Source organism: Aethina tumida, chromosome 4, assembly GCF_024364675.1.
Source record: "Aethina tumida isolate Nest 87 chromosome 4, icAetTumi1.1, whole genome shotgun sequence".
NCBI classification, from domain to species: domain Eukaryota; kingdom Metazoa; phylum Arthropoda; class Insecta; order Coleoptera; family Nitidulidae; genus Aethina; species Aethina tumida.
Window position 1 is genome coordinate 19220790 of NC_065438.1, and position 72089 is coordinate 19292878.

General features: G+C 27.1%; 1 protein-coding gene across 3 annotated transcripts; it reads left to right on the top strand.

Annotated features, from left to right (window-relative positions):
- Nucleotides 1-40254: 40254 nt before the first annotated feature.
- On the top strand, nt 40255-58757 carry LOC126265270 (uncharacterized). Of its 3 annotated transcripts, none has more exons than XM_049966139.1 (6): nt 40255-40360; nt 55707-55848; nt 55905-56077; nt 56131-56198; nt 58346-58447; nt 58498-58757. In XM_049966139.1, the coding sequence occupies exons 2-6, from the start codon at nt 55727-55729 to the stop codon at nt 58618-58620; spliced, it is 588 nt and encodes a 195-aa protein (XP_049822096.1). In that variant the 5' UTR covers nt 40255-40360; nt 55707-55726; the 3' UTR covers nt 58621-58757. The 3 variants fall into 3 exon arrangements, with proteins under 3 accessions (XP_049822096.1, XP_049822095.1, XP_049822094.1); XM_049966138.1 differs by lacking the exon at nt 58346-58447 and adding an exon at nt 56251-56352 and having other exon boundaries at nt 58498-58748; XM_049966137.1 differs by lacking the exons at nt 58346-58447; nt 58498-58757 and adding exons at nt 56251-56352; nt 56403-56586.
- The last annotated feature ends 13332 nt before the right edge of the window (nt 58758-72089 follow it).

Below are 72089 nucleotides of genomic sequence, written 5' to 3' on the forward strand. Positions count from 1 at the left end.
CTTTAAATTATCTTTCATTGTTTTTTATAATTTTTAAGTAAAAATGGAAAATTTCCAAAAGAATAACTTTTTTATAAAAATTAATTTAATTCTAAAAATTCCAAATGAATAAAATTTCAAAATTGAATTAAAACGAATAATTACTTACCATTAAAAAATTGTTTGATAAAAGTTTATATAATTATAATAATTATATAATTATAATAAATTTTATAATTATAATAAAATTTTATAATTATAATAAAAGTAAAAAGCATTAAACATTTAATAAATATAAATTATTAGCATGTAAAAAATTATATATGGCACAAAAATTATATTTACATAACATATATGAAAAATATAACAAATTTACAAAACTATTCATGAAATGTTTTAAATATCAAATTAAAATTAAAATTATCTAATTTCTCCAATTATTTTATTTATTTTGATATCTTCATTTTTTTTCAAATTAATATTAATAAATAAACTGGTAATATATTTGAAAAAAAAAAATTTTAATACATAAATTATAAATATTATTTATCTAATCGTTCCTATTATTTTATTTATTTTTTTAAGATCCTAATTTTTTTCAACTTTATATTATCTTTGGTTACTTTTTATGATTTTTAAATAATAATAAATATAATATGGGAAATTTACAACAAAATGGTTTATTAAAGATAAATTTAATTTTAAAAATTCGAAATTATAAAAATCACAAAACTGAATTAAATCGAATAATTACGTATCCTTAAAAAATATATTTAGTATATAAATAATACATTTTCTAATAAAAGTAAAAAGCATTGGACATAAAAATTTAATAAAAATAAATTATTAGTATATAAAAAATAATACATGGTACAAAAATTATTATTAATTAAATATTATTATTCATACATATATGAAAAATATAACAAATTTACAAAAATATTCCCGAAATTCAAGTTTTAAATAAAAAATTAAAATTAAACTCATAACAGATGTTAATAGATCAATTATAAATTTAAAAATATAATTTTTCCCATTATTTTATTTATTTTGCTAAAATCTAAATTTTTTTCAAATTAATATTATGTTTGGTTACTTTTTATGATTTTTAAATGAAAATGGGAAATTTGCAAAAAATTGTATTAAAGATAAATTCAACTGTAATAATTTCATGGTAAAAAATTGGTAAATTTTATCTGTTAAGGTTATATTTTTTAAAAGAATAAATATGTGAATCTGCGAATATCTGTAAAATGAATTTAAAAATTAAAAGAAAAACAATTGATACGAAAATATAATAGAACTATTTTTTACGGAATATTGATTTAGTTAAAATTTCAAATTACTAATTTACCTTGTATGAAATTACTAAAATAGTAATTATGATAAAATCAGCAAATTTTACAAAAATATAACAAACTTAAATGTTAAAAAATTCATTTCATTTAATAAAGATGAGATGAATTTTATTTATCTTAAATATTTTAAATTACATTATATATTAAGAAAAATAGTTTTTTTATAATATCTTAAAACATAGGTAATAAAAAAAATAAAAATCTGTTTTTTATGCTTACATACTTATTAGTATCATATACACTCATATGTTGACCAATTTTAAAAATTTTTATTTGTCTTGATTAAAGTATACGTTTAAATAACCATATTATTGTCAGTTATGCAGTATGTATGATAACAACAATACGACAAGATAATTGTTTATTAGTGGATTTAGTTAAATATTCAAGTCTCAAAAGTAGAGCAACTATAAACTAAAAGAACCTTTCGTATTTTTAGTATTCCTTTATTTAGAATCTAGTAGCAATAACTTTTAATACATTTTTTCATTGACTTCAGTAGCTTTTCAATATAAACGTCTTTCCACTGATTTTGAAGTTCATAGAGATTATTCAAATTTGATACTCTTTTTACATGAATTTCCAATAATAAATTTCATTCCAAACGTTTTCAATTGGATTAAGGTCTGGGCTTTGTGCTGGCCAAGACATTAGACGTACTCCTTGAGAAGCGAACCATTGTTTAACTAATTTAGACGTGCGTTTCAGATCATTAAAGTGCTTGGTCACCTTAAAAAACTGTACTATTTATTTAAATTTTACTCTGCTTTTCATCATTCCTTTTCTACAATTTGTTGTTTAAATTGTATCGATAAATGGACACCTCAAACCATTTTTAGGTTTAAGGACGATATCGGACACAGAAACAACAACAACAACTGTATTGAGTATAGGTTTAGGTGTTTTACTTATGAACCTTGCTCGAAATAAAAAGTTATGTAAAAACTATGTAAATAAAATTAATGAGATGTCTGAAACCAAAATAAAATAAATAATTGAACTAACGAACGATGGGAAACAATGTTCACAATTAAATTCACTTATGCATTCTTTGATCTCATCCCCAATTACGTATTTAAACACGTTTAATCCAAGAAACGTTCTTGCAGCGTAACTAATTTCCTTTATTATCACTCCCTGAATCTTAATTACAAAAAAATAAACTGAGTACACAACTAGGGCAGATAATAGAAAACAGAGAGGGGTATTGTTCGTTTTATCTTTTCAAATTTGTACTAAATAAATAAAGGCACATTGTAAACAATTTTTGAATTGCCATCTAATTCTTTCGAAGTTTTATTTCATCCCTGCGAGATAATTAAATCCTTTTAAACAGTTGTAATAAAAAGTACTTAAATGATTTAATTGCGAGATCTTACAAGAAACAATTAAAAACGGAAGGAACACAAGGATGTATCACAATGTATCCTAAAGGGTCCAAACTCTAAACAAGTGACGCAATAAATTATGATACTAACGTTTTGTTTGGGCTACTTAAAATCAGCCGGTTTTATGTTTATTTGGTAAATATTTCAAAATTGGCTATAATTTTCCGAACAAGTACACATGATTTGCAAAGAGATTTACAACAACAATTCGAGTAATCGATAGATTGATTCGACAGACGACGAGAACCAATGGAAAGTAAGGATTTAATAATCCGTGATACATTTACTTTGTTTACATTTGGAAATTGTTTCGAGAAAATGGCTAAAAATCTCCGCAATAAATTCAATCGGGGAGTACACAATTGTATTACGTAATTTCAGTAGATGCATCTTCAATTGTACTACATCTACTTGAGAAAGGAGACAATAAGATACGAGAACAAATTTTGTTTAATGGTCTTACGGATTTTCTATTTGGATAAAACGCTTTTTACCATTGATTCTTTCAGTATTCAGACATTTTTACAGCAAGTCAGGGAAGTTACAAATACACTTTCAAAGTTGAAATAAGTAAAAACGAACGAAAACACCGGTAAAAATTAAAATCCATATTCATATCCGCTTAGCGACCCGAATTAAAAGCGAAGGCGGAAAATGAGCGGCGTTCATTTCCTTGTTTAGGAAACGGTAATTGAATTTTCGCTGAGTAGATAAGTATTATTTATTTGTTATTTTATGTTTGCTTTATGAAAATAAATACGGGGTCGTATATATGGAAATGTAATGCGTTAGGACTGGCAAGGCCTCGCCCATATTTCTCTATTATTCTAATACGGCATTTGTCATTTGCTTAATAAACAGTCATTGCAGGTTTAATTTCGCCTAATTTATGGACGTTCGACCCTGTTTTATTACTCGTCTAACTGCTGGAACACAATACACCTGGAAAATTGCCGGTTCGATAAACTTTTATTGCGTTATTGGTAATGTTCTGTTTTATGTTTATTGCTTGGGTTTCCACCGGAAGTGATTTTCTTAGATGTCGGGACGATTCGATTTATTTTAACGGGTCAAACATCAAATTCGCTATATGAACAATTGGAATGGTAAAAATGGTGGATGCGCCGGACTTGAATTTGATTTTTATGTTCGAGTCAATAATGTGGAAGAGAATGAGGACAAATTTAATGCACGGGATATCAGTACTTTCAGATAAAACAAAGAAAAACGACATACGTACTTCATTTTGTATTATATGAAACTATATTTAAAATTGGAATATCTCAAAAACAGTCGTGATAAACAAAATTAATAAAGAGTACATTTTTCTTCTAAAATGTCTCAGAATACGAAAGAAACAATTAATATTTTTGTATATTATTACTTGTTTTATTTATTATAAATATATAAAAATATTAAAAGCATATAAATAATTATTATTTTTTTTTCTATATAAAAATACTTATTATTGGCTGATTAACAACAAAATGAGTTAAAAAATATAACATGAATTTATTAAAAATAAAAATCGATATTTTAGTTTGTGAATGGCTCTCATTAAAACTAATTTAATTTAAAGCACATTAAAAAATAGTGTTTAAAATACGCAAACATCAATTCTAAAAGAGTGAAGATGTTTGCAAATAATTTTTATTAAAACATCAACATTTTTTAGTTGTAGTTTTTTTCATTGATTCTAATTAAAACTAAAATACGTAATTAGCAATTATTAAAAAAACAATGTGAGAAACAGATTAATTAATATTTTTTAAGTATAAAAAAGAAGAAAAATAATGTATGAAAAAAATAAAAATAAAAAATAAATTTTTTAGTTGTAGTTTTTTTCATTGAGTCTAATTAAAACTAAAATATATAATTAGCAATTATTAAAAAAATAATGTGAGAAACAGATTAATTAATATTTTTTAAGTATAAAAAAGAAGAAAAATAATGTATGAAAAAAATAAAAAATAAATTTATAAAAAAAATAATTTTATTCTTTCCAAATAATTTTTATTAAACCTTACTTAAAGTAAATTAAAAAATAAAAATAATATATTACAAAAATAAAATATAAATTAAAAGAGTCTAAAAATTTTAATTATTAAAAAAAAAAACAATAACAATGTGTGTAAAAAATCACAAGATTAGAAAAATAAATAAATTAATATTATTTTCTTAGATATCAAATAATTTTTATTATTATTATAATTTATTATTCATTTTTATTAAATTAAAATAAATAAATATAAATTTAATAAAAAATAAATCAATATTTTTTTTAGCTTTAATTAAATTTTGTTCAAAAAAATTATTAATTTAGTGGTAAAAAATAACGTAATATTATTTTCTTTGTCTCCAAATAAATTTTATTAAACCTTATTTAAAGAAACTTAATAAAAAAAAATAATATATCTAAAAAATTGAATTATTAAAAAGAACAAAAACAATATGATCAGAAAAAAATAGGAAAATAAATAAATTAATATTATTTTTAGTACCAAATAATGTTTACTATTATTATAATTTTTATTTATTTTTATTAAATTAAAAAATTAAATATACATTTAATAAAAAATATAAATCATTATTTTTTTAGCTTTAATTAAATCTTATTCACAATATATTTTAAAATAAAAAATCATTTGTATAAAAAGTTTAAATCGAATAACAAAAACTCCTAAAAAATAGATTAAAAAATAAAAATACGTTAAGAAATAATATAATAATAAAATATAAATTAAAAAATGTAAATTATTCTTTTTTGTTTCAATTAAAACTTTTTAATAAATATATATTAATAATATATTAAAAAGTCAAAAGTAATGTGTTTAAAAAGTTTAGAATGTGTTTTTTAGTTTCTAAATAATTTTTACTATTATTATATTTTATTATTTATGTTTATCAAAATTAAATAAAAAACTAAAATATTAACTGTTAATTATTAATTAATAAAAAAAAATTATTTTTTCAGTTTCCAAATAATTTTTATAAAACCATATTAAAAACAGATTAAAAAATAAAAATATGTTAGAAAGAATAATAAAAATAATAATAATAATAAATAATTTAATAATAAATAAAATAAAAATCACAAATATTGTATACAAAATTATTTAAATAATTTATTTTTTTAGCTGTTAAATAAATTTTATTAGTCCTTATTTAAAGTAGGTTTAAATAACAGAAATAATATGTTGAAATAAAATGTACAAAATTTTATTAAAAACATTATATTTTTTTCTAAATAATTAAAAATTGTTTAAAAAATCAGAAATATTGGGTTTAAAAATATTTACATAATTTATTGATTTCTAATTTTGAATTAAAATTTTATTTTGGTAATTTTGGTATAAGTATAATTAACTGAACTAAGAATAATTGTGATTTAAAAGTCATCTATGTACTTTATGTATTATAAAATATATATTTATAAAAAACATAAACATCAAAATGATTTTGATTTTATTAGATTTAAACCTGATTAAAAATCAAAAATACTAATAACATAAAAAGTTGTATAAAACAAATAAAATCAACATACCACCAACTCTGAAATTGTTATAAAATTTTATTGCAATACATTGAACAGTACAATTGAGAATAATTGTTTGCGGTTTCGATCTCGATTATCGAGGTAGTTGCAAATCATTCTGGCAATTTCATGGCGTTAGACGAGCAATATCTCACAGGTGATTTAGTTAAAACCGGAAGAAGAGTAATAGATATCCGGGGAACCATAGGCAGAATTAAATTTCGCATCAGCTTTATGTTATCCGGTCGATTCCGATATTTATCGGCACCGCAACTGAGCCACTTTAAGATTTTATAAACAAATTGACGAGTTTTCTTCTTAGTTTGATTTGAATTTGGAATTTACAAGGAAGTAAGCGCGAGTTCAGCTTTAGTTCCGGGGAATTACCGAAACTGCAATTGTCCTTATTTACATCTTATGTTTCTGTTTTACATGGAAAAGTTTTATCGAACGCCGATACAAATTGAGTTTTTGCCTGCACTCACGAAAAGTTTCCAGTGTATGATAATGTTAAACCCCGGTAGATAAAGGACGGAACAGAACTCCAAGGAGTATGCAGATGTTTCGGTGCTCCTATTTGAGTTGTTAATTTAAAACGCTACCAGAAAGTTTTAGTTAACTTTCTAGTATTGTTTAATTTACAAGTTAAATGTAGTTTTGCATAAAATTCTATCAAAACCTGGGGGGTATTTTTATGTTAATTTTTCAAGTGGGTCTCCAATACGAAATTTTTATATTGCCTTTGTTTGTACTGAATTTCATTCCATACGTGCAATAGTTGTTTACATTGAATGGGAATGTTTATTTGTTTGTTTATTGACTATAAAGGTATTTTATGAAATGCAAACAAATTGATTTGTTACCGTATACTAAAATAATAACAAATGGTTTGAACCAGTTGGCCGGAAAAAACTAGAAACCAATAAATTTATTTCGTCCGACATTAAATTTGTCTTCATTCATTTCTGCTTTATTTACGTAAACCTATAAATTAAATTCAAAATTACTTACGGGGTGTCCCAAATAATATAAAAAATGTAGTAAATAAAATATGAATAAATAATTTGAATCAACTGGCAAAAAGAAATAGATAACAATATTTTATTTAATATTTTTAAACTAAATATTATTGATTATTTTATATTAACTATTAACAATTAATATAATAATTTAATTAATAGATACTAAAAAATATTAATTTTTAAATTTTTAATAAAATTATATTTTATTTATTAAACCACTACTTTTGATATTTTAAAATATTTTGAATAATATTTGATTTAAACTAAAAAAATTTTGATTTACACTTAATTTATATTTAATTTAATGAAAATACAACTAAAATAATAATATTAATTTAATTATTAAATTTATTATTTATTTTTTTTTTTCACACGATATTTTGTACTTTTTAATAATTAAAATTTTAAATATTTTAAACCTATATTTTATTTTTTTATTGTATTATTTTTGTTTTTAATTTACTTTAAATATATAAATTATTATATATATAAATATATATATATATATATATATATATATATATATATATATATATATATATATATATATATATATTATATTATATTATATTTTTCACATATTATTTTTCTTCTTTTAAATAATTAAACTTTTTAAATACATTTTGATATTTTAATGTTTTAAATAAGAATCAATTTATTCTAAAAAATATGATTTATATATTTTATTAAATTTATATTTTACAATATTTTTACATATTTTTGTTTTTTAATAAAAACTATTTGAATATTATAATAAATTATAATTTTATTTCTTTACTAAATTTAGATTCTTTTCTCACATTTTCTTTGTTTTTAATAATTAATAATTAATTTTTTTAAACCTAAGTATTTTAACAATTTTTTATTAATTTATTTAAATTTTTCACATCATCATTGATTTTTTATATATGTAAAAGTAAAATTTTATGTTATATTTCGTTATAGTAAAATTTAATTAAAAACTATAAAAAATATATTGTTTTATTAAATGTATATACATTTTATTATCTACTTTAAATAAGATTTAATAAAATTTATTTAGAAATTAAAAAAAAAATCATTTTTGTTTTAATTAATAATTAATCTCTTTATTCTAATTATATTAAAAATATTTTAAAAATATTAAAATAAAATCCAATTATTATTAAAAAAATATGATTTATATTTTTTATTAAATTTATATTTTATTATAACAAATATTATTTGAAAACTGAAAAATTATATTAATTTTATTTTATTAAATTTATATTCTGTTCTTTACTCATTTATTTTTTATTTTTAATAATTAATAATTAGGTTTTTTAGATATATTTTTTAATTGTTTTTTATTATTTGAATTAAACTTTTTTATCACACGATTATTGTTTTAATAAAATTTAATTAAAAATAAAAAATATGTTTTGGTAAAAAATAATATTATTTTTTTTTTTACTAAATTTATTTATATTCTTTTCTTATTCTTTTATTTAATTATTAATTATAATTTTTAGACATAATTTTTTTAACTGTTTTTTATTAACTGATTTAAAATTTTTTTTAACACACGATTTTTTAATATAATATGTTTTAATAAAATTTAATTAAAACCAACAAAAAAATGATTTACATTTTTTATTAAATTTATACATTTTATTAACATATTTTTTTATCAACTTTAAATAAGCTTTAATAAAAATTATTTGGAAACTCTTTAAAAATTGCTGTTTTGTATTTATTATTTTATTAAAACTCTTAATTTTTTAACTTTTAAATTATATTTATAATTAGATTTAACTAAAACTAGAAATTAAAAAATATAATAAAAATAATAATAAAGATATATAAATATAATAAAATCCCTGAACAACCCGAAAATATTGATTAGTTTTCTTAGTTTTTTCCGAAAGTTTTCGTCCCAAAATCATAACTCTTTCAGATTCCGTCAAAATTTGTCTGAAAGTTTCGCAGACATGTGGCATCCGGAAAGCCAGGCGAAACTTTCGACAAGGAATCGCCTTAAAAACCACCATCTTTTGAATAAGTTTTTCAACTACTCAGGAATTTAACTCATATAAACAGTTTGCATTGCTACCTTTGAATTTCTTATTTTTCCGATATGAAACTTTTTTAATTATGTTGCCCCAAGTTCGCCGACAACTTTATTGACTGCTCCTTTGTATAGTTTACTGCGGAATCTTTTGTTTTTCGACGGCGCGGAAAAAAGTAAACCACGAAGGACTGAATGCGAGATAAGGCGTCCTAGGAAAAAGTACCGGTTATTATTTTCTTGTGGTCTACGTATGATAATGAGCTTTAAGGAAAGCTTGAAATGGAGATCAGTTCATAATAAAATGACATATAAGGTTGGTTTGCATATTATTGGTTTTTTACCGACCAAGGTAGGTAGGAGCTTTGATTCTAAAGAACTAGGTTAATGTTTTCTGTACTTTGCATTCGAAAATAGTGTAATTTGAGCCGTGGCGTATAATATGTAAACTATTGATTAAAGTATTTTTAAACGTTGCCACGGCATGTTTTACTATAACAGCCGTATGCTACATTATTTGCATTAATTTAAAACTTTGAAACGACAGTTTTTATCCAATTTTACTAATATTTGTTTAGCATAATTGTGGCCATTCGTTTACTAATAAAAGTACTGCACAAACAACGTAATAATTCAATCAAAACGAAGTCGTTTAAATAACTATTCCCGACTATATAATAGACAAACAAGATACGAATATAAAATGCATCCTTTGAACAGTTAAATTGAAACATAAAGCAATAAGTCGGTGTACTCGTTCCAGTTGATCATGTACGACATCAAAAATATAGTCGGGACGACCTTAAGCGATCTTCTTTACTGTGATGAGGTCGCGCTGTTTATGTAAACTTTATGACCGACTTTATCGACACCGAATACGATTACACGAGTGTTGCAAAATGGCTACGAGGATAAATAATTTTAATGCAAAGATAACATCGGCCATAACACATGCCATTTCGAAATTTACTGCCGCAAATTTAAATTAGAACAGTACATGTACATGTGCGGATGCACGAACTTGAACGCGATTAATTTTCCATGTTGTGGGTGTAAAATTAGACTGGAGCTTCCACCGAAACCTGTTCTTAAATACACGTATGTGCGACGCTGGAATATTTATTATTTTTTCTTTCCTTTTCTTTTTTGGTGAGATTGAAGAAGTTTATTGTTAGTTTTGATTTATGGCTGTAATGTAAAAAATAAATATTTAATGTTTCCCGTGCATAAAAATACCGCATTACTGGAAAAACAATAAATTTGATGATAGTGCAAAATAATAAAAAAAATGGCCGTGTTTACGCTCCGCTTTAAATCCCACTGTAAAACATTTTTATCTTTATGGTGTATTTTATTCGGGTAAATATTTTTTACGTTTCACTTTCTGGTTCAACCAGGAGGGCATTAAAAAATTCAATTTATTTTTAAAAAATGAGTTAAAATGGTGAATGCGCCAGTGTATCTCTGAACAAATACAATAAGTGTCGTAAAATGGAGAATGCGAAAGTTTCAGGTGAAGTGGATGTGTGTGGTAAAAGTTGTTGAATAAGGATTTAAAGTCGATCGGAGGGAATCGTTTTAAACTTGGAAAACTTATGTGTAACACACTCTAAATTTGAATTAGTAGAGTTTTACTGACTAATCAGTTTTACTGATACTAAATAAATCCACCAAATTGTACTGGTTAATCCACTGTTTAATAATAATTTTCAGCGAGAAATCACTGAGTTCCTAAATGATCAGTGTAATTACTTAGTTAATCAGCCATTTTACTCATATATCAATAAATTCCGCTGATAATTCAGTAAGTTTCACTGATTAATCAATAATTTCCATCTAATAAATCAATAAATTTCGCTGATAATTCAAGAAGATGTCTTGATTATTCAGTTAGTTTCATTGATTAATAATAATTGTCTTATTTAACTATTTAATTTCCATAACTAATTAATAATCTCAATAAATGAATCATTAAATTTTTGATAGTTAGTACCAGATCCTGATTGATCAGTATATTTTCACAGATCAATCAGATATTTCAACTAATAAATTAATAACTTTATCTAATAATTCCATGATTATTCAGAAAGTTCCACTCGTTATTCAGCAAGTTCCTGATTCCACTGATTAATCAGTATCAGTAAGCCCTATTAATTAATTACCCACTTCTAATGATTATTCCTCTAATAAATCAATAAATACTACAGATTAATCAGTAATTTTTACTGACAAATCTATCAGTACTATCTAATCAGGAAGTTTCTGATTGATCAGTAAATTAATCATTAATCAGTAAATTGATCAATATAATTTTACTGATTAATTGGAATTAATTTTTACTGACTATTCAGTCAATTGGACTGATAATTTAGTGAAATTCATAAATTAACAAGTAATTTTTACTGACAATTCAGTAGTTTCACTGATTAATAAGTCATTTCAGTTGATAAATTAATAAGTTTTTTTGATAATTCTGAGTTTTACTCACTGATCAGTAAGTTTCTGATTGAGTAATATAATTTCACTGATTAATTAATCATTTTTACAGAAGAATCAGTAAATTTAACTGATTTCCGTTCATGAATCAGTAAATTCCATTGATTAATCTATATCGGTAAGTTTTTCTGATTAATTAGTCATTTTTACCGATTAATCAATAAATTCTGGGTTGATCAGTATAATTCCTCTAATTAATCAGTCATTTCAATTGTTAAATTAAAAAGTTTCACTGATAATTCAATAAATTCCATAGATTATTCTGTAATTTCTACTTTCGAATCAATCAGGAAGTTTCACTGGTTAATCAGTAAGTTATTGATTGATCAGTATAGTTTTACTGATTAATCAGCTATTTCAGTTAATAAATTAATAAGATTCGCTAATAATTCTGAAAACTCCACTCGCTAATCATTAAGTTTCTGATGGATTAATATAATTTCACTGATTAATTAATAATTTTTACAGATGAATCAGTAAATTCTACCGTTTAATTACTAATTTCTATTGATTATTCAATAAGTTTCATTGATAATTCAGTAAAAGTTACAGATTGATTAATACAATTTCACTAATTAATTTTTCACTGATAAATCAGTAATTATCATTGATTAATTAGTAAATTCTAGGTTGGTCAGTATAATTTCACTGGTTAATCAGACATTTAAAATGATAAATTAATAACTTTCGTTAATAATTTTCTTTTCTTAGTAATTTCTATAGATGAATCGGTAAATTTCACTGATCTGACTGACTGATCAATATCATTAAGTCATTTCCATTGGTTATTCACCATATTTCACTGATAAGTCTGTCAAATTTATACACTGATCACTGATTCACTAATCATTTTCACTGATCAGTAAGGTCCACTGATTAATCAGTAAATTCTTGGTTGGTCAGTATGATTCCACTAATTAATAATGTCATTTCCACTTATTATAGTAATATCTATTGGCGAAACAAGCAGTAAGTTTCTGATTGATCAGGCAAATTATTTATGTTATATATATTTAAATAAACTTTTGTAGCAAAAAAAAAATTTTAATTATTTTCATATTTATTTATTAATGTAATATACTAATAAAAAAATTTAGAATAATTACCTTATTTTTTGTCAATTTCTACATTAAATCCATGAGTAAAAACTTTAAATCAATATTTACATAAACTTTTGTAGCTAACATAAAATTATAATATATATATATATATATATATATATATATATATATATATATATATATTATAATTTTATGTATATATATATATATATATATATATATATATATATATATATATATATATTATATTATATTATTATACTTATTTACTAATGTAATGTTTCAGAATAATTATCTTATTTTTTGACAATTTATATTTTTTTATAATTTAATTTATTAATGTAGTTTATTTACGTAAAATTATATAAAAACTCCTTGAAATATACATGAGTAGGAACAATAAAATTTTAGTAAATTATAATTAAAATAAATATCTAAGTAAACATTAGTAGTATAATGCAAAGCTTGAGGTTTGTGGGTAATTCTATAAAAACAATGCATAACATATTATTTTTAATTTTCGGTTTCGTTAATCAAAAGCAATATCGGATTTTATTTTTGTGCAAATGCCAAATTAAAAGTCACGTCGCCGGACGGCCAGGAACGTGGAACAGTAAAACCGGCAAGGTAAAGCCAGAAACTGCACAAGAGTTGCCATTTCTGGCACGGGAAGTAATGCTAACGGCACGATTTAATCGCACATTGAAACCATACACACTGATTAGGGCCGAATATCGCTGCGGAAAATTAAGTTTTTGCCGGCGTAGGTGTGCCATAAAATCTGTCTTATCGATATATTTGTTTGAGTAAATTGCTTTTAAGAGCGTTATCGAACACGTATTAGGTTTCAGTTTTGTTAAGTGTGTTACGTATAAGATTTCCAAGTTTCAAGCCCGATTGACCCGATCGACCTTAAATCCTTATTCAACAACTTTTACCACACACATCCACTTCACCTTTAATGGTTTATTGAAACTTTCGCATTCAACGTTTTGACTACATTCGTGTGGGTGTCACGTTATACTGGCGCATCCGCCATTTTAAAAGCATCATTTTAATATATCTACGCAATTTGGATTTACTGTTAATTTATCTCCAATTAAAAAGTAATCTTTGTAAATTGAGTATTTTTTATCAATCAGAAACTTACTGACAGATTTGTCTATATTATAATAAGTGGAAATGACTAATTAATTAGTGGAATCATGCTGATCAACCAATAATTTACTGATTAATCAGTGGAACTGACTGATTCATCAGTAAAAATGAATTAAAAATCAGTAAAAGTATACTGATCATTGTATAAATCAATTGAAATGGATGATTAATCAGTAAAACTATACTGATCAATCAGGAACTGATTAATCAGTGAAACGTATTGATTGATTCGTTAGAAGAAATTACAGAATAATCTATGGAATTTATCAATTAATTGATTTAATGATAATTAAAATTGATCAACCCAAAATTTATTGATTAATTGGTGAAAATGACTAATGAATAAGTAAAATTATACTAATTAATTGTACATTTTACTTAATCAGTAAAACTTATTGAATTGAATAATTAATAGAACTTACCTATATAGATTAATCAATGGAATTTACTGATTCATCAATGGAAATTACTGATTAATCAGCAAAATTTACTGATTCATCTGTGAAAATAATTAATTAATCACTGAAATTATATTACTCAGTCAGGAACTTACTGATAAATGAGTGGAACTTTCAGAATTATTAACAAAATTTATTAATTTATCAATTGAAATGACTTATTAGCCAGTGATTGATTTGACATTACAAATTACTTATTAATCTATAAATTTTTCTGAATTATCAGTCCAATTGACTGAACAGTCAGTGAACACTGATTAATCAGTAAATTCAGTCTATTGATCAATTTACTGATTAATGATCAATGTACCGATTAATGAGTGAAAGTTACTTAGTAATCATGGAACTTTTAAAATTATTAGCGAAACTTATTATAGATCAATTAAAATAACTGATTAATCAGTAAACCTAAATAAATCAATCAGGAATTTACCGATTAATCAGTGAAATTTATTGATTGATTCATTAGTAGAAATTACAGAATAATCTATGGAATTTACTGATTTATCGGAGAAACCTTTTAATTTAACAAAAAACAACTAAAATTTTACGTTTTTACTACAAAAGTTTAATTAAATATTGACTGAATTTTGTAGTTTTTATTCGTTGATTGAATACATATTGTGATGCCAAAAATAAACTAATTAATTATTCTAAAATTTGTTTTTGGTATATTACATTAGTAAATAAATTTAAAAACAACTAAAATTTTACGTTTTGCTACGAAAGTTAAAATAATTAAATAATTATTTAAATTATAATTAATAAAATTTTGCGGTTTTTACTCATGAATTTTATATTGATATTGTCAAAAAAATAATCAGTAATTAATCTAAAATTCTTCATTAGCATATTATATTTGTAATTAAATTTAAAAACAACTAAAATTGTACGTTTTGCTACAAAAGTTTAATTAAATATTATTTATATAGTAATTTAGCAAATTTTTGTAATGAATTTTCATGGATTTAACGAAGAAGTTGACAAGAAATAAGGTAATTATTCTAAAAATTCATTAGATTAATAAATAAATGTGAAAACAAGTAAAATTTTATGTTTTGGTACAGAAATCTGTTTAAATATTGATTTGAATTATAATTTAATAAAGTTTTGTTTTTTACTCATGGATTTAATATTAAAATTACCAAAAAATATAGTAATAATTCTAAAATTCTTCATTAGTAAATACATTAATAAATAAATTTTACGTTAAGCTACAAAAGTTTATTTAAATTCTGATTTAATTATAATTTAGTAAAATTATGTAATTTTTAATAATGGATTTAATGTTTTAATACATTTAAAAACAAGCAATATTGTAACATGAGTAATATAATTTGAAACGATAATTTACTGTAGTCCTTTAAATTTAATGAATGTATGAAAAAAGTATATAATTCATAATAATGATGTAAATTTTGTGTAGAATTACCCAAACTTATTTCGGTATATTTCTTTATTACCAGGCAAAAGAATAAAGTCGCGTTGATATTGCTCAGCAGACGATCTTATTGTCCTGTAGGTAGCTAGTTGCGACAACAATAACGCGGTTTCAATGTGCCAGAAATACCATTAGGTCCTTAAGGACATGACCCAAATTCTATGCTTGAGTGCGTTCCGGTTCATAATGTGCTTTTCGCAGTGTACACTTTTAATAAAACTTTAAATTTTTATATTGCACCAAAGCTTAAAAGCCGCTGCTCGACGACTCTTACCTTATCCGAACTGAGTAATTACGGTGAATAAAAATCCAACCTCCATATTAAGTGGTGAAAAGGAACAAAACAAAATTTCAGCAGGTGGTGCACAATCAACGTTTTCGTTTCCATTCAAAACAAAACTGCAAAAACAATTATTAGTTCTCTTGAGGGCGCATGCGTCGCGATCATTTCGAAGCTATTTGGACGAAACTGGACGCAGCCCACACGCATTTCGCCGCCTCGCCTTTCCACCCGGTTCCGACGTTTGTATGACGTTCATTATACGCCGTAAATGTTTCCTTAACCAGCCATAAACATCATGTTCACCCTCCGCTTCTCACAGTAAATAAGATATAAGCTCCATTCCAGAACTTTGCCCTTATCAAATTTCCACTTAACACGTGTAAGAAGTTTTTCCGGCACCTGGAGGCAACGATAACGTCGGGGCCCAGAATGCGACCCTAGCAATTAATTATTTTTTATAAGGAAAATTAGGTTGGCCCACATTGTTTTCCAAATTTGTTACGTAATTGGGCACGTATTCAATATCGGGGGTGTGTAGCAACGTCTTCACATCTTTTATTAAACCGCTTTAAATGTTCTCGACTGGTTATTAAATTCCAATTTATTAACAACATATACACTTCCAAGAAATACTAGGATGCCAGGTCATGGTAGAAATTATGCTACAACTCCTGCTCAAGATTCACATTCACCATTTTGGCTACATTCGTGTGGGTGTCACGTTATACTGGCGCATCCGCCATTTCAAAAGACTCAATTTCAATAAATCTACGCAATTTGGATTTACTGTTAATTTATCTCCAAATATTAAAATACGTGGAAATGATTAATTAATCAGTGAAATTACTGAATTATTAGTGAAATATGGTGAATCACCATTGGAAATGAGTCACTGATATTGATCAATCAATGAAATTTACGATTCATCTATAGAAATTACTAATTAATCAGTTGATTTTCTGTGAAAATGATTCATTAACCAGGAAATTTCTGATTAGTGAGTGTAATTTTCTGAATTATTAACGAAAATTATTAATTTATCATTAGAAATGTCTGATTAATCAGTGAAATTATATTGACCAACTCAGAATTTATTAATCAATCAATGGTAATTACTGATTTATCAGTGAAAATCTATTCTATCTAATCTAATTTATTGATTATTCAATAAAATTATAATTATTCAGTAAAATTTATAGATTAATCTATATAATTTAAGTGAATTATAAATGAAACTTATTGAATAATCAATAGAAATTAATAATTAACCGGTAGAATTTACTGATTCATCTGTAAAAATGATTAATTAATCAGTGACATACTAATCCATCAGAAACTTACTGATTAGTGAGTGGTGTTTTCAGAATTATCAGCGAAACTTATTAATTTATCAATTGAATAGCTGATTAATCAGTAAAACAATGCTGTTCAATCAGAAAATTACTGATTAATCAGTGGAACTTACTGATTGATTCGTCAGTAGAAATTACAGAATAATCTAATTTACTGAATTATCAGTGAAACTTTTTAATTTAACAATTGAAATGACTGATTACTTAGAGAAATTATACTGATCAACCCGGAATTAATTGATTAATCAGTGAAAATGACTACTGAATCAGTGAAATTTATACTAATTAATTGTACATTTTACTTAAACATCAGTGAAACTTATTGAATAATCAATGGAAATGATTAATTAATCAGCAGAACTTACCGATATAGATTAATCAATAGAATTTACTGATTCATCAATGGAAATTATTAATTAATCAGTAAAATTTACTGATTCTTCTGTAAATTATATTACTCAATCAGGAACTATCAGTCCAATTGATTGAATAGTCAGTGAAAACTAATTCTAATTAATCAGTAAAATTATATTGATTAATTTACTGATTAATGATTAATTTACTGATTAGTCAGAAACTTCCCTATTAGATAGTACTGATAGATTTGTCAGTAGAAATTAGTGATTAATCAATAGGATTTATTGAATTATTAGAGAAATAATCATTAGAATTGGGTAATTAATTAATAAAGCGTACTGATATTGATTAATCAGTGGAATCAGGAACTCGCTGAATAACGAGTGGAACTTTCTGAATAATCATAGAACTTTCAGAATTATTAAATAAAGTTATTAATTTATTAGTTGAAATATCTGATATACTGATCAATCAGGATCTGGTACTACCACCAAAAATTTAATGATTCATTTATTGAGATTATTAATTAGTCATTAAAATTATATTGATAAATAAGACAATTGTTATTAATCAGTGATACTTACTGATTAATCAAAATATTAAAATGGCTGATTAACTAAGTAATTACACTGATCAATTAGGAACTGACTGATTTGTCTCTGAAAGTTATTAAACATTGGATTAACCAATAGAATTTGGTGGATTTATTCAGAATCAGTAAAACTGATTAGTAGATTAATTTTTTAGGAAAACAATATTTTTAAAGATTTTTTTTAACAATTATAAATACAAACCTATTTTTAAATAAATACACAAAGCGTGTATACGTTTATTTCTTGAAACAATGTACATTTGTTGAGAGAACAGTCTTATTAAATATTTTTCCTGAAGAAATTGTAGGCAAATTATTTTAAAATACGTTGTGAAACTGTCAAGTGTTTTCGAATAATAAAGTTGGTCAAATAGCAGTTTGATGCCCGAAGAAAAACGGGCGAATAATTAATATTTTGTGCAAGCTACTGCGATGTTTGCAAAATTCAACGCAAACAAGGGTTCAAACATCCAGAACAATCGATACAAACATTAGGATTTCGAAATGCATATTTTATGTTGCAAATTCATGTCAGTAAACAGAAATGGAACAGCATGAATCATATTCGTACTTTTGTAAACGAAAGCGTATTTGCATTGCATATAATAGATTAAATTATGTATATGTCAAATGAAATTTATCCAGCTCATATTTGTAAAATAATACATTTATAAATGTGAGTTTGAACAGAGAAATAAATTCACCCCACGTTTTAATTTTAACGATAAATTTAAATAAAATAATTAGTTTAAATATTTTTATAGTTGTAATTAATGGTAAATTGATTGTTTAAATATTCACGAATTTATGTTGTTTGAATGTAAATGAAATATTAAAGTAATTTGATATTTAATTTGTTTAATTTCGGACGTAAATTCATATGTTATAGTTAATGTTGTAATATGATTAAAAAATCATGTTTAATAGAACTGATAATGTCAATTCCATTGAAATTGGTTTATAAATTTTCTAAATTATTCACTGTGCAAAATTTCAATATTACAAATCAAATTTCAATATATCAAGCAATGTTTCCAATCAAGATTTTTTAATAAAATCAAAATGTTTATTTGAGCAAGAGCTTTAGCACTTTTTTACTTATTTTATTAAAAATACAAGAAACACCATTTTACTAAATTATAATTTAAATAATAAAACATTTTTAAGTAACGTTCTCTATATTTTTATTTACTAATGTAATTTATTTACACTTTTCACACGAAATATCTGAGTTTAATATATAAAATATTAGTAAAGTATAATTTAAATGAGGATTTATGTAAACTTTAGTAGTATAATGTAAAAATTTGTTTTCCATATTTTTTTGCTAATGTGATATAATAACTTGAAATTCTAATAAAATTAAATTATTCATTAATTACAATTAGTTAAGTAAACTTTAGTCCACTATTTTTATTTACTAATGTAATTTACTAACGTCAAATTTTAGAAAAATTGCCCTGGCTTTTCAGTTTAATTACAAAATAACCGGTTAAAATCTGTGAAATTTTAGTAATTTAAACATTAAAAAATTATTTAAGTAAATGTAAATTTTATGTTTTCTATTTTTAATTACTAATATAATTAGTATAAAGTATATTAGTATAATAAATAGTTAAATTCTAAAAACATTAAGTTGAATATATAAAATTTTAATGAATTATATCTTAAATAAATATTAAGTAAACTTTAGTATTTTTATTTACTAAATTAAAATTTTAGGAAGATTACCAAATTTTTACAATTTTCTTAAAAATAACTGGTTAAAAACTATAAAATTTTAGTAAATTGTATTTTAAACAAGTAAAAGTAAACTTTAGTAGTACAAGGTAAAATTTTACGTTTTTTATATTTTTATTTACTAATGTAATTTGCTAACGTCAAATTTTAGAAAAATTAATTTAGTTATTTAAACGTTCCAAACAAATTACTTGTGTAAAATCTATAAAACGTATTTACCAATTTAATTTACTAACATAGAAGTTAGTTTAGAAAAGTTGCCTTATATTTTTTTACAAAACACTTCAGTGTAATCTATAAAATTGTAGTAAATTGTATTTAAAACAATTATTTAAGTAAACTTCAGTATTACAAGTACAAACATTTTATGTTTTCTATATTTTTATTTACTAATATAATGTACTAACGTAAAAATATATTACTTTACAATTCGCATACAAAATACTAATTGTAGTAAAATCTAAAAATTTTAGTATAATTGTACATTAAATTATTTACTAATTTAATTTACTATCGTAAAATAACTATTATTTACAATTATTCTACAAAATACAAGATCAAAATTATAGTAAATTATAATTTAAACAATACCTTATTTATTATGAAACATTTATGTACAATTTTACGTCGCAAATGCACCATTAAAAATGTAAAACTATCAAGATTTTAATGTACTTCCGGCAAAAGTTGCTGTAAATATTCGTATTTTTGATGTAAAAGTACGGTCCATTACAGATTCCCTTGTCATATACTGGTTAAACACGGGCGTAACATTTTGAAAAATTGTGCCCATAAATTTCGTTGTTGTTTAAAGATAAGTTGTGTATTTAGCATTTATCCAGTAGACACTGGATGCATCATAATCCTAACAGCATAACAATTTATCACAATTCTGTTTTATCAAAAACCGGCTTGATATGTTTTGCTTACCGCCCAATATATCAAACGGCCGGAGTTAATATTTAAAAATATTTATGGCAGGAAAAAAATTAATTCGTTTGATTTATGGCCGTACATCAGATTTTAGAGACACTGCATTTTATTTTAAACGACACACGTCAAACTCAAAATGGAAAATTGTGACTCATTTTCAACAAAAACCATTTTTGTGCCCACGCGTACAAATTAAATTGAAAGGTCCCCGTTTTTTTTTTTGTTACTTTTCGCAAAGTAAATAGCAATTTAACGTGAACACACAGGGTGGTACGCAACGTTAGGTTAAAACAAACAAGTTAACAATAAGAATATATAGCTAAAGGATAATATCCCACAATTTATCCAGCGAAATGGCTTTATATGTGACAGGATATTTCAGTTTCAGCTGTAACACGACCGTACAAATGATTTGTAAATACATATACGCTTTCCGATTCGGTTAAACAATGTGACGGTTGATTTTGTAATGGTCGCTATTGTTCCAACTCACTCCTATTCCAATGCACCGAATATTGTTTCCTAACTTCGCTCTGTTTTCGTCCAATGTCTCACTTCGGCTTAAGTTAATGGATTTTCAGAACCAATTTGAAAGATATTGGATGGTAATAAGAGGATTATATCAATGAATGGATCGTTATTAAATTTGCACAATAATAGAATTTTAACTAATGCGCCTGTTTGATGTTCGCGAACGGATTATTGATACATCAGCAAGTTTTTGATTCTGGAAGATGGTTTTAACACCGATACAGGGTATTCGGATATTAGCATTTCAGTGAGGGGGATTCATCCCTTTTACAACCCTTCAATTAACTTATGAAAATGATTTTTGAAATGTATATTTATTTATTGTTTCATATTAGAACCATCAAAATTATAGTTAATTAGTATTTTTTCTAAAATTTAACATTCTACTACTAAAAATTAAATTAGTAAATTATATAGTAAATAAAATTATAGAAAATATAAAATTTTATAATTGTACTACTAAAGTTGACTTTAGTTAGAATTATAGACTACTCAGGTATTTGTATGGAAATTGTAAAGAAATTTTTTTAAAATTTTATATTAATAAATAAAAATATATAAAACGTAAAATTTTATATTGGACTAATAAAATTTACTAAATACTTATCTGAAGTATAATTTACATATACATTTATATATTTTAATCATGTATTTTATATAGAAATTGTAAAGAAATAAAGTTTTATTTAAAGTAAAGTTTACAAAAAATTTAAATATTTTACTCAAGTATTTTCTATGGAAACTGTAAGGAAATAAGGAAATCTACACATATAAATAAAATTGGAGTGTCTGTTTGTAATATTGAAATAATCGTTTTTTACTACATGCGTATATATAAATATGGTGTATGCACCAAAATAACATTTTCTACAATTTTTGTTTCTTTGTCTGTCTGTTTGTTCCGGCTAATCTCTGAAATGGCAGAACTTTTATTGCAGGTAGCTGATGTAATAAGGAGTAACTTAGGCTACTTTTATTTTAGAAAAAAATCTTTTATTTAGAAAAACAAAGTAATGTTGTAATGTTCAGTACCACGTGTTCTTTTAATTTTTCATTATGATTATGTCTTTTATTTCTTACGTTTTTAGTATCCAGGAAGAATTAGAATTATTTATTTTTATTTTTTTAATGATTTTTCAAGAATTTAATATTAGTAAAAAAATAAAAAATAAATTGAATGGATTTGATGGCATGGAATTTGATCGTATGGAAAATAATCACTATGGATTTTGATCATTATGGAAAATGATCACTATGGAAATTGATCACTATGGAAAATGATCATTATGGAAACTGATCATTATGGAAAATGATCGTATGGATTTTGATCGTTATGGAAAATGATCATTATGGAAAATGATCGTATGGATTTTGATCGTTATGGAAAATGATCGTATGGATTTTGATCGTTATGGAAAATGATCGTATGGATTTTGATCGTATGAAATATGATCATATGGATTTTGATTGTACGGATTTTCATCGCATACAATTTTTCATAGAAAATGATCGTATGGAATTCCATATGATGGCATATGAGGCACTACATTTTTAGTAATTTCTCGCCTTTTCAATGAATTTTTGAGATTCAGTAGTTTTTTATGTTTTTAGTAAATTTTTACGTTTTTCATAACGTCGTTATAGTTATATATAGGGTATGTATGTATATTTCTTTGAGGCCACCCCTCGTAATTGCACCCAAGAAATTTCGAAAGTATGGTATTTACTACTCACACGAGAAATTTTCTTCGAAATTAAATTGTTCGAGAGGACCGAAATTTATTCCAAATTTGCTTTCACAAGAAATTTATTTCACAATAAGTTTCACATAAAATTTTTATAATTAAAAATTTTTTAGTTATAGAAGTTTACATTTCTAAACAGCTTGTTGTAAATAAAAATACATAAAACAGAATTTTGTGCAGTACTCCTAAAAAGATTAAAATTTACTAAAATTTTATAAATTTTAATCTATTTTTTATTGTACCTATAAATACGTGTTTAAAGTACAATTTCCTAAAATTTTTTAGATTTTAACAATTCATTATATAGGAAATTGTAAAAATTAAGATAATTTTTCTTAAATTTTAATTTAGTAAATTTTATTAGTAAATAAAAATAAAGAAAATAAAAATTTTATATTATACTTCTAAAGATTAAAAAATTTAAAATTTTATAGATTTTTAATTGAGAAGAAAGTGAAAATTGTAAAGATATAACTTAATTTTTCTAGAATTTTTGACGTTAGTAAATTATATTAGTAAAGATAAACATAGTAAACGTTAAATTTTAAAGTATAATTTAAATTATTAAAGTACAATTTATAATTTACTAAAATTTTACAGATTTTACATAGATTTTTTTTGTTGAAATTGTTAATAAATAAGTAAAATTGATGTTGGTATTTCCAAAAGTAATTAAACACATAAACATCGTAAAATCGAATCGTAAAGAAATAAAATCCAATGAGTTAATAAATGTTAAATACATTACTTATCTTTAAACAAGAACGAAATTTATAGGCACAATTTTTTAAAATGTTATGCCCGTGTTTAACCAGTACATGACACGGGAATCTGTAATGGTCTGTACTTCTACATCAAAAACACGAATATTTACAGCAACTTTTACCGAGAGTATGTTAAAAACTTGGCAGTTATACATCTTTTAATAGTGCATTGGCCGCATAAAACTGGACATAAAAGTTATAAAATTAAAGGTGATTTTTACGTTCGGTTGCATTACCCGAAATGACTGCACTTACACTATAAAATTTTATTCTACACCGACACGAGATCATGGGACATTATCTAGTTGTAAACTTCGTACTGGCGAATGCAAGTTTTTAACCTAATTAACTAATTGCTGCTGTAATTTCTGAAGTTATTTTTATTGCACTTTAATCTATGGAGCATCTGGCTTTATGACTGGCGCATTTTAAAAGTTCATCAATATAAATTTTATCAGCTACACAATAGCAGTTAATAAGGAAAGATTGTAAAAGATACATTGTAGGTAAAATGGTGGACCAGAAATAAAATTATTATGGGCTAAATAACTTTTCAGTTACAGTTTGTTTACTGCACTTTTACTGGTTTTCGGTGGAACGCGTTTTTAAAAGTGTTATAATATAATTTACGATCGAAATTGAATTATTCAATCCGTCCACGTATTAATAATAATCGTACAGGTGAAATATTACACTTTAATTAACCGTGTAATAAATATTGATCGGATCGAACGGCCTCAAAGTCAATTTCGCCGCGTTTTCCCATTCAAAACCTATTAAAACGCGGACGCGCAAACCGCATCATTTTGCAATTTCAAAGAGCCAATGCGTTCAATGAAGGGGAAGAAACATTAATGCGAAATTAAAATTCAATATGTGATTGCCTTTTGCAATCCGATTTCGAATTGTCAGAGATGATTTGTTGTTTTGCCAATTTCCAAATGGATGTAACAATTACATTTTTAAATTAGGTTTAGAACTAGTGTTGATGACTTCAATAAAATATTTTATAACTTCACTAAGTAAAAATCTATTAACAACATTTACTTCATTTATTTCTTTCAATTTTTATTTTTTCATAAATAAAATAAGTTTTTATTTAACTTAAACTTTAGAGGCACATTAGTTACACTAAATTACACACGACATAAAAATCAATTTTGGAACAAAAAAGTTACTTTAACTTTAAAGTTTGTTTGTTACGAAATGGACTTAAATTTTCTTATTTCTAATTTCATCATTATAGTATTAGTTTAATCAATTTCATTTGAATCGATATATTTTTTGACATAAAATATCAATTAAAAATTAATAATTACCAACATTATAATTAAAAGTTTTTCATTAATGACAGATCTTATTACTTTAATTTTAAAGACATTTAGTCAGACCTTTGACATTATAAAATTTAATTTATCATTTCTAATTTAGTCATTTTAGCATTAGTTTAAACAGTTCTCATACTTTTTTGTTAAATTAATGATTACGATTAAGATAATGAATAATAATATATTAATCATTAATAACAGATTTTGTACACTTTAACTTTAAAGACACTTTAGTCAGAATTTTGATATTAAAAACTATTACTTTAATCAGTTAATATATTTTTTCATATAAAATGTTAATTTAAAATTAATAATTACCAATAGGATAATCAAAAACAATATATTAATAATAAATGATAATTTGCCACTTAAACTTTAAATGCATTTTTGTCATATTTTTGACATTATAAAATCAATTTTTGGTGTAAAATAATAATTTAAAATTAATTTACCACTAAGATAACTGATAATAATAATCAATCATTAAATTTTGTCACTTTAACCTTAACTTTAAATTCTTTGACATAATAAAATGAATTTTAAAATTTAAAGTTACTTTAACTTTAAAATTTGCTTTAAATGTGATTATGTAGTAAATAATTTTTAATTATTCCTAATTTTATCATTTCAGTGTTAGTTTAATCTGTTAATATATTTTCTTTAATAAATTAATTTAGTAATCATAATTATTAATATTATATTAATCATTAAAAGCCACTTTTGTCACTTTAACTTTTAAATGCACGTTAGTCAGACTTTTGACACTATAAAATCAATTATTAGTTTAATCAGTTGATATATTTTTTAACATAAAATATTATTTAAAAGTTATTTAATAATTGTTCTGTGTTAAAATTATGAGAAGGTTGGATTCTAAAACAATATACAAGTGGTCATAAATAAATTATGCATCACTCACAGATCATCACTGTACATCATAATTATTCATAAATTTTAGATGACCAAAACATAAACATATATTTTGTCATGAACAAAATAAATATGGTTTATTTTCAGTTAAATAAGTTATTTAATGATTGTTCTGTATTAAAATTATGAGAAAGTTGGATTATAAAAAATATGCAGCTGGTCATAAATAAATTATCTATTACTCATAGATTATTCACAGTACATTAATTATTCGTAAATTTTAGATGACCAAAATATAAACAAATATTTTGTCATGAACAAAAAATATGGTTTATTTTCAATTAAATAAGTTATTTAATAACTATTCTGTGATAAAATTATGATTATAAAAAAATTTACAGGTGGTCATAAATAAATTATTCACTATACATCATAATTATTTGAAAATTTTAAATGCCTAATGAATTATTTTCATTTAAATTAGTTATTTAATCATTGTTCTCTGTTAATTATGAGAAATTTGGATTATTAAAAAATATGCAGCTGGTCATACTCAATACTTTGTCATGAACAAAAAATTATAGTTTATTTTCAGTTAATTAAGTTATTTAATGACTGTTTTATGTTAAAATTATGATAAAGTTGGATTATAAAAATATATGCAGGTGGTCATAAATAAATTATCCATCACTGTACATTATAATTTTTCGTAAATTTTAGATAATCAAAACATAAACAAATATTTTGTCGCGAACAAGATAAATATGGGTTATTTTCAGTTAAATAAGTTATTTAATGAATAATCTGTGTTAAAATTATGAATATGTTGGATTGTAAAAAAATATGCAAGTGATCATAAAAAATTTATCTATCACTCATTCACTGTACATCATAATGATTCGTAAATTTTAGGTAACTAAAATATAAATAGAACATTTGTCATAAACAAAAAAATATGGATTACTTAGAGTTAAGTCAACTATTTAATGACTGATATATGTGACGAATGGTCACAAATAAATTATTTATTAAAATCAATGAATATATTTTTTAGAATAAAATATTTTATTTTGAAAATCAATAATTACTTATTATTAATAATAAATATTTTAATTTTAAAAGCTTATTAATCAGACTTTTGACATTATGAAACTTAAACTTACCTTAACTCTAAAGTTAGCCTTAAATATGATTATAATATGGAATTAATATTTTTTTATCTTAATTTAATAATTTTTGAGTTAGTCTAATTAGTTAATTATATGTTATTTTTTGAAAAAAAAAAAATATTAATTTATTAATAATTATTCATTATTACTGGCTGAACTTTAAACAGATTTATGAAATTATGACGTCAATTTTGAAACTAAAAGATTGTCTCAAGTTTCATGGTCGATTACTTTAAAGTCCATTTAGATTTAAAAATTAATAAAGTTAGACAGTTTGATTTTAAAGTCTACTTTAAATATAATTATGATTTTCTGTTACTTGTAAATACAAAATATTGATGTGATTATAATTAAAATATATAAATTCCCACAGCAAATATTAAATAATACTGATTGTGACAGATTTCTGGTAATAATACCCGATAAATCATCAATTCAATGCAGTGACTAAACAATCAAACAACATTCAAATCGCATAATAGAATTGATCTGGTCGCATTCGAACATTGTAATAAAATAGCGTCGGTTTTGCACAAAATAATATTAAACCAATTCAAATGTGAAACTAAATCAGTACAGTCGCATATAGATCACCGAAAACGCCCGCCTAATTCACCGACAAAATCACATTAGGGGACCCGTTGTTTAATATGCAAAACTTTTTCGATAACCGATCGCGTTCATCACTAAATTAATAAATCCGCAATCGGGGACAGCTTTGATAAAACTATTAATAAGTTACGTTCCGATGCGTTTATAAAGTTGCAATTTAAATTCGTTAATTCCGCCCGTGGATCCCGGCCCCGTCCGTTGGCCCGGATGATTTTTTAACGGGATTTAATTTTAATATGCGAAAACATAAACACGAAAATATTCGGCCACAATCGCGAATTAATTGCGAACGAACGGCGGCGAATGACGAATGCCCCGGTCGGAAGTTTGAGCGGCACTCACGTAATTCGGGTGTTTGGAGGCGACCGACGCAATTAAGAGGCATTATCGAAAGAACCTGATTAATGCGGCGTGATCCTTGGAGGCAAATTGCACGACTGTAACGGCATCAATTCGAGACAATTAATTGGCGCATAAAATGAAACATTAACTTTATTATGATAGATACGTGTGCTTTTACGGTTTTGCGCACACAGAGACTCGGAGGCCCCGTATAACTAACACGTGGTAATTAGGATTAAAATAAGATTAATTAATGGTAAGCTAACATGTAATTCCTCGGCGGATCGTACTCGATGCACATAATGAGAAACTCGCAGTCCTTAATTAAATCAAGAAGATCGAGATTACACCCGAGTGATACACGGTGCTTTTACTGCGAATGGTTTTGTAAATAACGTGTTCAGACACGTTTTTGTTTGGTTTATGGCTAAAGTTCCGTTTATGTTTTGGTGCAGGGCTTTAAAATGTATTTTAATGGGCCTTACGTTTATGATGGGACAACATTCGCCGTTGCTACTTTGATGGTATAAAATTTATGAATAATTATGATGTACATTGAATATTTTATTTTTGACCAGCTGCATATTTATTCCTCTAATCATATTAGCATCACAACTTTTAACGGGTGTTATAGTTATTTAATTAATTACTTTTTTGTTTAAGTTTTATTTATGTCTTTATACGCAGATTTAAGATACATTTTAATAGGTTGTACTTTGATGACCAAATTTATTTTATTCAAGACAGTGAATAATCTATGAGTAACAATTTATTAATGACCGCAGCATATCTTTTAATAATCCAACTTTCTCATAATTTTAACAGTCATTCAATAACTTAATTAACTGAAAATTCACCATGTTTTTTTGTTTATGATAAAATATTTGTTTATATTTTGGTCATCTAAAATTTACGAATAATCAATATGTACAGTGAATAATGAACAACAATAAATCAATAGTTATTTAATTAAAAATGACTCCATTTACTTTTTTGTTTAAGTTTTATTTATATCTTTATACGCAGATTTAAGATACATTTTAATAGGTTATACTTTGATGACCATATTCATTTTGTTCATGACAGTGAATGATTTGTGATAGATAATTTATTTATGACCAGCTGCATATATTTTAATAATACAACTTTGTCTTAACACAGAAAAATCATTAAATAATTTATTTAACTGAAAACAAACCATATTTATTTTGTTCATGACAGTGAATAATCCCTGAGTGATAGATAATTTATTTATGACCGCTGCATATCTTTTAATAACCCAACTTTCTCATAATTTTAACATAGAACACTCATCAAATAAATTAAATAACTGAAAATAAACTATATTTTTTCTTGTTTAGATAAAATATTTGTTTATAGTTTATAATTTACAAATAATTGTGAGGTACAGTGAATAATTTATGAGTGGTAGATAATATATTTAGGACCACCTGCATATTTTTTAATAATCCAACATTCAAAGAACGATCATTAAATGACTTATTTAACTGAAAATAAACCATATTTTTTTGTTAATGATAAAATATTTGTTTACATTCTGGTCATCTAAAAATTACGAAAAATTATAATGTCCTGTGAATAATCTATGAATGATAAATAATTTATTTATGACCAGGTGTATATTTTTTTTTTTAATTCAACTTTCTCATAATTTTAATACAGAACAATCAACATATTTAACTGAAAATAAACATTTTTTGTTCATAACAAAATATTTGTTTATATTGAAGTCATCTAAAATTTACGAATAATTATGATGTTCAATGAATAATTTATTTATGATCTGCTGCATAATTTTTTTATTATCCAGTTTTTTCATAATTTTGACACAAAATAATCATTAAACAGTTTATTGAACTATAAATAAATCATGTTTTATTTATGACAAAAGTTTTGTTTATGTTTTGGTTTCTTAAAATTTACGATTAATTATTATGTATAGTGAATAATTTGTGAGTGATAAATGATTTGAACTTTCTCATTATTTTAACACAGAACAATCATTAAATAGTGTACATAACTGAAAATAATCCACATTTTTTATTTATGACAAAAGATTTGTTTATGTTATGGTCATGTAAAATTTCAGAATAATTATGACATATAGTGAACTATGAGTGATGAATAATTTATTTATCACCAGCTGGTATTTTTTTATCCAACTTTCTCATAATTTTAACACAGAACAATCATATCTAAAATTTATGGATAATTATACTGTACAATGAATAATTTATTTATGACTAGTTGTATAATTTTTTTCATAATTTACTGTTTTCATAGTTATTACACAGAACATTCATTAAATAGTTTATTTAACTTAAAACAACGCTATTTTTTATTTATGACCAAAAGTCACCTGAAATTTATGAATAATTATGATGTACAGTGAATAATTTATTAGTGATGAATATTTTATTCGAGACCAGCTGCATGTTTTTTTCTGTAATTCAATTTTCTCAAAATTTTAACAGAAGATAATCATTAATAGTATTGAAGTTCAAATAAATCATGTTTTTTTGATTATGATAAAAGTTTTTAATGAATAATTGTAGTGCTGAATAATTTATTTATAACCAGCTACATAATTTTTTCTCATAATTTAAATAGTATATTTAATTGAAAATAATAACATTTTTTTATTTATGACAAAGGTTCTGTAAAATTAACGAATAATGATGAATATAATCAATAATTTATGACTGGTGAATAATTTATTTATGACCATTGTAATTGAACCGTTTATGATGGGACAATATTTACTGTTGCTACTTTGTGATAAAAAATTTGTGGATCACTGTGACGTACAGTGAATAATTGACGAAAGGTGAATAAATTATTTACGACGATCTACTCACCATTTATCAAACTTTAAAGACACATTTTGACACATCATTGTAAAATGCAAAGATTTTTACATTTGTAGGTATGAAATTACAAATAATTACGGTGCACATTGGCCAATTTATGAGTGGTGAATATTTTATTTATGACCAGCTGCAATATTTTTTCCTGTAATCGTATTAGCCCGTATTTTTAACACGGAACAGTAATTAATTAGTTTATTCGAATTCAATGAGTTTTAATTGGAAATAACTCAAACCGCGGAAATCTATTAACCGCGGGCCGCATTTTAAATTAACCCATTAAAACGAAACTTAACGAGTGAAAACTAAAAACGTTCCGCTCGTGCATGTAATTATACGCAAATAAATTCGCTCCCCGATGATTTAGCCACACGTATATAAAATTAGTTGGTACTGAAATTAAAAAATAAAATAATGGCTCCTGGAAATGACGCACCCATTTTCGTTTCGTTAATGTTAAGCCATGTGAATGTAGCCTACGTATCTCAGGGCAGGGCGAAAGCAGCAAAAAAAAAAAGATAATTGGGTCTTTGCCTGGGAATGAAATTAATGTGGAAACGGCGGTGGATGATTTTTTTTCAGACTGCGAAATGCACAAGTGGATGTGGATTTATTTCACCTCTCAGACGAAGATTTCGTTCATTTAGTAAAACTATGTTGTGAATTGGTAAACGTGGTAAATTGTTAATTAAATCTGTCTAGTCAACACGTGAATAAAATATACGTTTTCGGAGGCGATCCACTGTTTCGGTCCCCGGCCCATCCATCGTAAATAGATCATAAATAAAAGGCATTTGCAACTTCAAAACCGTGATATATTATTAAATGGGCCGGAACATACCGATTATACTTAATTAATCATTCAGTATTTGCCCTAACTGTCAACTTTCGTGTCTCCAAATTGTACGATATATTTAAATTTTTACGTATGGGTTGTTTTAGCCCGAAACGGTGCTGTTAATTTTACTAATTTAACAAATTATACGGAAACGAAGATAATTTGCACATTACAATTTTTATATATATTGTGCAACTTTTAAAGAATACCAATACAACAAATACTGTTGTTTATAGCAACTTCCAGTATTATTAAAATATTTAGAGAAACTAGCCATGTGATAGCTACGAAAAAATTTGTCTCAGTTCTAAAAACTTGAAAGAAAATCAATAACTGTATAATTCGAATGTCAAAAAACAATCCAATCTCATCGTCAACTGAAATTAGAGCCAACCTGAAAGAAATGGGACTGGCTGAAATTATTTCAAGCAGTGAGAAAATGGTTAGGTGGACCCTTAGAAAGAAAGTTAGAAAAACCCTGGTTTTTACTAAAAATGTGAAGGTTCAGCTTTTAATGACAAGTATAAATTTTATTTATAAAAAATGATGGTTCTGCTTATGTTAAACATTCTATAGAGACAAAAATACACAAAAAGTTCGTCATATCTACAGCTTCAATTCTTCTGGTGTCCTCTTAGACTGATTTATGTACAGGAATATTTTAAAAAAACAATTTATTTCTATACATTGGAGAAATGACACTCTTAATAAATGTGTTTCAACATTAAAAAGGATCCCAAATCTCATGTCTTACTCGTTCCAATCTCCAGTCATCAACCCCATAAACATTGGGGATCACATTTATCAAATTTTACAAATTTATATAAACAAAGTATTAATGAATAACATAGATTTTATAAAAATATGGTTTAATTTGGAGGTTGAAAATTCTACTTTTATTCAATAATTAAATGTTTTTTTTTTTTAAATTTTGAAATTTTTATGTTTTTTTATATATGGCATATATTTTTTTCTTCTTCATATAAATTTTATTCAATTTATAAGTAACAGAGAGTTGTCAAATAATTTTATAAAAATATAGTTTAAGTTGAAGGTTAACAATTAAAATTTTATTAATAATTAAGTATTTTTTTCAAAATTTTAAAAATTTCTTGTTCCATAATTTCTTGTGCCATAATTTATTCTTCTTTATATGAAATTTATAATTAAATATTTTTTTTTTAAATTTTAAGATTTTTTGTTTTTTTTTAATAGGCCGTTGTTTATTCTTCTTTATATTCAATTTATATAATTTTTAAGTATTAAATAGTTGTAAAACAATTTTATAAAAGTATAACTTATGTCGAAAGTTTAAAATTTTACTTTTATATAATAATTAAATGTTTTTTTTTTTCAAAATTTTGAAGATTTTATGTTTATTTACGTGTCCCATATATTTTTTTCTTCTTCATATAAAATTTATTCAGTATATAAGTAATAGACAGTTGTCAAATAATTTTATCAAAATATAGTTTAAGTTGAAGATTAACAATTAAAATTTTATTAAATAATTAAGTATTTTTTTCAAAATTTTAAAATTTTTTTGTTTTTTTTTTAATAGGCCATAATTTATTTTTTCTTATATGAAATTTATAATTAAATATCTTTTTTTTTAAATTTTAAGATTTTTTGTTTTTTCTTTTTTTAATAGGCCGTTGTTTATTCTTCTTTATATTCAATTTATATAATTTTTAAGTATTAAATAGTTGTAAAATAATTTTATAAAAGTATAGCTTATGTTAAAGGTTTAAAATTTTACTTTTATTTAATAATTAAATGTTTTTTTTTTTAATTTTTTATATTTTTTTCTTCTTCATATAAAATTTATTCAATTTATAAGTAATAGACAGTTGTCAAATAATTTTATAAAAATATAGTTTAAGCTGAAAGTTAACAATTTTAATTTTATTAAATAATTAAATATTTTTTTCAAAATTTTAAGATTTTTTGTTTTTTTAATAGGCTATTGTTTATTCTTTTTTATATTTATATTTATATAAGTTTTAATTATTAAATAGTTGTAAAATAATTTTATAAAAGTATAGTTTATGTTGAAGGTTTAAAATTTTACTTTTATTTAATAATTAAATGTTTTTTTTTTTTAATTTTGAAGATTTTATGTTTATTTACATGTGCCATATATTTTTTTCTTCTTCATATATAATTTATTCAATTTATAACTAATAGACAGTTGTCAAATAATTTTATAAAAATATAGTTTAAGCTGAAGGTTAACAATTTTAATTTTATTAAATAATTAAATATTTTTTTTTTCAAAATTTTAAAATTGTTTTTTTATTTTAATAGGACATTATTTATTCTCCTTTACATCAAATTTATATAATTTTTAAGTATTAAATAGTTCTACAATAATTTTATAAAAGTAAAACTAATATTGAAGGTTTAAAATTTTACTTTTGTTTGATAATTAAATATGTTTTTCATAATTTTGAAGATTTTATGTATATATACATATGCCATATATTTTTTTTCATCTTCATATAAAATTTATTCAATTTATAAGTAATACACAGATATCATATAATTTTATAAAAATATAGTTTTTTATTTTATTAAATAATAAATATTTTGTTTTTTTAATAGACAATTATTTATTCTTCTTTATATTAAATGTATATAATTTTTAAATATTAGATAATTGTTAAATATAAAAGCATAGATTAAGTTTTCTTTAATTTAATAATTAAATATATTTTTCTTCTTCATATAAAATTTATATAGTAATAAATAGTTGTAAAATAATTTAAAAAAATATATAGATTAAGCTGAAGGAATTAAATATTTATTTCAAAATTTGAAAGATATCTATATTACTGTCAGTTATGCAGTATGTTTGATAACTACAAAACAGCAATATGATTGTTTATTAGCTTAAGTTAATATTTGAAAAAAAAATCACGAAGAGCCACTTACGTGCTCAAAACAGGTGAACAACTAAAAAAAGTAATAGAAAGGGTCCCCAAATTTTGCAACTGGTGATTTCCAATGTAAATTTGCCTCAAAATTGTTGCAAAATTAAAAGTATGACGTAAATACGTCGTCTTTGAGACTTCTTACGGTGCCACAACAGAAAACAACAGACAAATTGTGAATTAATCAAATAAAACGTGTTCAAATCCACAAAACGTATTTTTTCGAAATTAAAATTTTACGGAAATTGGAATGTTGTTTATTTTTATGCCTATTAAATGTATTAAAAGTAAAATAAATTTAAACTAGTGACCGTCTAGAGCTACGAATATTTAAACAATATTTCTGCTCAAAATAAAATATATTGAAGATATTTATTTAATCTAGGGAAATCAAATAATCCACTTCAAAGAACTGGCAGTGTATATTAAAATTTCATCAAATCGAATTAAACAAATACAATTTTTCACAGTCCTTCAATTCGCAATTTCCACTTTACTATTTTTGAACCAACCAGCTCAAATTATGCGACAAAAGTTTCGCACTCGGCGGTCGTGGAAATAAAGCACTTATGTTAACTGCATCGTTTCCACGATAATGATAACTGCTCGTCTCCGTGTAGTTTTGTAAGTCCACGTACAAACCGTAAACTAATTATCTTACGTCGTACAACGATAATAATCTGCGCGCCCGTTAATTTCGACTCGGTTGTGCTCCAATTTTAACAGAGGTTCCATACGTGTTGAATGCGTTCGAGTGTTGCCAACGAATCAGCATGCAATTCAATAATTTTTGCCTTTATTCATTGGAAACGAAACGCGAACTGCTCCATTAATTTGCACCAGTCCCGTAAGACAATTCCAATTTACCGGCCAAATTTATTGTGCCTTCAATTATAAAAATCTCTGGGGTCGTAAATTTCATCGGGCTCCCGTTTTTTATTTATGTTATAAAATAAAGTTTATTTTATTAACTGGATTTATTAGTCTCCTAGCAATGGTAACATTTAACGGGGTATTTTATTTCAGCTGTTAAATTCGGGTGTGTATTTCATTATGTTAATTTAATTTTGAATATTTAAATTTATTGGGGTATTGAGAGACGATCTGGATAATAAAACGAGTTTATTAAATTACAGAAACATAATATATTTTATCTCTTTTTTAATGTTAAAATGTCCATTTTTCTTGGGAATTTCGGTTGTTGTGAGTATTATCAGACGACGTAGAAATAAACTGATTTAGGACCTCGATCCTTTTAAACCAAATTCTGAAATATCTAAAAAAAAAATGATATTTGACAGATTTTGAGAAAGTGTAATAACTTTATTTATATACATATTATTGAAATTCTGTATAAACATTCTACAGACACTAATGTCAAAAAAAAAGTTGTTTGTATATAATACTTTGACCTATATAAAACCTATTTTTCAGCCATTAATATTAAATAATTCTAGTTACCCTTTTTATCTTAATTTAAGATATCACACTTTATTAGAAAATTTAATTTTTTTGATATTCTAAAGCCAAATTAATTATTATAATTTATATTTGAAATAAAAACTATACAAAACAAAAATATTAGTAATATATTATATTTATTTGTAGTTTCAAAATTAGTAATTATGTCACAATGTTTGTTAACCAAATTTAGTTTTTAAAAATGTTATGACAATTATTAATATTTAAACAAATTATACGACAAGTTAATAATTCTTTGCATTAAGAAAAAAGCTATTTTTCATCTTTCATAAATATTAATATTAAATATCTAATATATATTTACCGTTTTATCTTAATTTAAGATATTACAAATAATCCATTTTTAGAAACTTTCATCTTTTCAGATATTTTAAAACGAAATTCAATTATAATTTCCATTTGAAATAAAAAAAACTACACAAAACAAAAATATTACTAATAAGTTTTATTTATCAGTAGTTTAATAATTAGAAATTATGCGACAATGTTTGTTGAATACCAAAATTATTGAGACATAATTATTAATATTTAAACAAATTTTCAATGGTTAAGAGTGATTATCATCTTTCATAAATATTAATATTAAATATCTCAAAATTTACCATTTTATCTTAATTTAAGATATCACAAATTATACATTTTTACAGATATTTTAAAGGTAAATTCAATAATTTCCATTTGAAATAAAAAACTGTAGAAAAAAATATTACCAAATGTTTTATTTATTAGTAGATTCAAAATTAGAAATTATGTCACAATGTGTGTCGAATATCAAATTTGGTTTTAAAAAATATTGTAACTAATTATTTATATTTAAACAAATTATCAATGGTTAAAACAAATTAGTAATATTTTGAGAGCAATTTTTTATCTTTCATAGAGAGTGATATTAAAAATCTCAAAATTTACCCTTTTATCTCAATGTAAGTTATCTCGAATTATCTATTTTCAGAAAGCTTCATTTTTTCAGATCTTTTAAAGATAAATTCATTTATAATTTCCATTTGAAATAAAAAAAACTTGTAGAAAACAAAAATATTAATTATTAATAGTTTCAAAATTAGAAATTATGTCATGACGTTTGTTAAATATCAAATTTGGTTTTTAAAAATATTGTGACATAATTATTTATATTTAAACAGATTATCAATGGTTAAGACAGATTAATAATACTTTGAACTAAGTAAAAGCTATTTTTCTTCTTTCATAAACTGTGATATTGAATATCTCAAAATTTGCCGTTTTATCTTAATTTAAGATATCACAAATTATCTATTTATTAGAAAGCTACGTTTTTCTTTTCAGATATTTTAAAGGTTATTAAATTATAATTTCCATTTGAAATAAAAAAAAAATGTACAAAACAAAAATATTAGTAACATATTTTACCTATTTTTAGTTTCAGAGTTAGAAATTATGTCACTCTTTTTGTTTACGTAAATATAAAATTTAGTTTTTAAAAATATTTAAACAAATTATTGTGGTTAAGATAAGTTAATAATACTTTGACCTAAGTAAAAGCTATTTTTCATCTTTCATAGATTGTGATATTAAATATCTCGAAATTTACAGTTTTATCTTAATTTAAGATATCACAAATTATCTATTTTTAGAAAGCTTTATTTTTTCAGATATTTTAAAGGGAAATTCAATTATAATTTCCATTTGAAATAAAAAAAACTATACAAAACAAAAATATTAGTACATATTATCAAAATTAGAAATTATGACATAACATTTGTTGAAAATTTGGTTTTTAAAAATATGTTTATGACAAATTAATAATACTTCTAAATAAAAGTTATTTTTCATCTTTTATAAACGTTAATATTAAATATCTCAAAAATTATCGTTTTATCTTAACTTAAGATATCAAAAATTACACATTTTTCAAAAGACTACATTTTTTTCAATATTTTAAAAGTAAATTCAATTATAATTTCCATTTGAAATAAAAAAATAAGTTGTTTCAAAATTAAAAATTATGTCACAATTTTTGGTTTTGTGAATACAACATTTGGTTTTTAAAAGACAGTGACGTAGTTATTAATATTTAAACAAATTATTAGTGGCTAAGATAATATAAGTTAATAATATTTTGACCTTATGTTGCTATTTTTCATATTTTGTTCATATAAAATATTTCAAAATTTACTATTTTATCTTAAGATATCAAAAATTATATATTTTTCAAAAGGCTTCATTTTTTCTAATATTTTAAAAGTAAATTCAATTATAATTTCCATTTGAAATAAAAAAAAAGTTGTTTCAAAATTAGAAATTATGTAACAATTTTTGGTTTTGTGAATACAAAATTTGGTTTTTAAAAGACAATGACGTAGTTATTAATATTTAAACAAATTATTAGTGGTTGTGCTATTTTTCATATATCTTTATTATTAAATATCTCAAAATTTACCATTTTTTCGTACATTAAGATAATTTGAGATATCACAAATTGTACATTTCCATAAAAAAGTTACTACACTTTTAAAGTCTGTCAATTGTCAATTATCAAAGAAATTTCGGAGTCATGTCCAGAGATATCAAAATGGAACATCCTGTATAAATTTCTCATAAAGATTTTCAATAAATTTCTCAAAAAAAAAGGAAATATTAAATGTCGTTTTCCCCTTCAATTAAACTGTAAAAATATGTACGAAATACAATGGTGCTTGTAACATAAATACACAGTTGCACAATACCTTGTGCGTTCATTAACATAATTTCCTAATTGGACTTTCCACTTAGACACATAAATATTTCTCGCGTTCGAGGCAAAACTCGAGTAACAAGCCCGTGCATACGTCCCTGCACTTAAACACACGTAACGACGACAGACGAGGCATGCTGAGCACTGTTAAGATATCTTCAGGACGTCTTACGGCGTTACCGTCAACGGAACAAAAGAGAAAAGCCCGCCAGTCGAGTGCCGGCCCCTTCTTAACGCTTTACGACTTCAGACGCCAGAAAAATTATATCCCGGCCGTCGTGTATAATGCCAAAGCGATTGTTATTGTTTTCCTGCGTTCCTTCCATCCCACGTTGTTTTTTTCGAAAGCTGAAATTAATATCAAAAGACGTCAGTTTTTAAAATAACACAACAACAAAGTAACTTCGTGCAACGTAATATGGGCAGGGGGTATTAACGTCCCTTTATTGTAAGAAACTTGAATTGCGCCCATTCACACGGACTTAATGGGGATATTAAAACTTCGGCTCGTGGATCAACGACGTGATGCTTTAACTAAATTCTAATTAAATTGTCCGTTATGACCGCAATAACATTATCAAATCCATTAAACGATCCGGGGCTAACCACAGTTTATAATTCGTTCACGACTCCCAACTCCATGATCTTCTAATATTTAGATAATGGAACACGATGGCAGACCGAATGATTTACCGCCGTGAGCTTCGGACGCCTTCTTGGGGATGTTTTCAGTCACGAATTGAACTATTACTCCGAAACTACACGGATTAATTACTGAGCTCGGGTACGGGCAGCTCCAAAACTTAAAAATTCCAACAATTAATTAACTCGTCCGTCACCATTAGTAACTGTCATTTTTGTTAAGTGAGTCACGTGTCAGATTTCTTAAATCATGTAAATAAAAAAGTGTAAATGTTCCGGTGAGCTGTGTGTTTTGAGCGTCCCCTCTTCACCATATTCCAGTAGGTAAGGCCCGCATTTCCTGACACAACACTCGACGTAAAGAAACGCACCCCACAGAAAAAAAAATGTTGCACCCCCCCATCATATCGATATTAATGATTCGGCAGACATGAACAAAGCGGTGCAGCCAGTGTTAAATCGTAATGTAGCACCAACCAATGCTCAATCTCCCATCAGCGGCACGAGATGTGTACATAACAGCCCCTAATTTAAATATTTCACGGTCTCCCGGGCCGCCACGCGCATTTCAACAACACATCGCATTGTTCGGGTAGACGTCTGCACCGACTGCGCCACTCGGTATCTATAACTTGCAGGCCGGGGGCTAAATACATAAATCTAAGGGTGAAAAAACCTGCCATCGAAGTGTTTTCAAGTACTATTACATGTTTAATGTACTTTTCCAAGAAATTAACGCACCACATAATTTTGTAAATAAATATTTATGTAAATAGTATATTATTTGTATTTACTTTGAACGGTACAAGGACCCTACTAGTGACCAGGTCAGGGTAGAAACCATTCACAACTTCTGCTCAGATCGTTTTTGAGAATTTTAACTTTGAGACATCGGTTTGTAACTACAAGAAGTTTAAAGAACGTAGAAATTTGAATAAGTATTGAAACTATTCAACAACGACTTCAAAAAGGTAATGTGCAACCCCATGTTCCTGCTCGAGGTCCGACCTTAACCGTGGATCATCGCAGTCCCGACTAAATTTTGCAGGAAAGCACGTAAAAATGGATTGGGAACAAATTTAATTTACAGATGAATCTAAACTTTGCCAAAATACATGGGATAAAGTGTGTATTTCGATGGTAAATGAAAGATATGGTCAATGTATCTTCGTAAATACAACCTCATTTGATCGAGGCTCAGTTATGGTGTGGAGAGACATTTTTTTTAGGAGGACATACAGACTTGGTGGTGATAAATAATGGGAACCTTAGTACTGATCATTACATTTTGGACATTCTAGAAGATTATGTCGTGCCATATGTTTCTTTTATAGGTCTGAAATTATCTTACTGACGTTGGGATGAATTCAATGGACTGGCCAGCTTGGAGTCCAGACATTGTCCCAAGAGAACATATCTAGGACATTCTTGGGAGACGTGTAAGGGACCATCCTAACCGTCCGAATAACTTAGCGGATGTGTAGCATCTTCTACTCGAAATTTGGGAGAATTTGGACCAAAATGAAATTCGAACCTAAATGTTGAGTATGAACAAATATGTGAGACTGTCATTCGTAGTAAAGGTGGAAATATCCCATATTGAGTTCAAAGATAAGATAAATTAATATAATAATATAATAATAATATTTGTTAGCATTTCTGCACATTTGGAAAACTGGATTTTTTAGTAAAACATTGGCTCTATGTCTTGGTATGGTGAGAGAAACACTGCTTCTTAAATGAAGTCTTGGCACATTAAAACTAATGTTGGCTAGTATATAAAAATAATTAATTTTGCCATGTAATATATTGACAAGAAACTTTGCTGACATTGTTCCTCTTCTTACTAGCAGTGAATCTATAGAATGTTCTTGCAGCAATATACTATGATAGGTGTTACGAGCAGGGTATATATTGTTCTTAAGAAAGCTCAAGTACTTAAGGTATCGTCATTGAACAGATTCCAGCCTAATTTGATGGCAAGTGTAAATGGGATTCCAGACAATACTGCAATACTCCAATTTGCTTCATACTAGTGCAGAAAAAAGAGTCTGAAATGCAATTTGAGAATTTATCGATTTGCAGTTTCCTAAGACAAATCTCAATCTTGAAAGTTGATGTAGAAACTTCCATTATTTGAGACACAAAAGATAATTCGTTGTCAAATAAAATGCTCAGATCTTTACAGCAATCTTTCCCCTCCAGCACGCATCCATTTATGTTGTAGGAAAACTGAAATTGCACTTTACGTTTGGTGTAACTTATAATAAAGCATTTCTTTACATTTAGATGGAGGTTATTACTCTGACACTATGCCAACAAAGTGTCAATATCACTTTGTAGAGTGAGGGCTTGTAAAATACTGTCGACTTGATAATACAGCTTCAGATCATCAGCCTAGGCTAGACTATAGCATAAAAACAAAATCAACAAGTCATTGATAAATAAAAGGAATAATAGGGGTCCCAAGTCAGACCCCTGCGGTACGCCAGACGTTGCAGTGTAAGTGTAAGACCTAAGGCCATTGTAGTAGACGTAACAAGTTCTGTTTCACACATAACTCTCAATTAAATTAATAAGACTACCACTAAGACCAAAAGTATCAAGTTTTGTTCAACAGTATATCATGGTCAATAGTATCAAATGCACGTGAAAAGTCTGTATGAAAGATGTCCATCTGACTTTTAGGATCTATTAACGAACTTGTATCATAAGTCATACGTATCAAATTACTGATGATGGACCTGCCTAACATGCTGATTAGGAGAAATTTTATAAGGAACACTTTGATAAATGACAGAATATAACACCTGCTCAAATATTTTAGAGAAATTACTTAATTAATCACCTTTTTTGAATACTGGGGTAATTTTGGCAGTTTTCCATATACATGAGAAGGAATTTGTTTTCAAGGACAAATTGAAAATAATCAATTATTATTGGTGTGGTGCGTTAATTTCTTTTTTCTCCAACACAGGAAAAATTATCATAGGGGAAGGAAACTGAATCTCCATTGATTAATTTCATTGGTTTTTGGCTGACATCAAAATCCGCACAACATCCAAACAACAGATTATCGGCGTTTACCATGAAGGTTCTTGGGCAGATTAATAGCGATGTGCCGAGTGAGCACCAACATAGATAATTATTCAAATACGTAACACATGTTCCATTATCGTTCCTTCTACAACAACAATTAATTCCCATTCAAATTACAATTTCCATATCCACATACCACTCAGTAATTTAACTCCTTGAGCCGAATAACTTTATCATCCCCACGTCACATATCGCGTAACACCCGACCCTGTAAATCTGCAGTGGCGTCGCCGACGTATTGAAATTTATAAGATGTGCGCCCCCGCGACCCCCGTTTCGGCTGCGAGCCACCCTCCCATCCCCCCGGACTGTCAGTTGGTAGTAATGTTGTACACACACACGGCGGATAGACCGAAGTGGATCATTAATGGTCTGGAGCGAATTCAAACATAAATCCCTGTTCCTTTCGGCGCAGCCCCGAACACGGGGTCATAAAAGAGGGTGACGGTTGTAATTAAATTAAAAGGATTTTTTAATTCGGCACTCGAGGGTCCGCGCCGCAGCAACAACGGCCTCACGACGTCGCCTATTTATTTTGAAATATTAACATATTCTTGCGGTAATTGTCGCCGAAATTAAATGGGGTAACAGTGAATTAAATTATCGTTATCTGATTAAGGGGATGGATAATTCCAGATTTAAAGTGTGCAAAGCCGGCCGTAAAGAACGGGGTTTTTCTGAAGCGGAAAAAACTTGATTAAGTCATTCACATCCCTCCTGGCTTTGGCATTAATTAAAAACAAATACACCTTGGGTGAGCGGTGCGTCAAGTGAGCACACACATCAATTTATATTCAGTCCAAATATCGGGGCCACTTAAGTTTATTTAGGGCATTTGCGGTGTATCTGATGGGATCATGTCACGGCTGCAGAACTGTTGACAATCTCGAATCAAGAACACGGATTATAAGGGTCAAATGGAAATAAATTTTAAGGGCGCCACAGCGGGAAAAAGTCCCGGCGAATCGTGACCAAATTTTAAACTATTACGGACCCGTAGAGTCCGCAACTGACCCCGGAATTTATACGCCGGAAAACTGGCGCGCAACGAGAAAAAAAAATGAAATGGTTTCTGATTATTATCGATGTGAATGGTGAGCAATGGATTTGACGGTTTATCAAAAGTGAACAATGCGAATCAAACAATAATAAACATAATGCACGGGATGTTAGACGGCAAAGGAAATCGGTTTAAGATAATCCTATATCAATTCTTTCTTATCGTCTCTACGCAGTAAGTAGGAGTTAGGGAAAGTTCCGTTTTATTCACAATGTAATTTTATTTTACGAGATCATGAGTGGAAAATTAAACTAAAACCGTGGATAATACGTTGGGGGATTTCAGGCGTAAACGGTTTATTCGGTTTTTAATTTAAATATGAATTAGACTGGCAAAATTATATTATTATAAAATCGGGCTTGGGGTGATATAAAAACATCGTTTTTATGTTTTTTGAGGCAGGAATTTAATAATAATTTACTCTGTGTTATTTTAAATTTCAAAATATTATTAATATTATTATAAATATTTTTCTGGGTTTGTTTTCTTCATTAAATTAAACTGAAAAATGTGATTTATTTCTTTTTAATAAAAATTAATTAAATAGGTTCAATAAATTATTTAGCAATTTAAGAAACATTTTATTCTTTTGATTTTTATTGAAAATTAAACTATTTTCAGTACACCCCTGAACAAATTTCAGTGATTTTAAATTAAAACAAAGTTAATTAATATGTTTTCTTTTTGTAATACATCAAAAGCCAGTCGCCTCCAGGTAGATTTATTATGAATCTGATATCGATCATTATTTTTTTTGAAACTTTGATGACTATAAAATAGAGAGTAAAGTTCAATAAAAAGCTTTGTTTCTGTATGTTTTTAAACAAAAATATTACAATAGTTTATTATCCATTAATTTACATTTCAAAATGACAATAATATTGGTTTTATTTTAGTTTAATTAGTAATAAAATTAACATATTAATAAATCAAATAAGCAGCCTGAAAATATTTAATACCTTCTTATTCTTCTTGATTTTAAATAAAAATATGAAGTATTTTCAGTATACCCCTGCACAAATTTCAGTGCTTTTAAATTAAAACAAAATTAATATTTTTTCTTCTCGTAATTCACCAAAAGTAGCCGATTTATTATGAATCTGAAATCAATAACTATTTTTGTGAAACTTTGGTGATTATAAAATATAGAGTAAAGTTCTATGAAAAGCTTTGTTTCAGTATGTTTTGAAACAAGAATATTACAATAATTTATTCTGCGTTAATTTATATTTTAAAATTATAATAATATTCTTATTATACTAATAGTTCAATTAGCAATAAAATTAACATATTGTTAAACCAAAGGAACTGTTTGAAATATATTTAATAACTTCTTATTTTTCTTGATTTTAAATAAAAATTAAGGAAGTATTTTCAGTATATTCCTATACAAATTTCATTGTTTTTAAAATAAAACAAAATTAATATTTTTTCTTCCCGTAATTCACCAAAAGTACCTGAAGGCGATTCATTATGAATTTGAAATCAATAACTATTTTTGTGAAATTTTGGTGATTACAAAATAGAAGGTAAAGTTCTATGAAAAGCTTTGTTTCAGTATGTTTTGAAACAAGAATATTATAATAATTTATTCTGCGTTAATTTACATTTTAAAATTATAAGAATATTCTTATTATTCTAATTGTTCAATTAGCAGTAAAATTAACATATTAATAAGTCAAAGAAACTGCCTGAAAACTATTTAATAACTTCTTATTCTTCTTGATTTTAATTATTACGGAAGTATTTTCAGTACATCCCTGCACAAATTTCAGTGTTTTCAAATTAAAACAATTAATCAATATTCATTCTTCTCGTAATTCACCAAAAGTACCTGAAGGCGATTTATTATCAATCAAAAATCAATAATTATTTTTTTGAAACTTTGATAATTATAAAATAGAGGGTAAAGTTCTATAAAAAGCTTTGTTTCAGTATGTTTTGAAGCAATAATATAACAATAATTTATTTCTAGTTAATTTATATTTTTAAATTATAATAATATTCTTATTATTCTAATTGTTCAATTAGCATTAAATTTAACATATATATTAAATCAAAGAAACTGTCTGAAAAATATTTAATAACTTCATATTCTTGATTTTAAATAAATATTAAAAAATTTCAGTGTTTTTAAATTAAAACAAAATTAATGAATATTTTTTTCTTCTCGTAATTTATCAAAGTACCTGAAGGCGGTTTATTATGAATCTGAAATCATTTTTTCTTAAAAAACATTGATGATTATTAAATAGAGAGTAAAGTTCAATGAAAAGCTTTGTTTCTCTGTTTTGGGACAATAATTTATTCAGTGTCAATTTTCATTTTAAAATATTAAATATAATTTTATTACTATTGTATGTTCAGTTAACTAATTTATAACTAAGCATTTTAATGAAACAAATAAACTATTTAAAATGAGCTTTTATTCGCTTTGTTTTAAATAAAAATTAATGAAGTATTTTCATTAAACTCGTTTCCAGATTTGAAGTGGTTGTTAATTAAAGTAAAATTAATTAATTATTTTTAGTACAAAAAAGTGCCTGAGGGCTATTTATTTGAAGCTTCAGAAACAAGTATTATCATATTTTTTTATTATCATATTAATCAATTGTGAAAAAAATATTTTCCCCATAACAACACTGAAAAAAACATTACGAGGGTCGAGAGATTGAGTCGTGTTCCCGCCGCTAAAATTACAACCCCCCATTTGAAAATTGAAAGGAAATGGTGCAGACTGGAATGTGATTAATCGGGCCACTTAGCTTACGTACGTCCTGATTAAACCGGACAAATGACCGTGATTAAAAAAAGGAACGGCCGCGATTTTTTATCTGCGACGCGGACGCGGAATTCAAATCGAAAACGGCGTCGCGACGGCTTATTTACGGCCCCGCATCAGAAATTGTCGGATGACACCCCAAGAAAAATAATTACGCCGAGGAAATGGCTTATCGATTTTTTAAGAGGAATCGCCATTACATTCAGATACGACGCGAAAATTGCGGAATCCTTCGACGGCTCTATTGTGCGCGATAGTTCCGCGATTTCTGATTCGATGTTTGTTGTCGTTGCACCGCTTCTATTACGGATCCGCTTTACAAGTGTATCGCCAAGTTTACGCTTTAATTCTTGGCAGCGGCCGCTTTGAGCATACTGTGGTGGCCTGAGAAGTAGCACAAATTACCATAAAATTGTTGATTTTTTATGTTTCTGCGAATGTCGATATTTAATTGCCATTTGTCAGCTCATTGTGTATCTCGAAGGGGTGCCAAAGTCATTTTAGTTATTGTGTCACTTCTAAATGATCAATATTAAAGTTTTTTTTGCAATTTGGGGTGAAATGACCAGCCAAATACCAGAAGAGCATATCAGACATTGTATGATTTTCGAGTCTCTCAAAGGTAGTAAAACAAAAATTGCGATGTTTATCCAAGAGTATCAGACGTTTGTAAATGCCAAAGATGGTTTTCCAAGTTCAGATCCGGTAATATTGATCTCTCTCACTCCTATGGATTAGGAAAACCAACTGCCTTAGACAACAACATGCTAAGGGCAGAAGTGGAAGCAAATCCATGTCAGACAATCGAAGAACTGTTAACCAACCTTAGTCGACCATCTTGAAAAAAATAAAGAGTGCACGTGCTTGGATCCCCTATAATTTGGTCGAAGAGAACAAAGCCAATCGATCCTTCTTAAACAACGTATTTCTTCAACAGCACCATACAGAATCGTTTTTTGATCATTTGATCATTGGAGAGAGAAAGATGGGTCCTCTATGATAATTTAAAATGAATCTTTCAATTTATCTGCCTATACAAATGGTTGTTTTTTTTTTTGTTAGTTTGTTTTCTTACTGTATTTTCAATTCAGTGTGTTGTTTTATACTTGGTAATAATATTGTAAACCATTTTTCCAGAAGCAACTTAAGCTTTTAGTGACGTTAGTAATATTTAGACCTTCATTATTCATGTTAATTATTATTTTCTTTTACTCTAGAGTGTCTAGAGTTTTTTTAGGACATTTTCTTTCTGTATTTTCAATTCAGTGTATTCTTTCATATTTGTTAATAACATTGTGAACCATTTTTCAGATGCAACTTAAGCTTTTAGTGACGTCAGTAATATTTAGACCTTCATTATTTATGTTAATTATTATTTTTTTTACTCTAGAATGTCTACAGTTTTTTAGGACGTTTTCTTACTGTATTTTCAATTCAGTGTGGTGTTTCATATTTGTTAATAACATTGTAAACCATTTTTCCGGAAGCAACTTAAACTTTTAGTGACGTTAGTAATATTTAGACCTTCATTATTCATGTTAATTATTATTTTCTTTTACTCTAGAGTGTCTAGAGTTTTTTTTAGCACATTATCTGACTGTATTTTCAATTCAGTGTCTTCTTTCATATTTGTTAATAACATTGTGAACCATTTTTCAGAAGCAACTTAAGCTTTTAGTGATGTCAGTAATATTTAGACCTTCATTATTCATGTTAATTATTATTTTTTTTTACTCTAGAATGTCTACAGTTTTTTAGGACATTTTCTTACTGTATTTTCAATTCAGTGTGTTGTTTCATATTTGTTAATAACATTGTAAACCATTTGCCCGGAAGCAACTTAAGCTTTTAGTGACATTAATAATATTTAGACCTTCATTATTTATGTTAATTATTATTTTTTTTACTCTAGAATGTCTACAGTTTTTTAGGACGTTTTCTTACTGTATTTTCAATTCAGTGTGGTGTTTCATATTTGTTAATAACATTGTAAACCATTTTTCCGGAAGCAACTTAAACTTTTAGTGACATTAATAATATTTAGACCTTCATTATTCATGTTAATTATTATTTTCTTTTACTCTAGAGTGTCTAGAGTTTTTTTTAGCACATTATCTGACTGTATTTTCAATTCAGTGTCTTCTTTCATATTTGTTAATAACATTGTGAACCATTTTTCAGAAGCAACTTAAGCTTTTAGTGATGTCAGTAATATTTAGACCTTCATTATTCATGTTAATTATTATTTTTTTTACTCTAGAATGTCTACAGTTTTTTAGGACATTTTCTTACTGTATTTTCAATTCAGTATGTTGTTTCATATTTGTTAATAACATTGTAAACCATTTTCCCGGAAGCAACTTAAGCTTTTAGTGACATTAATAATATTTAGACCTTCATTATTCATGTTAATTATTATTTTCTTTTACTCTAGAGTGTCTAGAGTTTTTTTTAGCACATTTTCTGACTGTATTTTCAATTCAGTGTGTTCTTTCATATTTGTTAATAACATTGTAAACCATTTTCCCGGAAGCAACTTAAGCTTTTAGTGACATTAATAATATTTAGACCTTCATTATTCATGTTAATTATTATTTATCTTTTACTCTAGAATGTCTACAGTTTTTTAGGACGTCTTTTTACTGTATTTTCAATCTAGTGTGTTGTTTCGTATTTGTTAATAACATTGTATACCATTTTTCCGGAAGCAACTTAAGCATTTAGTGACGTCAGTAATATTTAGACCTTCAATATTCATGTTAATTATTATTTTCCTTTCCTCTAGAGTGCCTAGAGATTATTTTTTTTTATTATTTGGACGTTCTCTTAGTGTATTTTCAATTCAGTGTGTTGTTTCATACTTGGTAATAATATTGTAAACCATTTTTCAAGAGGAACTTAAGCTTTTAGAAACGTCAGTAATATTTAGACCTTCATTATTCATGTTAATTATTATTTTTTTTACTCTAGAATGTCTACAGTTTTTTAGGACGTTTTATTACTGTATTTTCAATTCAGTGTGGTGTTTCATATTTGTTAATAACATTGTAAACCATTTTCCCGGAAGCAACTTAAGCTTTTAGTGACATTAATAATATTTAGACCTTCATTATTCATGTTAATTATTATTTTCTTTTACTCTAAAATGTCTAGAGTTTTTTTTTAGCACATTTTCTGACTGTATTTTCAATTCAGTGTGTTCTTTCATATTTGTTAATAACATTGTGAACCATTTTTCAGAAGCAGCTTAAGCTTTTAGTGACGTCAGTAATATTTAGACCTTCATTATTCATGTTAATTATTTTTTTTTACTCTAGAATGCCTACAGTTTTTTAGGACATTTTCTTACTGTATTTTCAATTCAGTGTGGTGTTTCATATTTGTTAATAAGATTGTGCAGAAGCAACTTAAGCTTTTAGTGACGTCAGTAATATTTAGACCTTCATTATTCATGTTAATTATTATTTTTACAGTTTTTAGCACATTTTCTGACTGTATTTTCAATTCAGTGTGTTCTTTCATATTTGTTAATAACATTGTAAACCATTTTCCCGGAAGCAACTTAAACTTTTAGTGACATTAATAATATTTAGACCTTCATTATTCATGTTAATTATTATTTATCTTTTACTCTAGAACGTCTACAGTTTTTTAGGACGTCTTTTTACTGTATTTTCAATCTAGTGTGTTGTTTCGTATTTGTTAATAACATTGTATACCATTTTTCCGGAAGCAACTTAAGCATTTAGTGACGTCAGTAATATTTAGACCTTCAATATTCATGTTAATTATTATTTTCCTTTCCTCTAGAGTGTCTAAAGATTATTTTTTTTATTGTTTGGACATTCTCTTAGTGTATTTTCAATTCAGTGTGTTGTTTCATACTTGGTAATAATATTGTAAACCATTTTTCAAGAGGAACTTAAGCTTTTAGTAACGTCAGTAATATTTAGACCTTCATTATTCATGTTTCTTTCATCTCAGTAAGTGTGACTTATTCAATAATAAAATAATATAAATGTTATTAAGAATAAATTCTTCTAATTAAGTAGTGCCACAAAACTTAAAGGTGTCTAGAGTACACCCAGAAAAATCGAATTAAATTATACCTACTATAAATTAATTTAACTTATAAATTATAAAATAACATAATATTTAATGTCTGCATGCAATAATTTAATTATATTGAATCGCCAAAATCATTATGGAGACCACCAGCAGCTAATTTTGGCATAATTATTATATATACCATAATATGTAATAAATATTTAGATATTTGGTGGGTGTTGTTATTTTAATTTTTGAAGGTAATGTAACATCATTTTGCAATATATATTTTATATACGAATAATTAGTTACAAAAACGTGTTTTTATTAATTCATTATATTTTCACATTAGGTTTTTTGGTTTTATTACAATTTAAAAATATTTACAATTTAAAAATACAAAAAATGTTTATAATATTTTTTACATTGACTTGGCAAAATTTGATTTACATTTTTCATGAAATATCTTACAAAGTTTCACTGGCCACCGTTCTACTGTCCCAACAAACCGGCCAACCTGTACCCATCCTAATTGAAAAACTAGCAAATTTATACCACACACAGGAGCCGGCCCACATAATTGTATCCGCACGGCATCGGGGGTGGCTCGGGCGAAGAACTTGAAATATGCGGTGTGTCGCATACTCAAGAGCGTTAATTAGCAATCCGGCGTATGAATATGCAAACGAGATCGGCGAGACCGGAGCGAGACCGGCGGAAGAACGTGTAACGCACACCTTTTATGCAGGCCGAACGCCGCCTTTCACATCTTGCAAATAAAATTATGCTCGCTACGCGAATATTTCAGCCGTCGCGTTCGGAACGAGCCGAATTTAACTTTATTACGGGCCGACGCCGGAAACTGGACGTTCCTGCAATACAAAAACCGTGTGTGTGTGTGTGTGTGTGTGTGTGTGTTTGCATAACGACATTAGTGGCCGCTTTTGGATTTGCGGAACGGCCGGGACCGTATTAATTTCATAAGCCCCGAATGTGACGTGCAGACAGCGTGGAGAACGGCCAAGGCAAATATGTACACATGTGTTAAAAGGAAAAAATAACGGGGATTCTCTGGGATGAGATAAAATATTCCATGTGACATTCATTACTGATTCTCGTTGTTTTTTTTATTTATTTTTTACACCAGCTACTGCGTTAATATGATCTATATTAGAAAAGTAAATATATGTATACCTCAAGGTACCGTAACAAGACCGATTGTGTTCATAATTCGTATTAATGACTTTTCAAATTTAGGAAATTCCAATAACCAACAAATAAAAATGTTGCAGCTGATTCATGTGGTGATGATGATTGTGGGTGAAATATTATCAGAATTAATTAAAAAATGTTTTTAACACAATTTATTATTAAAAATAAAACAATTGAACATTAATTTACTATCTATAATACATTTAGTTAATAATGAATATTATTATGGCCAGTCATGCCAAACATAAAATATTCGATGCAAGTATCATTTACTAATTATCATGTATTTCTTTTACTTAAACACCAAAGTAGTTGTATTAATAGAATATATAAAGAGATGATGTAGCTTATGCCTTGTGAATTAAAAATTAAATATATGTGTACTGCAAGGTACCGTAACTAAACCGATTGTGTTCATAATTTTTATTAATGACGTTCCAAACTTAGGAAATTCCAATAACCAATAAATAAAAAAATTGCAGGTGATTCAAGTTCTTGGAGTGTGGGTGAAATATATTCAGAAATAATTAAGAAATATTTTTAATTATTTTTGTATATAAATGATTATTTTAATAACGTAAAATATCTTTTAAGTAAATAAGTAAAGACATGTTATTATTTGAAATAAAACAATTGAAAATTAATTTACCATCCCTAATACATTTAATTAATAATGAATATTATTATGACCAGTCATGCCAAACAAAATATTCGATGCAAGTATCATTTACTAATTATCATGTATTTCTTTTACTTAAACACGAAAGTAGTTGTATTAATAGAGTATATAAAGAGATGATGTGGTTTATGCGTTGTGAATTAAAAATTAAATATATGTGTACTTCAAGGTACCGTAACTAAACCGATTGTGTTCATAATTTTTATTAATGACGTTCCAAACTTAGGAAATTCCAATAACCAATAAATAAAAAAATTGCAGGTGATTCAAGTTCTTTGAGTGTGGGTGAAATATATTCAGAAATAATTAAGAAATATTTTTAATTATTTTTGTATATAAATGATTATTTTAATAACGTAAAATATCTTTTAAGTAAATAAGTAAAGACATGTTATTATTTGAAATAAAACAATTGAAAATTAATTTACCATCCCTAATACATTTAATTAATAATGAATATTATTATGACCAGTCATGCCAAACAAAATATTCGATGCAAGTATCATTTACTAATTATCATGTATTTCTTTTACTTAAACACGAAAGTAGTTGTATTAATAGAGTATATAAAGAGATGATGTGGTTTATGCGTTGTGAATTAAAAATTAAATATATGTGTACTTCAAGGTACCGTAACTAAACCGATTGTGTTCATAATTTTTATTAATGACGTTCCAAACTTAGGAAATTCCAATAACCAATAAATAAAAAAATTGCAGGTGATTCAAGTTCTTTGAGTGTGGGTGAAATATATTCAGAAATAATTAAGAAATATTTTTAATTATTTTTGTATATAAATGATTATTTTAATAACGTAAAATATCTTTTAAGTAAATAAGTAAAGACATGTTATTATTTGAAATAAAACAATTGAAAATTAATTTACTATCCCTAATACATTTAGTTAATAATGAATATTATTATGACCAGTCATGTCAAACAGAATATATTCGATGCAAGTATCATTTACTAATTATCATGTATTTCTTTTACTTAAGCACCAAAGTAGTTGTATTAATAGAGTATATAAAAAGATGAAGTAGCTTATTCGTTGAGAATTAAAAAATTAACTATATGTGTACTTCAAGGTACCCTAATTAAACCGATTGTGTTCATATTTCTTATTAATGACATTTCAAACTTAGGAAATTGAAATAACCAATAAATAAAAAAATTGCAGGTGATTCAAGTTCTTTGAGTGTGGATGAAATATATTCTGAAATAATTAAGAAATATTTTTAATTATTTTTGTATATAAATGATTATTTTAATAATGTAAAATATCTTTTAAGTAAATAAGTAAACACATTTTATCATTTAAAATAAAACAATTGAAAATTAATTTACTGTCCCTAATACATTTAGTTAATAATGAATATTATTATGACCAGTCATGCCAAACAGAAAATATTCGATGCAAGTATCATTTACTAATTATCATGTATTTCTTTTACTTAAACTCGAAAGTAATTGTATTCATAGAGTATATAAAGAGATGATGTAGTTTATGCGTTGTGAATTAAAAATTAAATATATGTGTACTGCAAGGTACCGTAACTAAACCGATTGTGTTCATAATTTTTATTAATGACGTTCCAAACTTAGGAAATTCCAATAACCAATAAATAAAAAAATTGCAGGTGATTCAAGTTCTTTGAGTGTGGGTGAAATATATTCAGAAATAATTAAGAAATATTTTTAATTATTTTTGTATATAAATGATTATTTTAATAACGTAAAATGTCTTTTAAGTAAATAAGTAAAGACATTTTATTATTTGAAATAAAACAATTGAAAATTAATTTACCATCCCTAATACATTTAGTTAATAATGAATATTATTATGACCAGTCATGCCAAACAGAAAATATTCGATGCAAGTATCATTTACTAATTATCATGTATTTCTTTTACTTAAACTCGAAAGTAATTGTATTCAGAGAGTATATAAAGATATGATGTAGTTTATGCGTTGTGAATTAAAAATTAAATATATGTGTACTGCAAGGTACCGTAACTAAACCGATTGTGTTCATAATTTTTATTAATGACATTCCAAACTTAGGAAATTCCAATAACCAATAAATAAAAAAATTTCAGGTGATTCAAGTTCTTTGAGTGTGGGTGAAATATATTCAGAAATAATTAAGAAATATTTTTAATTATTTTTATATATAAATGATTATTTTAATAACGTAAAATATCTTTCAAGTAAATAAGTAAAGACATTTTATAATTTAAAATAAAACAATTGAAAATTAATTACGTATTACTATCCCTAATACATTTAGTTAATAATGAATATTATTATGGCCAGTCATGCCAAACATAAAATATTCCATGTGGCTATCATTACTGGTTATCATGGCTTTCTTTCTTTACTTATACACCAAAGTGGTTGTTTTAATAGAGTATATAAAAACATAATGTAGTTTATTCATTATGGATTAGAAAATTAATTAGAAAGTATACCTCAGGATACCGTATAGAACCGATTGTGTTCATAATTCTTATTAACCTTTCAAAATTAGGAAATTCTAATAACGAATATACAAATTTCAAATTTTCTCTTCAGTAAAGACATTACAAAAGTTTTATAATATAGAACATAACAGTTGAGAATTAGTTACCATCATTAACAACTTCAAATAATGCTATATATATGGAGTTATATTAAATTCATGAAGCCTAATGAATATTGAAATATGTTTCGAAAAATTGTTAAAGAAAAATGTAAAATAAATTTTAGGAAAAAAGGTATATTTTGTTTATTTATTGCTTTTTTATTCAGTTTGGCAACTATCCAACAAAATGGATGTAGGATGCGAGACCGACGAAGACATAAATCCAAATATCACATTGGAAAAGACGATGAATATGGTGGCTTCAATTTTAGGGGACATCAATTCAGAAAGGCACAAGCTAGATTACAAGTGAGTTCGTAAACGTTAAACTCCAAACATTGTTAATCTCCTCTCTCCGTATAAAGTTTGCACAAGGCTAAATTTTTGGAGGCCAAGTTTCAACAGGAACTGACGCAACTGCAAAACAAAATACGTTACCTGGAGCAAGATCTGGAGAACGAAAAACGATGCAAGGAGTACGCCCAAAAGGAAGTGGAACAACTGAAAACATACATAAGCACAAACATCGACCCGAGAGGTGGTGGCCTCGTTAATATTTTGGACGAAGCTTAATACTTGATGGCTTTTCAGATTCGAGACATCTGATCATGTTGCTGAACAGGATCGAGGACTTCGAGCAAACTAGGATTGCGACGGAGGTAGTTTTAGTTTTAATTGAACAACGCCCCAAGTTGATCAGTTTGGTTTCAGAACAAGGAAGTGATGGTGGAGAACGACAACGAAAACCGATTGACCAGGGAAAACGCTTGTCTCGTCAAATTCGTGAAGGAACTTCAGACATGTTTAAAGAGTGTAAGAGCAACAACAATTATGTAATATAAACTTCATACTAACTGTTTTAGTTGGCTGAAAGATTGAAGAACAGGGAAGTTAGAGTGTCGGAACTGAAGAAGGACATACTAAAAATCCACAGCGGATACAGACAAATTATCAGTAACACCGCAGAGCAAAAAATTCTGAAATAACTTTGATTATATTGTGGTACAATAGAATTAGTACAAATAAATTCCAATAACTTTGAGCACCTGTCAATGTTTCATTACCAGTCGCAACCTGTTAAATACAAGCGTGAAACAAACAGTAAACATCGACAATATCGCAGCCAGCTCCGGTCTGGATATCTTAGGAAATTCTAATAACCAATAAATAAAAAATTTTGCAGGTGATTCAAGTTTTTTGATTGTGAATTGTGATTGTGAATTAATTAAGAAATGTTTTTAATTATTTTTGTATAGAACTGATTATTTTAATAAAGTAAAATATCTTTTAAATATATAAGAAAACGCAGTTTATTATTAGAATAAAACAATTGAAAATTAATTTGCTATCCATAATAGATTTAGTTAATAATGAATATCACTATGTCCAGTCAAGCCAAACGTAAAATATTTGATGTAACTATCATTTACTAATTATCATGTATTTCTTTTACTTAAACACCAGAGTAGTTGTATTAATAGAGTATATAAAAAGATGATGTAGCTTATTCGTTGAGAATTAAAAAATTAAATATATATCTACCTCAAGGTACCGTAATTAGACCAATTGTGTTCATAATTCTTATTAATGACTTTCAAACTTAGGAAATTCCAATAACCAATATATAAAAACATTTGCAGGTGATTCAAGTTCTTTGATTGTGGGTGAAATATATTTAGAATCAATTAAGAAATAATTTTAATTATTTTTGTATGGAAATGATTATTTTAATAAAGTAAAATATCTTTTAAATAAATATGAAAACACATTTTATTATGTAAAATAAAACAATTGAAAATTATTTACTATCCATAATACATTTAGTTAATAATGAATATCAGTATGTTCAGTCAAGTTGTATTAATAGAGTATATAATGTAACTTAGTTGTTGAGAATTAGAAAATTAACTATAGGTGTACTTCAAGGTACCATAATAAGACCGATTGTATTCACAGTTTTTATTAAAGACTTTTCAAATTTAGGAAATTCTTATAACCAATATACAAATTTTGAGTTTTCTCTTCAATAAAGACATTATAAAAGTTTTATAATATAGAACATGAAAGTCGGGAATTAGTTGCCATTGATAAAAAATTCAGATAATGTTAATATATATATATATATATATATATATTTATATTAAATTCGTGAAGCCTAATGAATATTGAAATATGTTTTGAGAAATTGTTAAGAAAAATGTAAAAGAAATTTTAGGAAAAATGGTATATTTTGTTTATTCTTATTGCTTTTTTATACAGTTTGCCAACTATCCAACAAAATGGATGTAGGATGTGAGACCCACGAAGACATAAATCCAAATATCACATTGGAAAAGACGATGAATATGGTGGCTTCAATTTTAGGGGATATCAATTCAGAAAGGCACAAGCTAGATTACAAGTGAGTTCTTAAACCTTAAACTCCAAACATTGTTAATCTCCTCTCTCTCCGTATAAAGTTTGCACAAGGCTAAATTTTTGGAGGCCAAGTTTCAACAGGAACTGACGCAACTGCAAAACAAAATACGTTACCTGGAGCAAGATCTGGAGAACGAAAAACGATGCAAGGAGTACGCCCAAAAGGAAGTGGAACAACTGAAAACATACATAAGCACAAACATCGACCCGAGAGGTGGTGGCCTAGTTAATATTTTGGACGAAGCTTAATACTTGATGGCTTTTCAGATTCGAGACATCTGATCATGTTGCTGAACAGGATCGAGGACTTCGAGCAAACTAGGATTGCGACTGAGGTAGTTTTAGTTTTAATTGAACAGGCCCCCCGAGTTGATCAGTTTGGTTTCAGAACAAGGAAGTGATGGTGGAGAACGACAACGAAAACCGATTGACCAGGGAAAACGCTTGTCTCGTCAAATCCGTGAAGGAACTTCAGACGTGTTTAAAGAGTGTAAGAACAACAACAATTATCTAATATAAACTTCATACTAACTGTTTTAGTTGGCTGAAAGATTGAAGAACAGGGAAGTTAGAGTGTCGGAACTGAAGAAGGACATACTAAAAATCCACAGCGGATACAGACAAATTATCAGTAACACCGCAGAGCAAAAAATTTTGAAATAACTTTGATTATATTGTGGTACAATAGAATTAGTACAAATAAATTCCAATAACTTTGAGCACCTGTCAATGTTTCATTACCAGTCGCAACCTGTTAAATACAAGCGTGAAACACACAGTAAACATCTACAATATCGCAGCCAGCTCCAGTCTGGATTTCTTAGGAAATTCTAATAACCAATAAATAAAAAATTTTGCAGGTGATTCAAGTTTTTTGATTGTGAATTGTGATTGTGAATTAATTAAGAAATGTTTTTAATTATTTTTGTATAGAACTGATTATTTTAATAAAGTAAAATATCTTTTAAATATATAAGAAAACACAGTTTATTATTAGAATAAAACAATTGAAAATTAATTTGCTATCCATAATAGATTTAGTTAATAATGAATATCACTATGTCCAGTCAAGCCAAACGTAAAATATTTGATGTAACTATCATTTACTAATTATCATGTATTTCTTTTACTTAAACACCAGAGTAGTTGTATTAATAGAGTATATAAAAAGATGATGTAGCTTATTCGTTGAGAATTAAAAAATTAAATATATGTCTACCTCAAGGTACCGTAATTAGACCAATTGTGTTCATAATTCTTATTAATGACTTTCAAACTTAGGAAATTCCAATAACCAATATATAAAAACATTTGCAGGTGATTCAAGTTCTTTGATTGTGGGTGAAATATATTTAGAATCAATTAAGAAATAATTTTAATTATTTTTGTATGGAAATGATTATTTTAATAAAGTAAAATATCTTTTAAATAAATATGAAAACACATTTTATTATGTAAAATAAAACAATTGAAAATTATTTACTATCCATAATACATTTAGTTAATAATGAATATCAGTATGTTCAGTCAAGTTGTATTAATAGAGTATATAATGTAACTTAGTTGTTGAGAATTAAAAAATTAACTATACACGTACTTCAAGGTACCATAATAAGACCGATTGTATTCACAGTTTTTATTAAACACTTTTCAAATTTAGGAAATTCTTATAACCAATATACAAATTTTGAGTTTTCTCTTCAATAAAGACATTATAAAAGTTTTTTAATATAGAACATGAAAGTCGGGAATTAGTTGCCATTGATAAAAAATTCAGATAATGTTAATATATATATATATTTATATTAAATTCGTGAAGTCTAATGAATATTGAAATATGTTTTGAGAAATTGTTAAGAAAAATGTAAAAGAAATTTTAGGAAACATCGTATATTTTGTTTATTCTTATTGCTTTTTTATACAGTTTGCCAACTATCCAACAAAATGGATGTAGGATGCGAGACCCACGAAGACATAAATCCAAATATCACATTGGAAAAGACGATGAATATGGTGGCTTCAATTTTAGGGGATATCAATTCAGAAAGGCACAAGCTAGATTACAAGTGAGTTCTTAAACCTTAAACTCCAAACATTGTTAATCTCCTCTCTCTCCGTATAAAGTTTGCACAAGGCTAAATTTTTTGAGGCCAAGTTTCAACAGAAACTGACGCAACTGCAAAACAAAATACGTTACCTGGAGCAAGATCTGGAGAACGAAAAACGATGCAAGGAGTACGCCCAAAAGGAAGTGGAACAACTGAAAACATACATAAGCACAAACATCGACCCGAGAGGTGGTGGCCTAGTTAATATTTTGGACGAAGCTTAATACTTGATGGCTTTTCAGATTCAAAACATCTGATCATGTTGCTGAACAGGATCGAGGACTTCGAGCAAACTAGGATTGCGACGGAGGTAGTTTTAGTTTTAATTGAACAACATACTAAAAATCCAGACAAATTGTCAGTAACACCGCAGAGCAAAAAATTCTGAAATAACTTTGATTATATCGTAGTACAATAGAATTAGTAGAAATAAATTCCAATAACTTTGAGCACCAGTCAATGTTTCATTACCAGTCGCAACCTGTTAAATACAAGCGTGAAACACACAGTAAACATCGACAACATCGCAGCCAGCTCCGGTCTGGATATCTAGATGCAGAACAGTGAATGATGATGATAGTGTACACCCTCGAGACAGCCGTTAGTGGCGGCAACTGGGCCGGCCCCTTGTTGTCCGAACCCTCTTAGGAGCCCGGGGGGGATGTGTGTGTGCGTGCACCCAGATCAATAACGGGAATGCACTCACAGAGACAAACACGTTCGCACTCGAAGGGCAGCCGTATTGTTTTCAGAGGATCGGATTAATTACGTATTTGGAATGGGACGGGAATCGCGAGATCGGCATGTAAACAGAATATTCGAGAGGTGTTTGCACGGCTCGAGTGGAAAACTTGATACATTGATATTAATGATGGTGTCGGGGCATACCTGAGGGGTCGAATATAATATCGCACTCAGCTGCTGCCCTGATTTGAGCTAGTTGCAGTTAATTATCTTCCCACCGGCGTAACGATGCAACGTCATCCCGTTGTGGACTTGTTTTTTTGGGGTTATCGGGGACGAAATTAAAATGGAGATAGTCAATTCGAACCGACGAACCGCATTGTTATTAAATCTCTTTGGCGCAAGCGGCGGAATCCGTAATATTCGCGATTCGTATTCATCTCCCGCAATCCGGCAATTGCTTGTGAATGAAGAACGCTATCAATGACTGCGTTTCCGCCCCGAACCAAAAAAATATTGTTCCTTTAAATAACCCGACATTAATTTATTTCGTTGATAAGAACGGAATTGTTTTCCTGCGGGCTGCGAATATCTGCATACGTAAATGGGATAAGAAGACGGCTAATCCTATAAATATTTATTGGGAATTTATGGAGCCGCGGTGGAGGTTCGCATTAATAATTCCCGGGCGGTCGTTAGGCTGGAAATGGGTGAAAAACTGGAATGACGGCAACGCGGTGCGGTGACTCAACAGTTGCAAGTTTAGATGTTAGGCAGATAAACGGGGGATTCTTGCGTGTCATCCGGTAATTCATCGGTTATTTTGACTGATTTGATGGGTAATATATCAAAGTATTGATGGCCCAGATTACGTGTATAAAGCGGGAAGATTTATAGAAAAAATAACTGATTCCCATCTGCAGACGGCACGCCACATCTCATTTACACCCATACATATTGAGGCGGAGGATCATGTGTAAATAGATGGGGCAACGTCGCGTTGCATCCCTACGTCGGGAGTGGTGTACGTAACGTGTGCAATTCATTATTCATGCTTTGATAATTATCGCTGTAAGAACGTGCCGTGCACAATTGTACCCCATGTTATGCCGCTCAACCACTGAATACTCTCCTGGAGAGACGGTCTTGAATACGTGCAAGTTATGCAACCCATATTACGTCTTAATTATTATACTGTGTGATGAAAAATGTTCGATTTTGTATACAGTAATGTCCATAGTTATAGGAAATAATTCCCCATAAGTACGAACTATTTTAATAATTAAAATATATTAGAAACATGAGTTACACTACTTGAATTGGATGTCAGTACCTATAATGTTTTATTTTTTCTCTTTCAAATTAATTGGTATTTTTTTAAAATTGCCTCCTTTTTTATTTGTCAATGAACAAAATTTATGATCTTTCATTGCTCTCTGTGAATTTAATTCAATTATTTATTAAAGGTCTTTTGTTTAATAAAATTATTTAATTTTTGTCGAAGGGAATCTGTAAGAAAAATTGTAATTCACCTTTATTAAAACCTGGAAAAACAAGAAAAGTCAATTGTTTCTTGTATTATTAAAAAATTTAAAGAAAATGGCCAAGTAGTAACAAGATAAAAATTATCTGACCTGAAAGAAATGGATAACTGAGTAATCTGAATGTAAAGAAAAGAATCCAATCTTAATATCAAATGAAATTAAACTTGAAGAAAATTGAACTGGACTGTTAGATCTAAACTGTGAAGCAGTTGCCTTATTTGAGATCTAAATGATTATTTATTAAAAATTAAAATTATAATAGTAGAAATATAATAAAAGAAATAAATATCAATAAGAAATTAAACCTAAGACTATTTAAAATTTATTTTACAAAATAAATAAAAAATTTTGTTCCCTCATATGAAAAGAAAAAACAAATTCAACAATGTTATTAACAGTGTCACCAGAATAAAACCAGTATTTGCTAGTTAAAAAATAAAGAGGTGAAACTAGTGGTATCTGTCTACCTTTAGTTATGAAAAATTAAAAATTTGTATTATCATACCAATTAAAAAAGCAACGAACTCAGTTGTCTATTTCAGTCTTGAAAAACTAAAAAGTTTGTATTAATCATTCCAATTAAAAATACAACGAACTCAATTTTCTGTAAAACAGGAATAGCTGAAGAGATAAGAAGTCATGAAGGAACTTTTTGAATGTCACCAGAATAAAAGTGGTATTTCCTAGTTAAAAGATGAACAAGTGAGACTCAAAGTATTTATCTGCTTCTAGTTATGTAAAATTGAAAAATTTGTATTATTATTCCAATTAACAGGAATATTTGAAGAAATAAGAAGGTATGGATAAAAGGAGGAATTCCTTAAATGTCACTAGATTTATATTAATAGGTCTGTTGGATAAATTTCACCGGTCATGCCACGGTCGCAGATGTAGAGCTCTGTTCTACCTCTTAGAAAAATACACTGCACCTAACGTGGATTTACGCTTTGACTTGGAGGTCTCCGGACTCATATTGAGCTTCTCTCACAAATACTCCAAATCTGCTTTCATCTATAAACATCACAGTATTCTATTCTACATGCCACAAATCTTTTACTTGACATCAAGCTAATGCACGATGGACAGACTAGAGGAGTAGTCGCCTTATGGTTCTCCTGCAACGGCGTCCTGCATCATTTAACCGATTTAAAACTGTCCTTGAGCTTATATGTCTTGCAGTAGCCAAAATCAGGTCTTACCTGAGAAGTGTCTAGTTTCTTGTTGGTTCCAGTGATTAATAATCAGTCTTCCCGGTCAGATGTAACTGTGACTATCTCTAGGCCAATATACAGTTTCTAAAAACGATTGATAGATTCTGCACATTACGAATTGGTCAACATTAAATGCTTCAGCCAATCAACTTGTCATGAGCCAGTTGTATTGGTCGAAATTTTACAAATTTAAATGAACACATCGTAGAAATCTAAGCAGTTTGAAGGAATAGAAACTTATCCACTTCAAAAGACCCACAGTGCCAATAAAAAGAGGGATCGAGAACACAGCTGTAACGATTTGTTACACGTTCAAAACATCAAAATGTGATATCAGGAATGATACTTTAGTCAGTCATTGTGATGGCCTAAAAGATTAAGTATTTGGTGATGAGATACGAGATTTAAAATAGAAAAAGGGAACGAAAACAAACAACTTATGTTACAACTACAAATTTGAAACATCAAAGTATGAAATCATACATCATAAGTCATTAATTTAAAAAAAAAAACAGGTCATTAATTCAAAACAAAACAAATATTTTTATATTTTTTCTTTTACCTAACTCTAAGAAGTGTGACAAATCTCAATATACAAATAAGAGGCAAGAAATGAGAGAGCAATTTGCAGTGGAAATCATATTTCGCTAGTGTCGCAAACAGTTGCACCAAACTCGAAAACATTTCAAATAAAATTATTCCTGGAGTGGAGATTAAATTACCGTATCTGCCGTGATATCTGTAGGAGGAGATGCAATTAAAAATATGATTTGGTTTAAAGTCATCCTAATGAATGCTGTGAAGTCAAGTTTCCCTTTTTCACTTACTACCCAACTTAATAAACAAGTTCGCGAACAAAATTGAATAGTACTCGCTGGGGAAGCTGGATGCTGAGAATTTGCGTGGCTGCCGCTGTATATTGAAACTAATTGCCAGTTTTTTTTTTTTTGACGTTAAACTGCTTTATGTGTTTATGAAGTTGTAGTTCGATTTTGGTTTGTTAATTTGGCAATTATTTATCACGTACACGCTTAACATCATCAATGCGTGTCCCCGTGTCAGGGGTTGTAAGCGCTTTTGTATAACAGCAATGATCACTAGCAGACAAATAATTGAATAAATCATAAAACTAGCCGATGACATGACACGTAACCGATCACCGGGCCATTATGGCCCGAATTAGTTCATTGTCATTTCCACGCAATTACAGAAAAGGGCGTATAATAGTGGCAATAATTTGGCATGTAACGTGTCGTCCCTTGTTTCATCCCTGTCATCGGCACGGAATAGTGATTGATTTCCGACACATGTTCAATCCCAGACAGGAACTACTAATGCCGTACGCCGTACGCCATTCTTACGTTCCACCCCAACACAATAAGTGCCCCCCTCTTTTAAATTGACCTAAAAGATTCGGCATTTAACTACGGCCCGCATATCCCTGTCCATTAGGCCTTTTTTCATGAAATATTCACGAAAATGGGGGGTCTACACTTAGACCACTTTCCTTTTCAATTTGGGCACAAGTGCAGTTCTGGCACAATGGGATGAGGTAGGTAATCTTACTGAGTGCATTATTATGCAGCACTGCAAATCTCTTAAATCTATTTGTTTTCCTTAATAAAGTTTCCAGCCAGTTTCACCTATTGACATTCCTGATTGGAATAGTGACTGAAGCGAAGTTTCATGTAAATCTTGGGAATTCCATTTACATTTTTTGAGACGCAAATATCTGCAGGTATTAATAATGGCCAGGCCTCAGTATAAATTTCATCAAGTCAGATAATTCTGCTTAACATGAAATTGAGTTCGTCGCATTATTAATTTGAATGATTTATATAAACTTTTCAGTTTTTCGTAACTGAAGTAGATATAAACTATTCATATTTTACCTAGCAAATGCTGACTTTATTTTGGTGACATTGAGGAAGTTCCTCATTTTATCCATATGTTTTTATCCCTTCAGATATTCCCGTTTCACAGGAAATTGAGTTTATCGAATTTATAACTGGAGTAGATAAACTTCACGAGTTACACTTGTTTATTTTTTAACTAGCAAATACTGACTTTAATCTTGGGACATTGCGAAAGTCCCTCATTTTATCCAATCTTCTTATCTCTTCAGATATTTCTGTTTTACAGGAAATTGAGTTTATCGAATTTTTAGTTAGGATGATTAATTCAAACTTTTCAGTTTTTCATAAATGAAGTAAATAAATTCTACGAGTTACACTTGTTCATTTTTAACTAGCAAATAGTGACTTTATTCTGGTGACATTGAGGATGTTCCTCAATTTATCCATGTGTTCTTATCTCTCCAGATATTCCCGTTTTACAGGAAATTGAGTTTATCAAATTTATAACTGAAGTAGATAGACTCCACAAGTTACACTTGTTTATTTTTTAACTAGCAAACACTGACTTTAATCTTGGAACATTGAGAAAGTTTCTCATTTTATCCAATCTTCTTATCTTTTCAGATATTTTATAGGAAATTGAGTTTATCGAATTTTTAGTTAGAATGATTAATACAAACTTTTCAGTTTTTCATAAATGAAGTAAATAAATTCTACGAGTTACACTTGTTCATTTTTTAACTAGCAAATGCTGACTTTATTCTGGTGACATTGAGGAAGTTCCTCATTTTATCCATGAGTTCTTATCTCTCCAGATATTCCCGTTTTACAGGAAATTGAGTTTATCGAATTTATAACCGAAGTAGATAAACTCCACGAGTTACACTTGTTTATTTTGTAATTAGCAAACACTGACTTTAATCTTGGAACATTGAGAAAGTTCCTCTTTTTATCCAATCTTCTTATCTTTTCAGATATTTTATAGGAAATTGAGTTTATCGAATTTTTAGTTAGAATGATTAATACAAACTTTTCAGTTTTTCATAAATGAAGTAAATAAATTCTACGAGTTACACTTGTTCATTTTTTAACTAGCAAATGCTGACTTTATTCTGGTGACATTGAGGAAGTTCCTTATTTTAACCATGAGTTCTTATCTCTTCAGATATTCCCGTTTTACAGAAAATTGAGTTTATCGAATTTATAACCGAAGTATATAAACTCCACGAGTTACACTTGTTTATTTTTTAACTAGCAAACACTGCTTTAATCTTGGGACATTGAGAAAGTTCCTCATTTTATCCAGTCTTCTAATCTCTTCAGATATTCCTGTTTTACTGGAAACTGAGTTTATCGAATTTTTAGTTAGGATGATTAATACAAACTTTTCAGTTTTTCATAAATGAAGTAAATAAACTCTACAAGTTACATTTGTTCATTTTTTAACTAGCAAATGCTGACTTTATTCTGGTGACATTGAGGGAGTTCCTCATTTTATCTATGTGTTCTTATTTCTCCAGATATTCCCGTTTTATAGGAAATTGAGTTTATCGAATTTATAACCGAAGTAGATAAACTCCACGAGTTACACTTGTTTATTTCTTAACTAGCAAACACTGACTTTAATCTTGGGACATTGAGAAAGTTCCTCATTTTATCCAGTCTTCTAATCTCTTCAAATATTCCTGTTTTTACAGGAAAATAAGTTTATCGAATTTCTAGTAGGATGATTAATACAAACTTTTCAGTTTTTCATAAATGAAATAAATAAACTCTACAAGTTACATTTGTTCATTTTTTAACTAGCAAATGCTGATTTTATTCTGGTGACATTGAGGAAGTTCCTCATTTTATACATGAGTTCTTATCTCTTCAGATATTCCCGTTTTACAGGAAATTGAGTTTATCGAATTTATAATCTAAGTAGATAAACTCCACGAGTTACACTTGTTTTTTGTAACTAGCAAATACTGACTTTAATCTTGGGACATTGAGAAAGTTCCTCATTTAATCCAGTCTTCTTATCTCTTCAGATATTCCTGTTTTACAGGAAATTGAGTTTATCGAATTTTTAGTTAGGATGGTTAATTCAAACTTTTCAGTTTTTCATAAATGAAGTAAATAAATTCTACGAGTTACACTTGTTCATTTTTAACTAGCAAATAGTGACTTTATTCTGATGACATTGAGGATGTTCCTCATTTTATTCATGGGTTCTTATCACTCCAGATATTCCCGTTTTACAGGAAATTGAGTTTATCGAATTTATAATTGAAGAAGATAAACTCCACGAGTTACATTTGTTTATTTTTTAACTAGCAAACACTGACTTTATTTTTGAGACATTGAGAAACTTCCTCATTTTATCCAGTCTTCTAATCTCTTCAGATATTCCTGTTTTACTGGAAACTGAGTTTATCGATTTTTTAGTTAGGATGATTAATACAAACTTTCTTCTTTTATCAGTTTTTTTATCTCTTATATATTCATATTTTACAGCAAATTGATTTTGTGACATTTTTAATTAATTAAGATAAAATTTAATTGTTTTTCATAAAAGAATCAAATTTTTTTTAATATATTTTTTTATAGAAATTAGTTTCACTTGTTTATTTTTTAAGTAGCAAAGACTGGTTTTATTTTGATGAATCTGAGGAATTTTCTTCATTTATCCCTGTCACTTTATCTTTTCAAATATAATTAAAAATACAACGAATTCAATTTCCTGTAAAACAGGAATATCTGAAGAGAGATGCACATAGGTAAAAGGAGGCACATCCACAATGTCATGTTACAATGGAATAAAGTTAGTTAAAAAATGAACCAGTGAAACTCGTACTGATTCAAGTATATACTTCATTTATGAAGAGATTAGAAGACACAGATACAAGTGCGGACTTTCTGAATATCACTAAGATAAAACGGATATTTGCTACTCACAAAGTGCCCAAATGAAACTTGCGTTGTTTATTTTTCTTCAGTTATGCATAACCGAAAATTTTTCATCAATCATGCTAATTAAAAATGCAGCAAACCCAATTCTCTGTAAAACAGGAACAATTGCATTTCTATTTCAATTTATGTGGGAAAAGGCGCAGTATTTGTCTTTGAGTGAAACAATGCGGCCCCTTTTTTAATAAATATTTACCCTCAGCCACACACAATATCGCGTGTTCCATTTCCATATGCAATATTTAATGGAGATATCAATTTTGACGTGTGCTTGATGCAGTCCGTGCACAAAAAAAAAACAACGCCCGGCTGAAAACTATATTCCGTGTGACATGAATATGTGGAAATATTTAGGTCCGTCATTTTTAGATGCAGTGAAATATCGGCGCGTTAAAAATTAACCGTCATGCAGACCCGATGAATTATTGGGGTCAATTGCGATCGGCGATTTCAGATTTCTATCACGTGTAGTTACTCCATAACGTGGGAAATTGCCAACATGTATTAAAAGTGGTTTAATAATTCAATAATGCCCACCGAAAGAACGGCCATTGGTCTAGTTCGGGGCGAAAAGCTTTTGTATCATCTCAATGGGAATCATTTTTTCCTCCTCCGCGAAACTTTTCGGAATGTTTGATTCGGCATTGTATTTCTCGTCGGTGCTACACAATCCGACGTTATTGTAATTCCGATTATTTCGTTGGGGGGATGGCAAAATTTATGTAAGGTTACATGATCCGTTACATGTTTCGGATACCCGATCTATCTGGATCAAAAGTTACACGATCCTAGGTTAAACAAGTTATACACATAACCGTTACGCATCTGGACTTGTAAGGATACAGTGATAAATTACTTGACCCTTGCATATTTGTATAGAATTTCCATCGGAATAACGGCTTAATCTACGAGGATTATGGGAACGCGTGAGACTCATTTCGGACGGGACGGCGCCACGTCAAAGTGATCTGATGAAATTTATACTGCGGCTATTCTTAATACCTGCAGATTTTTGCGTCTGAAAAAAATGTGAATGGAATTCCGAGGAATTACATGAAAAATCGCTTCAGTCACTACTCCAATCAGGAATCTTAATAGTGGAACTGGATAGATAAATATTTGATAAGACAGATTTAGACAAAAGGAGGAACATCTTCAGTGTCACCAGAGTAAAACCAGTATTTGCTAGTTACAAAATGAACAAGTGAAATTCATTGTGATTATCTACTTCAGTTATGAAAAACTGAATAGTTTGTATTGATCATTCCAATTAAAAATTTGATGAATTCAGTTTCCTGTAAAATAGGAATATCTGCAGAGATAAGAAGACATAGATGAATGAAGAACTTTCTCAATATCACCACAATAAAGTCTCTACAATATTTACTAGTTAAAAAATAAACAAGTGAAATTTGTAGAGTTTATCAACTTCAGCTGAAAAGATTTCAATTAATTATTTCAATTAAAAATGCGACAAATTCAATTTTCCATAAAACAGGAATATGTGAAGAAATTTTTTATCCATGTCTTCTTATCTCTTCAGATATTTCTTTCTGTTTTAATAAATAAGTAGAGAAGTAGATGTATAGTACGAGTTTCACTTGTTCATTTTTTAACTAGCAAGTACTAGTCCATTCTGGTGACATTCAACAAGTTCCTCATTTTATCCATGACTTTTTACTTCTTCAGATATTCCTGTTTTGCAGAAAATTGAATTCATCTCATTTTTCAGTTACTCAACTAGCATATACTGACTTGGGACATTGAGAAAGTTCCTCAATTTATCCAATCTTCTTATCTTTTCAGATATTTCTGTTTTACAAGAAATTTATCAAATTTTTAGTTAGAATGATTATTACAAACTTTCTAGGTTTTCATAAATAATGTAAATAAACTCTATGACTTACACTTATTCATTTTTTAACTAGCAAATATTGACTTTATTCTGATTACACTGAGGAAGTTCCTTATTTTATCCATGTCTTCTTATCTCTCCAAATATTCCCGTTTTACAGGCAATTGAGTTTATCGAATTTATAACTGAAGTAGATAAACTCCACGAGTTACTACACTTGTTTATTTTTTAACTAGCAAATACTGACTTTAATCTTGGAACATTGAGAAAGTTCCTCATTTTAATCAACTTTCTTATCTCTTCAGATATTTCTGTTTTACAAGAAATTGAGTTTATTGAATTTTTAGTTAAGATGATTAATACAAACTTTTCAGGTTTTCATAAATGAAGTAAATGAACTCTACGAGTTACACTTGTTCATTTTTTAACTACCAAATAGTGACTTTATTCTGGTGACATTGAGAAAGTTCTTCATTTTATCCAGTCTTTATCTCTTCAGATATTTCTGTTTTACAAGAAATTGAGTTTATTGAATTTTTAGTTAGGATGATTAATACAAACTTTTCAGGTTTTCATAAATGAAGTAAATAAACTTTACTAGTTACCCTTGTTCATTTTGTAACTAGCAAATACTGACTTTAATCTTGGAACATTGAGAAAGTTCTTCATTTTATCCAGTCTTTATCTCTTCAGATATTTCTGTTTTACAAGAAATTGAGTTTATTGAATTTTTAGTTAAGATGATAAATACAAACTTTTCAGACTTTCATAAATTAAGTAAATAAACTCTACGAGTTACAATTGTTCATTTCTTAACTAGCAAATACTGACTTTATTCTGGTGACATTTAGGAAGTTCCTCGTTTTATCCATGTGTTCTTATCTCTCCAGATATTTCAGTCTTACAGGAAATTGAGTTTACCGAATTTATAACTGAAGTAGATAAACTTCACGAATTACACTTGTTTATTTTTTAACTAGCAAATATTGACTTTAATCTTGGGACATTTAGAAAGTTCCTCATTTTAACCAACTTTCTTATCTCTTCAGATATTTCTGTTTTACAAGAAATTGAGTTTATTGAATTTTTAGTTAGGATGATTAATACAAACTTTTCAGGTTTTCATAAATAAAGTAAATAAACTCTACGAGTTACACTTGTTCAACTAGCAAATGCTGACTTTATTCTGGTGACATTGAGGAAGTTCCTCATTTTATCCTTGAGTTTTTATCTCTCCAAATATTCCCGTTTGTATTAACAAACTTTTCAGGTTTTCATAAAAGAAGTAAATAAACTCTACCGAGTTACCCTTGTTCATTTTTTAACTAGCAAATACTGACTTTAACCTTGGAACATTGAGAAAGTTCCTCATTTTATCCAATCTTCTTGTCTCTTCGAATATTCCTGTCTTACAGGAAATTGAGTTTATCGAATTTTTAGTTAGGATGATTAATACAAACTTTTCAGTTTTTCATAAATGAAGTAAATGAACTCTACGAGTTACACTTGTTCATTTTTTAACTACCAAATAGTGACTTTATTCTGGTGACATTGAGTAAGTTCCTCATTTTATCCATGTGTTCTTGTCTCTCCAGATATTCCCGTTTTACAGGAAATGGAGTTTATAGAATTTATAACTGAAGTAGATAAACTCCATGAGTTATACTTGTATATTTTTTAACTAACAAATACTGACTTTAATCTTGGGACATTGAGAAAGTTCCTCATTTTATCCAATCTTCTTATGTCTTCAAATATTTCTGTTTTACAATAAATTGTGTTTATTGAATTTTTAGTTAGGATGATTAATACCAACTTTTCAGTTTTTCATAAATGAACTAAATAAACTCTACGAGTTACACTTGTTTATTATTTATCTAGCAAATACTGACTTTAATAAGTCCCTCCTCTTATCCATGTTT

Coding starts and splice junctions, on each gene's coding strand:
- LOC126265270 (XM_049966139.1), top strand. CDS start 55,727: ATGGATGTAGGATGCGAGACCGACGAAGACATAAATCCAAATATCACA. Junction 55,849..55,904: donor AGGCACAAGCTAGATTACAA/GTGAGTTCGTAA, acceptor CTCCGTATAAAG/TTTGCACAAGGCTAAATTTT. Junction 58,448..58,497: donor TTCAGACGTGTTTAAAGAGT/GTAAGAACAACA, acceptor TAACTGTTTTAG/TTGGCTGAAAGATTGAAGAA.